Source organism: Manis javanica, chromosome 9 (genome assembly GCF_040802235.1).
Source record: "Manis javanica isolate MJ-LG chromosome 9, MJ_LKY, whole genome shotgun sequence".
Classification (NCBI taxonomy): Eukaryota; Metazoa; Chordata; class Mammalia; order Pholidota; family Manidae; genus Manis; species Manis javanica.
In genome coordinates this window covers 28,191,772-28,263,682 of record NC_133164.1, presented here as the reverse complement: position 1 = coordinate 28,263,682, position 71,911 = coordinate 28,191,772, and the positions used below count along the sequence as shown (strand labels likewise).

The 71,911-nt window shown below is 40.0% G+C and overlaps 3 protein-coding genes across 6 annotated transcripts in view; 2 read left to right on the top strand and 1 right to left on the bottom strand.

Moving 5' to 3' along the window:
• The window catches only part of ACOD1 (aconitate decarboxylase 1), an 11,789-nt gene extending 3,042 nt beyond the window's left edge, over positions 1-8,747 (top strand). Inside the window, exons 2-5 of the mRNA XM_017662845.3 lie at positions 1,055-1,216; positions 1,982-2,071; positions 3,312-3,517; positions 4,397-8,747. Of these exons, the coding sequence (XP_017518334.1) occupies positions 1,055-1,216; positions 1,982-2,071; positions 3,312-3,517; positions 4,397-5,342 (1,404 nt within the window). The 3' untranslated portion in view covers positions 5,343-8,747. The remainder of the gene's footprint in view (positions 1-1,054; positions 1,217-1,981; positions 2,072-3,311; positions 3,518-4,396) is intronic.
• A 14,868-nt stretch (positions 8,748-23,615) lies between these two features.
• On the top strand, positions 23,616-31,331 carry CLN5 (CLN5 intracellular trafficking protein). The gene is made up of 4 exons (XM_037010293.2): positions 23,616-23,927; positions 26,540-26,705; positions 27,351-27,576; positions 29,286-31,331. The coding sequence occupies exons 1-4, from the start codon at positions 23,707-23,709 to the stop codon at positions 29,795-29,797; spliced, it is 1,125 nt and encodes a 374-aa protein (XP_036866188.1). The 5' UTR covers positions 23,616-23,706; the 3' UTR covers positions 29,798-31,331.
• Positions 31,332-33,651: 2,320 nt separating this feature from the next.
• FBXL3 (F-box and leucine rich repeat protein 3) lies at positions 33,652-52,841 on the bottom strand. 4 transcript variants are annotated; one of them, XM_037010287.2, is made up of 5 exons: positions 52,498-52,841; positions 48,050-48,398; positions 45,337-45,459; positions 41,954-42,125; positions 33,652-36,141 (listed from the first exon to the last, which is right to left on the bottom strand). In XM_037010287.2, exons 2-5 carry the CDS (start codon positions 48,395-48,397, stop codon positions 35,498-35,500), a joined length of 1,287 nt encoding a protein of 428 aa, XP_036866182.1. In that variant the 5' UTR covers position 48,398; positions 52,498-52,841; the 3' UTR covers positions 33,652-35,497. The 4 variants fall into 4 exon arrangements, with proteins under 4 accessions (XP_036866182.1, XP_017518336.2, XP_073068591.1 ...); XM_017662847.3 differs by having other exon boundaries at positions 52,680-52,839; XM_073212490.1 differs by lacking the exon at positions 52,498-52,841 and adding an exon at positions 51,912-52,368.
• Positions 52,842-71,911: the final 19,070 nt, after the last annotated feature.

Sequence of the window (71,911 nt, the reverse complement as noted above, 5' to 3'; positions counted from 1 at the left end):
CCTCTGTTGATCCCCAAATTCTCACCTGATGGCCCCCCTGCGACTGTGCCTGTCTTAGGTTGTTCCTCCCTTGAGGAATCTTACCCGTCTCTGGCTAACCAGTCATCTTCCGGGGCCATACAGGGAAATGTAAAGTTGGTAAGTGAGAGAGAAGCCATATTGTTTGCAAAGGTTAGCTTTTTACTTCTTTGCAGATTTATGCCCTGTGGCTTCTATGCCCAGCACAAAGTCCATTTTTTTAAACTCAAAATCCCTATTTGGACTAGCTGCACTTCAAATGCTCAGCAGACACACGTGGAGAGCAGCTGCCACACTGGATGTGACAGAACTAGAGCATTTAAGACTCATCCAAAGATCTTAAAAATACAGAATCCTGTGCTATGCCTCAAAAGCTTCTAGATTGGGGGGGCTCTATTTCTGAAGATCTGGAGGGGGGACCAGAAATGTTCATTTTTGACAAGAACCCCAGGCATTTCTGAGGTTTGTTTTCCGTAGACCACACTTTAGCAAATGGTGGCTTAATAGTTAACTTCACAGATTTTGGAGTTAGACCCATAGAAATGTGTGTCCAATCTCCATTTAAGAGTGTGTAACTGAGTACTCACCTTCCTAGGTGTCAGCTCCTCACCTGCAAAGTGAGCTGAGACTCGTATGGATACTGTATGATAGCAGGATACCTGGCTCATAGCTAATAACAGCAGCTCTAGCTGAATGCACACACACCCAGGCACTCCCACATTGTGGGTGAGATGTCCCTCCCACACCCCTGCTCTGCGCTTCCTGCCACTACAGCCCCCAGACTCTGTGGTCATCATCTGCAGGCTAGTCTGTGTCCTCAACTCGACTGAGGGCAGAGCCTGGCTCTTGTGCATTTCTACATCCCTCTGCCTTCCACATAATAGGTGCTCAGTGTTCATCATTTGGGGGGATTGAATTTAGTGTGATCCACTGCGTTTCCTCTAGTGGAGCAAACGTACCTCGGGTTCTTGTATAGCAATGAAGTATGCAAATACAAAGAGAATGTGGCACTAGTCTAACACTCTCCCTTTTAAAGTCTGTCACAGAGAGCTTTGCCAAAGTGATCCATGGCCTGCAGGTGGGACACCTGGCTGATCGCGTCATTCAGAGGAGCAAGAGGATGATTCTGGACACACTGGGTGTTGGGATCCTGGGAACCAGTACGGACGTGTTTCACAAAGCCAGCAAATATAGTAAAGTAAGAAACCCAATGTCTACCTTAGATATTAAGCCAAGTGTGCATATATGCTTGCTCATGAGCTGTCCCCATGGGTCTACCCGGAGATGTATGTTTGTGTTCTACTACTATACTCTTCACTTTAGAGACAGTTCTTGGCATATCTAGCATTGTTGTATATAGCTTTATGCTTTTCTATGATCTCTTTGTTTGAGTTTTAACATTCATCCGTACCCTTTACTAAGTCACTGCCTTAAGATCAGTTTTACGACTAGTAATATCTCATAGTTTACTATTATGGTGGAAAGTATTTTTTACCTTAGAGTCTTAGAAGCAATAGCCTCTATCTCAGATCATTTGTTCATGCCAAGACTTCCTTAAGAGTCTCTGGAGAAAAGACTGTCCAGCACTCTGAAAAGAGTGGAAGTGTATTGTGGACTGTGTAGCGTCCTCTCCACAAAGGGTGTGCTTGGTGTAGACAGTTGATCCACTTCCCCAGTGTTCACCCTCAAGGAGTAAATAAGAGTAAATTCAGACTCCATTCCCGCGAGTACCTCTGGATCACAGTCTGGGATCGAGCAGCAGCATCTCCTCTTCATTCCGTGGAGAAAGTTGTGTAGTCTTCTGCAAGGGAGGAATCCAGTGATTAAGGCTTTGATCTAGCACAAAGGTTGAAATAAGGACTATTAAAGTAATGCCTCTAAAGGTGAAAAACAGCCCTTGAAGTGGTGACTTGGCACATTGTATTTATAATCTGCATCACTGATTGATATTCTTTTGTGGCAGATTTACAGTTCCCATCTATCCAGCACTGTTTGGGGCCGGCCAGACTTGAGGATCCCGCCGACATACGCTGCTTTCGTTAATGGTGTGGCTGTAAGGAAGTTTACGTGTCTTCAACTGTTAGAAAATCATAATTTCAGAGCCAGGAAATATCTCAAAAATTGCCCCATTTCCATATTTTACCGATGAGATCATTGAAGTTGAGGGAGGTGAAGTGGCCTGCCCTCTCTTCTATGTACTAATTTCAGTTTTCATATTTTATAGTGAATAGATGCTTTTCAAACTAAGTGTGAAATAGAGGAAATAATATGGAAGCCTTTAGATGAAAATGCCCCTATGATATCTCAGCTCTAAACTTTGAGTGTATATAGCAAAAAATATAAAACCCAATATCTAGACTCAATTCCATTAGTTGTGCCAGTACCTGTTTCTATCCAGTAACCAACTTTTCATTCATTCACTCAACAGATATTTATTGAGATACAATGGCTTTATGGAGTATATATTTTCTGAAGCAAAAATCAACCCTCCTAATCTGACAATTTTTATGCTTTTTCTATGTTCAGGGACAGTCTACAATATATAATTTGGATGCTGGCACTTCTGAGATATTTTTATGGTTATGGTAATAGTAGCTCAAATATTGAAAGTCAAACCCAATAGTGTACCAAGGAGTAAATGTCCAGTGAACAGTGGGAAATGCACCAGCCACACCCTACAGACACAAAAACCTATTTTTAAATGAATTTCTGGTTATTACTAACCATTTCATATTAAAGGAAAAGGAAGTGGCTGGGATAAAGAGGAACAAAATCTTACAGCAGAAAATAGTGATTTTAGAATATAGTTTAATAGTCAACCTGGGTTTAAGAGTTCTTGCAACTTCTCCATAAGTTTGAAATTATTTCCTAATGTAAAGGTACAAAAATACATGGACTTATATGGAATAAATGGCATTAAACTTTTAATGTAACTTATATTAAGGATGGAGAGGGAAGAAGAGAGGAGCAGCCATCTAATTCCACACTTTTGTTTTTAAGAGGGATATAGATCTTCCCAGGGCTGTGGCAGAGAGCTCTGGCCACATAAGACCCAAGTTCCTTGGGGTTCACTAGCCACTCCCCAAAGTCCTACCTGCTCTGGGCAGAAGACAGCATTTCCAGTGCCCAGACATGTGATTAAGAATTAAAGCCAGTTCATAGATTTTATTTTCAGAGAATCAGACCTAAAAATCTCATATCAAAAAAGGTTTTATTACTAAACCCTTACTGGTCCAAAAGCCACTGCATTCAGGGAAATACATTGTGGTTTGAGGTTGTTGTTTGTGTCATAGATTCACTCAATGGATTTTGATGACACGTGGCACCCTGCCACCCATCCTTCTGGAGCTGTCCTTCCTGTCCTCGTGGCTTTATCAGAAGCCCTGCCTCGAAGTTCGAAGTGTTCTGGCCTCGACCTGCTGCTGGCTTTCAATGTTGGGATTGAAGTGCAAGGTCGATTGATGCATTTCTCCAAGGAGGCTAATAACATACCGAAGCGGTATGGAGCGATTTTGCCCCATTGAAGGGCAGCCGCATTTCCTTTACCTGTCACTCCTTATCTTTGTAGAGCTTTCTGATGTAGAGGTTAGCCCATTGAAGATGTTGAAGTTAGTGCTGGTGGATAATTCAGTTCACCAGATGCCACCATATATCCATACACAAAGGTGTGATTAAAGAATTGCTAATGAAAAATTTCCTTTGGGCTTAGATAGCCAGTCAAGCAACCAGGACCATGAAATAAATGGGGACCTCTCACCCCAGGGTGATGCATGTCATTCTAGCATCCGTGGGTACTCTGAATATTCCTGAGCCCATTTTCAAAGTGGAATTTACTTTCATGTTTGCTAGGATTCTACAGACTGAGAACATTTAAATATCCTAAACCTGACTGTCCAACTCACAGGTCAAAACTGGCCAACTGTTGGCTGTATCATATACTTCAATCTACTATTTATTTTGTCACTTGGTCCAGCCTGCCAGTAGAGGAATACTGAGTGAACTTTCAGTTTCTACAAGGCCCTCAATTTTTATAGTTACTTACAAAGAATTTTGGTAATCAATACCTTTTACCTTTCTAGAAATAATTATAACAGTACCATTATAAAGAATTTACTGTGTTAGGCACTGTTGTGAGCATGTGAAATTATGTGAAACTTCCAAAGCCCCATGACATAATACTATTATTATCACCACTCAACCTAAGAGAACACAGGTACAGAGAGGTTGAATAACTTTCCCAAGATCACACAGTTCATAAGTGGTAGAGCTGAGATTTGAACCCGGACAGTATGGCTCCCTTACCTATGCTCCTGATCTACACTATGCTGTCTGGTGGTTGAGGTTTGTAAATCTCCAACTCTGATTTTTTGCTTTTCAGATTCCATCCCCCTTCGGTGGTAGGAACGTTGGGTAGCGCTGCTGCGACATCCAAGCTTTTAGGACTCAGCATGACCAAGTGCCAAGAGGCCCTGGCTATTGCTGTTTCTCTTGCTGGGGCACCCATGGCAAATGCTGCCACTCAGACTAAGCCTCTGCACATTGGCAATGCCGCCAGGCATGGGATGGAAGCTGCTTTTCTGGCAATGCTGGGTCTTCAAGGAAACAAGCAAGTCTTGGACATGGAGGCAGGGTTTGGGGCCTTCTATGCCAACTATTCCCCAAAAGTCCTTCCAAACCTCGATTCCCACACTTGGCTGCTGGACCAGCAGGATGTGGCCTTCAAGCGTTTCCCTGCACATTTGGCCACCCACTGGGTGGCAGATGCAGCTGCATCTGTGAGAAAGCACCTTGTAAGAGGCAGAGCCCTGCCTCCCTTTGACAGCATTGAGAGAATTGTGCTCAGAATCCCAGATGTCCCGTATGTGAACAGGCCCTCGCCTGACTCAGAACACGAAGCCCGTCACTCATTCCAGTATGTGGCCTGTGCCATGCTGCTTGACGGTGGCATCACTGTCCCATCATTCCACAAACTCCAGATCAACAGGCCACAGGTGAGAAAGCTGCTCCATAAGGTGGAGCTGGAGCACCCTCAGGACAACCTGCCAAGCTTCAACACAATGTACTGTGAGATGAGTGTCACCCTCAGCGATGGAGCCACCTTCACAGAGAGTTCTGATACCTTCTATGGTCACTGGAGGAAGCCACTGAGCCAGAAGGACCTACAGGAGAAGTTCCGATCAAATGCCTCCGGGACACTGTCCTGCGACACAGTTGAAAGACTAATAGAAATAGTAGCAAACCTGGAAGACCTAGAAGACTGTTCTGCATTAACCACACTTCTGAAAGGACCCTCACCACCAGAGACCATCTCAAAATTTATCTAGCACTTAACAATTCCATCATACAATCTTTTCTGAGGCTTACCAATATGTAAATGACCTTATATTTTGGGCAAATTTTATTATTTTCTTTTTAAAGCAAGGATCTGCCCAGGAATAAATGAAGAAAGGTGGAGAGATCCAGAAACAGAACCAGATTATTATGGAAAGAGTCCTGTCTTGTAATTTTGCAATATGATTCCAATTACCTAAAGCAAAATCATAAATACACAAGAAACATAGAGGAATTGATTTTATAAGCATTCATAAGGCTGAAATTCAGTTCATCTGTGAGTTTCTTGTGAAAATAATCTTTTCAAAGGAGTTTTTATGAATGTCATGAACCCCAAGGTATGGGAAGAATTTGAACCTATCTGTGTATTTGCTGACAGGGAAAGGGTTCTGTCTGCTGTGCCACCAGCAGATTTCTTAGACCATGGGTTATTAAAAGCCCTCCACAGTGAAGGGGATGCTACTGGATTTAAATAAAAATGGTTTAGTGGGCTCCAATGCTGCCCCTGCCACTTAACTAGATGTGACCCTGACATGTTACTGAGTGTCCCTCTGACTCAGTTTCTCTATCTGTAAAGCAAAAATAGAAAGCAGAGTGAAAAATAAGTTTGGCTCTGGAAGCCATGCTGTTAACCACCATATCATTTTTCCTTATGAAAAAAAATATTTTTGAGAAAAAGATTATGGATGAAGAGTCTGAGATGTAATAAAGAGTATCAGCAAAAAAAAAAAAAGTATCTATGTGGGTAATTAAATATTGGCTGTATAAAATAATAAAAATGTCCTATGGGGTTAAAAATTGCAACACTAGCAATAGATATAAGCAGGGAGTTATTATAGTCAGTGTGTTCTAAATTCTTATGTCACTCAAGAAAAGGGCTATTAACCCTAGACTTTGATTTGTCAATATGCATGTTGGCCAGGGTGGCCATTCCAGGGTAGCAGCAGGATGCATTACTTCCAGGTCAACAGAGGGAGAAATAAGGAATCAGGAAAAAAATTCCAAAGGACGTCAAGAAAGGAGGGGGAACGGGTATGTAGGAAAAGCACAATATAAAAGGACAGACACATTTTTAAATGTTTAACATCTTTATAACATCTAATTTACATACTATTAACTCATCCACTTAAGTGTACAATTCAATGAGTTGTAGTAAATTTATAGAGTTGTGCAAACATCACCACAGTCTAAGTTTTGAGTACTTCTGTGACTCCAAAAATTCCCTCATGCCTCCTTGCAATCAATCCCCAATCCCCATTCCCACCTCCAGCCCTCAGCAACCAATGATCTGCTTTCTATCTCTGTAGTTGTGTCTTTTCCAGACATTTCATATAAATGGGATTATATAATATACAGTCTGGTGCGTCTGGTGTCTTTCACTTAGCATGTTGGTTTTAAGATTTTTCCACATATGTATCAGTACTTTAGTCCCTTTCATTGCTGAGTAGCATTCATTGTGTGGCTATACCATATTCAGTAGTAAATAGACAGTTGCATTATTTACAGTTTGGGGCTATTATGAATAATGCATATTTGAACATTCACATACTCATCCTGGTGTAGACATAGCTGTCCATTTCTCTTGGGTAGATACCTAGGAGAGATATCTAAGAGAATGCTGAGTCATTTGGTAAGTTTAGGTTTAACTTTATAAAGAACTGTTTTCCAAATAGCTCTAATATGTTACATTTCCACAGCAATGTATGAGGCTTCTGGCTTTTCCTTATCCTCAACAACCCTTGGAATTGTCAGTCTTCTTATTTTAGCCACTGTGTAATGGTATCTCATTGTGGTTTTAATTTCTTTTTCTCTAATGACTGATCTTTGCCCATTTTTCCAATTATTTTAATTAAGTAAATATTCTTAATATATTCTGGGTATAAGTTCTTTATCCGATATATATTTTGCAAATATTTTCTGCCAGTCTGTGGCTTATCTTTTCATGTTTTTAATGGTCTTTTAAAGAGCAGAAGTTTAAAATTTTGATCAAGTCTATTTAACCATATAATCAAAAACTTATTGTTCCTTTTGGTATCATCAAAAGGCATTTTTTAAAAACTCTAGTTATATGTTTTAGTCAAGACACATAAGGATGCAGAAAAGTTGAAAGTAAAAAGATGGGGGAAATACGGATGGAATACTATAAGAGAAATCTAGAATAAATAAGTGTTAATATTAGACAAAACAACATTCAAGCAAAAGCATTACTAGAAATAAAAAGGGTGGTTATATATGATATATAATCATGTATACAAATTCAACTCACTAGGTAATTAAAATAATTCTAAACTTACATGTATCTAAATAATATTGAACTGAAAAGAGAAATAGATAAATCCAACACCATACAAAGAGACTGTTAACATTTCTGAGTAATTGATATTTGAAGAAAACCAAAGATAAATAAACTATATAAAATTTAAACACAATGAACATGTTTATTCTAATGAACATTTACAGAATCATGTACCCAACAGCTAGAGAATTCATTTTTTAAAATTTCAGAACATTTACAAAAATGGGACTTACACTGAGCCAGCAAGCAGGTCTTCACAGCTCTTCAAAGGACTGGATCATACTGATCATTTTCTCTAATAATAATGCAATTAAGTTAAAAATCAATATAAAAACAATAATAAGAAAAGCCTGAAATGTTTGGAAATAAACACTCCTCGAAATAACTTTTGGGTCACATGGGAATTAAAATGAAAATTATAAAACATTTAGAGCTAACCAATAACAAAAATAGCACATAAAGTTGGTAGGATATAGTTAAAGCAGTACTTAGAAGTGGTAGAATTCTCTACTGCTGACTCTGTATTACTGAGAACACAACCATGTAACTCCCACGAAAGTGTTTGAACATAGCTGATAAAAGAGGAGCTATAAGAGGTGGTTTCTACTGTGCCCTTGAGATGAAATTTAATTATTATCCTGTCTTTATACATTTCAGAAGTTTTTAGGAGCAAGATAAGAAGACTGTTAATAATATCCTCAGATAACCTCTGCTAAAAACAAGACAACAGAGTCAAAGTGAAATCCTTTATGCTAAGCCCCACATCACTAAAATAAGACTTAATTTTAGTTGCAGCTCTCCCAGAAATGGAATCTCAAACGAGTCAGCCAGGAATTGCCTGATCAGTACTAGTTAGGTAATCTACCTACTAGACCCTTGTCATTCCCTAAAGCAATTCCCAGTGGATTTTGCCTAGTGTAACTTCCTTATTTCTGTTCCCTTCTGCCTCTAAAAGTCTTTCATTTTGCACAGCTCCTTGGAATTCCTGTTTGCTAGATTGGATGCTGTGTAATTCAAATTTATTTTTGCTCAAATAAACTCTTTAAAAAACTTAATATGATTCAATTTATCTTTTAACCACTCTAATGGATGCTTCAAACCAACAGCATGGGTTGGGGAGATAGTCTCTCCTGAGGGGGACAAGAGCACCCAAGGTGCCCTTGATAATAGTTATCAGGCACCCTGAGTTACCTGAAGGCAGAAGAAAATATGCGTAATATGGGTCTGTAGAGAGAGCTTTAAAGTCCTCTTCACTGGGAGCTCTGTACTCCATCCACCCCTATGCGACCCAATACAAAAAACAAAGAAGGAGAGGGAGAGGTCAACCCCCACATTCTTTTCTAGAAGATTCCTTTCTATGATGGTCAAATGCTAGGGCATTTTTGAGCCACAGTGCCAGTGGAAGGACGTGTTAAAGGCTGAGCCCACTTATCTAGTCCCTCCATGAAATGAGAGAACAGGGAGAGCTTTTCAGCTACCTTACCCTGAGAGGGTCCAAGGTGAGGGTGTATAGCTCTGATCTGATGTCCAGGAATTGTGGCAAATGCCTGTTTCTTCCCTTCCAGTCCCTTGGGGACGGGAACAAAGGATGCTGCTCAGCCCACTTTGAGCATTATAAACCCTGTGTATAGCAAATCCATGATCCATGAATCCTCACACAGATCAGGCGAGCTGGCAGGGAGGAAACCCACCCTGAGCCTGGGGCAAAGGTTCCGGCTCAGAGCCAGAGGTTCATCCCAACTCCCCGTCTGCATTCTGCATGCTCACCACAGGCCCTGAGTCAAACTGCCTCAGCCATCAGACACAACTTTGCCAGCTCTGAGGACTCGAGTCCCAGCTATTGAATAAGTTTTAGGGGTCCCCAAGACTGTGCATACATTCAGGGATTCACCAGAGCTCACAGGACTCAGCACATAGCTGTACTTATGGTTCAGGTTTGTTAACGTGAAAGGGTGCTTGATAGGATCAACAAGAGACACACACAGGCAGGCTGGAGAAATCATGCCTGGCTTTGCATGTGCTCTCCCTGTAGAGAGGAGACACACGAGGAGCCCAGGAATGTGCTCCTTTCTCCAACAGACAAATTCAGGAAAGGGTATACAGTGCTGCCCTGGGAAAACACTTAGCTCCCAGGGGTCTTTCTAGGGGCTGGTCATGTAGTCACCCTCCACCAACAACCTTAGTTCCAAACTCCAAAAAGGAAAGCAGGTATTCAATAGAATTCATGCTGTCTGCACAGTCTAGGTAGAGCAAACCATTTTTATCAGTCAGGGAGTGGGTCAAAGGCGAAGCTTCCAGACACCAGCAGGAAGCAAACCTTACAAACAGACCCGAATAAAGAGAGCAGCCTCGGGCCTGCTCTGTTCTCTCTTTCCTGCACGTCTCCCTTCCTGAAATGTCTTCCTTTCCCATTTGTGGGGCTTTGAATGGTAGAAAAATGATACAGAAAAATTGGACTTTGCCTCCACTTTAGCAATTGCTGCTATGTAACACTTGAGATGTATTAGCTATGTGTTTTATCACAGTATTAACTACAACTGATATGACCAGTAGGCTTAAAGTTGTCACAGACCAAAGGACTGTGATGATTTTAATCCAGGCACTTAAAATGAGAAAATGTGATTTTAAAGGGAATATACAATATAACAACTTTATCTGGAAGCCTTCATCTAAAAAAGATATCACAGTAATTGTTGAATCACTATGTTGTACCTCTGAAACCAATAAAAGGTGTACATCAACTACATTTCAATAAAAAATGAAAATGAATATTGAATAAATGAATAATCAGTCCCCTGTGGTATCTGGGACCACCTTCAGGTCTGTGAGAGCTTAGGCAGAGGAACTTCTTGGGGATGCTGAGTACGTGGTGGGCATTTATTTCACTCAACAAATGTATGTTGAGGGCTTAATATGTGCTAGAGGACGTTCTGAGTACGGGTAATACAGCAGTGAACAAAAAAACAGCGAAACCCCTCCCAATTGTGAGCTTGTAATATTGTGAGTGGAGGAACAAGCACAGTAAGTAAACAGGATGAGGAAAATGCTCCGCACCTCTTCTGGGCCAGCTCTGTGCCTTTGTTCCTCCCCTGGTGGGATGTATATCCCTGGACGCTGAATTGGGGTCCAGGAGAATCCAGGGCATGGGATCCTTCCTTCCATAAGTAGGATTAATAGCTTCTAGTTCTTCCTGGGCCATGATACAACCAGTGACAACAAAAGACTTGTGAAACTGTAGAAAATGTAGTCTCCCCGTCAGTTCCAACAGGATGGCCCTGCACAGAGCCAGGCTGTCAGGAACTGAAGGCAGGCAGCAGTCACGGGACCTACTGCTCTCCCTGCCAGCAGAGGCGTGTCTGTGTGTGCGTGCGTGGTCTCTTCCTATGAAATCTACCTGCACCACTGCAGTGTTTTTTATTACTCATTAGGAAAATAGTTCCATTCCTCCTCTTCTCCTACCCTACATTCAATAAAAGAAAGCATAGGCATAGTCCAGAGAAAGTGACAAATCAAAAGGCATCCAAAACAGATGAGGGGTTCAGAGGCAATTAACTACTCTGGTTCCTGCTAAACCCTTGGGCGCCCAAGACTTGACAGATGTGGAACACATCTAAAGAATTTATGACATGTAGTAACTTTTGAAAGGTGCCATAGTTTTATCTGAATGGTAAAGAACAGGATAAATACCTTCACAGAAATAAGACAGTTAGTGTAGTCACCTAGTTCAGTTGTAAATGCAGAAATCAACCTTCAAAAGTCATGTCACTTATTTCTCCCTGTTTTTTGTTGTAGTTATTATTAAAAGAACAAGTCAACCCATTCCAGTTACAGTTGGTGCCCATGGAGGAGCCAAGTTGGAGGTTCAGAAAACCTTTGGAACAGCTCAAGGCCCATCTGTCTGAAACAGGCCATGACAGTGCTGCTTCTGACTTTAAAAAAATGAAAAACAAAAATAACAGTGTGCTTGTCTAGAAGCCACATGCATCTGAATAATTCAATGATGGCTCTGTAATCTTTGAGTCAAGATCACACTGGAAGTCCCTATCGTTATGGTAAATTGTGTAATTCATTTGGTAGGAGGCAAAATGTTTTTACTTGAGCAATTTCTTCTAAATATTATAACTAAAGGACCAGTTTTCAAACACGTTATAAAACATCCCCCACTACTTTTCATATCCCATCAGAAGGTTCATGCACAGGGCCGTGCCTTGAAAGTACACTTTGTCAGTAGCATCCTGGCAGGATTCGCTCACATCCCTGTAGCCATGTTTGCATCCAGACTTCTGGATGGCTATGGTTTGGTTGACATCAGCCTTACCAGAAGACAGGATCTAACTGAGTGGGAGAAAATGTTTCTTAGGCACCTACCAGCATGACTGTGAAGAGAATTGAAATTACCCGTTTGCACTGGCCCCTCAAACATTGCCATACTCAAAGCAAAAGCTTACAGGCACCACACACATAAGAGATCTGTTCCAATATAAGGCATCGTTGCAATATAGTTTGTAAGAGAAAGGAAGGCAGCAGGTACTAGAATCAATAGGAGATTTTTAAAGCAAGTGTAATTTGATCCATACACCTAAATGATGTCATACAAGAGAACTGCTATATTGATTTTTTTTTCTTACAGTGTAAGCCAATGTATTTTGGAAGAATACATCTTCCCTGTGACCCAGAGCCATCTGGTCGTATCATCTCAAACCCTTACCGTGCCCAACCCCCATCCTAACGCCAATCATCAAATACCTCAAATGGAAAATAATTTGTTAAGCTCTCAGAAAAGGAGGCATGTGTACATTCATCAGAAAGAAGGAAATCAGGAAAGCGCCATAGAACCTGCTTAGCTGGCAGTAAGCTTTTCATCGTTTTCTCCTCCTCCATCCACATTTGTCCTGACCGACTGTGACTGCACAGGCAGGAAACTTTTAGCTGCCAGCACAGAGGAAGTGCAGCACCAGCCGGTGGGCTTCCTAGCACAGCAGAGGGCTTGAAGAGCCCTTCACAGAACTGCTGACAATGCAGTTCTGGGCAACCCCAAAACCACCCGCAGAGACAGGGGACCCAGGATTATTTGAGGCAGCTGACAAGAAAAACCTTTGAACAATTTTTAAGCAAAGAAGGCATATGGGAGCAATAAGACATGTGAATGGAATGGAAAAATATAATTTCTTTAAAGATTATGACTTAGATTAATTCATTAGTTTTGTTTTAAAAAGTCAGGATAGCAATCTATGTCTGTCAAAGTTGCTCAGAGACCCTTTTGTAAAAAGCTGGTGTCAGATACTAAAACAGAGACCAATTATGGGGGAGGTTACATGGCTTCAATGTAGCTCTTGTAGCACGTGAATTTTACAGACAGGAAGGGTTTATATTAACCTAATAATACTAAATATAAAAAACATTTTGCATCAATAGTATGAAATTCTGAAGACACAAGCCGGGATGCCCATCATGACACTAATTTTTGCTAAATATTTCAAGATTGGTAGAAAGATCTATATTATTTTAAAAAAGCATTTTACATAACTTGATTTCTCCTAAAAAACAAAAACCTATCATTATGCACTAGGATAAAATATTTTTTTAAATTGCAGTAATTTTTTTGATTGAGTTACACGTCATACTGTTATAGATATGAGAACACTGATTTTCACATCAGACCTCAAGGGCAATAATCTTTACAAAGTTGTCTCAGGGCCATCCTATTTGCAATGTAAAAAAAAGAATAACTTCACAAAACTCCAGGAGCTCAAATAAAATCAATCTCTCTCACCCCTTTTCTCTCTGGGGTTTCATAAATAGATACTTAAATTAGTGTTGTGTGCAGAATGTGTAGCACATCTGTCTCCAAATGTGGCACCCCAATATCCATGCCTTCTGGTATTCATGCTCTTTTGCAATCTCTCCTTGAATCTAGTCTTACTTTAAATCAATAGAAAGTGTCAGAAGTAACATGGAGTGGTATCTATAGCTAGATCGTACAGAAAAGCTTGGATCTTTTGGAATGCCTGTTCTGGGGGATGCCAGATCTCACGTGAGAGGCCCAGCCACCCCAAGATCTATGAGTTATGAGGAAGCCCAAGATTGCCACATGGCATGGCCACATGACCACACAGCCAGCCATCCAGTTGTTCCAGCCAGTCCCAGCCCAGGCACCAGACACAGCAGTGAGACACTCTTACATGACTTCCAGCCCAGCCCAGCCTCCAGAGGCCTTCAGCCACAGCCACTCCCTGCCTGTAACTGTGTGAAAGACCTCAAGCAAAGTTCTGCTAAGCCTAGCTAACCAACAGAACCAGGAAAGATAATAAGTCATTGTTTAAGTCACTAAATTTTGGTGGGGTCTCTTACATAGCAATAGGTATCTGGAATACTTTTTATGTGAAATAGCAGTAAGCCACCTATTTAGGTAGATACTATAAGTATCCACAAGTAACACACTCCTGATCGAAAACAATGACTTCTGATTCTCACTGTGGGATATCTCCAAATGGCCTCCAAAAATTTCAAGAATATTGGGAACATTTAAAATAATCTTGAAATACAACTGATTTTAATTCTTTATTTTGAAAAATATATATAACGTGCAGTTCCTTCCAAAGGGGATTAAATAAAAAGAAGTCAATAGTATCTAAGGCAATTATACTTAAAAATCAGTAGTTTATTTTAAAAGGTGGAGTCACCTGTCTTTACATGAGTCCCACACTGAAAAATCTCTAAAAACAGGCAATCCCTCCCACTATGGTTTCCAGAGCCTTGAGGCCTCAAAATGTGGGTTGCATGCCCCATGCCACCAGTCCCCTGGGATCTGAATCAGAACCCGCAGTGTAACAAGATCTCTGGGAGATTTGCATACCCGTTAAAGTAGAGACACTCTGGTATCCAAAACATTCTAAAATCCAGGTCATACAGACACAGGCACTGATGGTTAAAGCCCACTAGATGACTCCAGGTATAGCCACGTCTGGGAACCCCTGGTCACTCTAGATAGAGTCATGATTCCCAAACTAGGCCCCACAGTGGAGTCACCAGGGGAGCATCAGAGCACAAATGTCTGTTTTCCACCCTGAGAGTCCGACATACCTGGTCTCGGGTGTGACACCATGTCTTGCCAATGGGTTTCAGCCCTGGGCAAGTTCGATATGGATTCAGTGTGACCACAGAAAATGACAGCAAATGTTCTTTGGTGTGAGAGGGTATATTACCCAGCTTGTTCTCCCAGCAGTAGGTCGAGCACTAGCGTCTCTGCCTCGGTCCAGAGCACTGGGCTGAGCTCTCTATATAGCGCAATAATGGTTTATTGCCTAAAGATGTGGAAGCGGTAGCCTAGCAACAGGCCAGTTACATCATCAGGTGGTTTAAGTTCAGTGAGGATCCTGGCCATAGGAACCCCAACTTCCCCACACACGGGCTTTGGAACATTTTAAAAGCTCCCCATGACTTTCATGTGCAGCAAAATTTGAGAACAGCAGACCTAGAGCCTGGCACAGAAGGGTTCAAAACCTGCTAAACCTGCACCACTCTTTCGGGAAGAGGGCTGGGAAGTCATTGCACATTAATTAAAATGAACAGTTGGCCGCACAGCTTCCGGCTAACTCACCAGGCATACTGACAGCATCAGGCACACTGACATGCAGGTCCGCCAAATCCCGTGTGTCCCCATGGGCTCTCCTGGCACTTTCCTCTAGCACATTTCCCTTCTCTTCTGTTGGGCAACGTTTCAAGTGATTAACGATGTGCATCTGCTCTGCATTCTGAGCAAATAGCTTCACCTCAAAAATAGAAACAAAAACAAATGATGTCATTACCTCTGTGAAAACAATCAAGCAAATCAACTTCAGAGCCTAACCCAGAAAGGAAAGTCAGGAAACCACTAAGAATTCTGTGTGCCTTCAGGGCCAACATCAACTACAAATATTAGAACTGGACTGTAAGGAAGAAATCACAGGGGACTTCTAGAGGAAAGAAAAATAGAGCTATAAATTCTCTTCCAGAAAGAAAACAGAACAGGAAGAGGTTGGTTTTATTTTTATATATAAGCATACACATATGTATGCTTCTTTATACAGATGGAAAAGAGGATCCATTTTATGGAAAGAACCATATAGGGCTCTAAAACTTGGTATAGCTGATTAAATCTTCCCCTGAAACCTTTCTAAAGCAGTAATTCTGAACCCTGGCTGCTTATTAGAACCACCTGGAGAGTCTGGAGCCCAAACAGATGAATTACGGGGGACCCTCTGAGAGTGAAGCATTAGCCTGGGCACTGGTATTAGCCCAGGGTGATTCTATTATTTGTTAGGTTGGCAACCACTGATCTAGAGACAATGGGAGATAAAATTCACAGCCTCAGGGCTCTGAGTTAAAACCCCAGAGGCTTTCATGCCCAGAAGCCAGCTGGAGGTGAACAAGGCTGGTGTGAGTCAAATGTCCCTTGACTTTCTAAGAAGTCATTAGGGCTAGAAAGCCTAGGATCATGACTTAGCCACCTCTTACTAAACTTTGTGTTTGATAATATATTAATATTCTAAATATCTCTTCTCCATTTTTCGGTTTTACAAAATTGAATATCTCCTTTCTGTGAAATATATGCATATGAGAATCCAAACACACATATATCCCATTATTAGTGAAAAGACTTGGAATATTCTGAAAGGCACAAAAGATAGATGTAAAGAAAAGGGACTGTTTTTTAAACTAATAATTCTGAATTGGCCTGCCATCACTTTGTGGAATTATGCACCTGCCCACTGTGGAGGTGAAGGTGGGACACACTTTCAACCCTTGCATATTGCTTGGAACCTCTGACAAAGTGCTAAGGCATTTGCTGCATTGTAATCAATAGTAAGCAAGTCCTTTTACCTCCAACAGACTTCACCCCAAGGACAGAGACCTAGGCTCATTAATAGCAATAATCCAAATAACATTGCTCAGCTACTATGAAGTCAATAGCTACTTGTTGAACAAATGAATAAATAACAGCCACATTAACTTTAATACCCCTGTCTTGCCTGATGATTTCAGCCCTGGGCAAATTCACTATGGATTCAGTGAGACCGAGGAATGACAACAGACCATTCTTGAAAGGATTTACACCTGGCTTTATTCTCCCAGCAGTAGGTGGAGCACCAGAAACAGGTCTGCATCAGCAGTCTACAGGTCAGTAGTCCACCTCCATTTATGCCTCTGTCCAGAGCACTGGGAAGAGCTCTTTATATAGTGACTTAGTCAACAACAACTTACTGCCTACAGGTGTGGAAGCAGTAGCCTAGCAGCAGGCCAGTTACATCATCAAGTAGTTTAGGGTCAGGTGAGGATCCTGGCCATAGGAACTTACATTTTCCCCACAACCCCTCTGGTTAAACAGGCTCTGGGTTTAAATGGTTTCCTTCCTTATGTTTCAGAGACAAGAGACCTGGCTTCTAGGACTAGCTTTGTCACTAACTACTAATGACCTTGAACAAGTCATTTTTCCACCCAGGAAAACTCAGTGTGTTCCTCAGGAATAGAAATATCTTTTGACTTACAATTTTCAGTCCTGCAGTCAAAGAAATTAATGAACAGCATATCTTAAATACTTACAAGAATGGTATATTCACTGTGGAAATCAGATAGCAGTTGTTCAAAAATTAAACAGAATTACTGTATGATCCAACAATTTCCACTTCTACATATGTAATGAAAAGAATTAAAAACATGGACTCAACAAATGCTTGTACACCAGTGTTCACAGCAGCATTATGCACTATAGCCAAAAGGTGAAAACAACCCACATTTCCATCGACAGATAAATGGATCCAAAAAAAAATGTGATCTATGCTCACAATGGAATATTATTCAGCCTTGAAAAGGAATGAAATTCTGATATGAGCTACAACGTGGATGAACTTTGAAGACATTATGTTAAGTGAAATAAGCCAGCCATGAAAGGACAAATATTATATGATCTCCTTTATATGAGGTACCAAGAGCAGTAAAATTCATAGAGACAGAAGTAGAGTAGATGTTGCCAGAAATTGAGGGAAGAGGGAATTCTTGTTTAATGGTAAATTATGCATCCAAGTCCAGTGTGTATCTTTTTTACCCACACCAACGAGCAATGTTCAATTCTGACACTATCCGGAGATAGCATCAGATCCCACAGGTTAAGGTCTCAGTCCCACAAAACTGTCCTCCTCCCCCTTTACACACCCAGATTGTCACCTCCTGTGCTGCCTACCAAGTGGTTACAGATCTCAGGTTCCAACAGTCCCCATCTTGGGTCTATTAATTTGCCAGAGCAGCTCACAGAACTCAGAGAAACATTTTACTCATTAGATCAGCTAGTTTATTATAAAAGGATGCAACTCAGGAATGCCCGATGGAAGAGATGTATAGGGGAAGGTATGGGGAAAGGGCACAGAGTTTCCATGCCCTCCCTCCAGAGGCCACTCTCCCCAAATCTCCACACGTTCACCAACCCGAAGCTCTCCAAACCTCATCCTTTTGGGTTTTTAAGGAAGCTTCATTTATAGGCATGGTTGATTAAATCATTGACCATTGATCATTGGGGAACCTCCAACCACTCTCCCCTACCGAGTTGTCAGAGCAGGGTGGGAATGAAAGCTCCAGCCTTCCAATCACATGGTTGGTTTTTCTGGAACCCAACCCCCCATCCTTAGGTGCAGTCCAAAAGTCACCTCATTAAAGAAACAAAAGACACCTTTATGGGCTCTCATCATTTAGGGAACCCCATGGGTTTCAGGAGTTCTATGCCAGAAATGGGATGAACACCAAATACATGTTTATGATAAATCACAGTATCACAAATGGGTACAGAATTTCAGACTGGGATGATGAAAAGGTTCTGGAAATGGATATTGGTAGGATTGTACAACACTGTGAATACACTAAATGCCACTGAATTTTACACTTAAAAATGGCTAGGATTGTAAATTCTGTTATCTTTTACTACAAAAACAAAAACAAAAACAAAAACAAAATCCCAAACCAGGCATTGGCCAAGGGGCAGCCTCCTGGGGGTGCGTCATAAACTGCCGCTGGGCTGGCGAAGGCTGGCTTAGCTCTAGCACTGCTCTCACCTCCGATGGCAGACATTCGCAGCCTCTCCGCTTTTTGTTCAGTAGTGCGGACCTATCTGGAGTGGGCGAAGCGACAAGGGTTGGATACAGTTTAAAATTAGAAAGAAGTAAACCCCAGGAAAGGAACAATTCTTGGGAAGTGTCTGCCCCCGCAACTCCGCAGGCTGCAGCGGGAAGAGAGTGCGTCCCGCTCTGCTCCCAGGTCCAGGGCTGCCCTAACCTAGCCTCGCTGCCTCCGATGCACCAGCACTGCGGAAGTTTCGTGCACTTGGCTGTCCCTGACGGCGCCACAAAGGCCAGCAGCTGAGGCACCGCAGCTGAGCTGTGCGGCAGGGAGCCAGCAGAGCGGTGCACCCGCGCGCGCCCTTGTGGCCAATGGGGCTGTTTGCAGAGGTGTTGCCCTGGGGTCTCCAGGTGGGTTGGACAGAGGAAGCGCCTGCTGAAACTGTGCATCTGAGACCTGCAGAGGCTGCAGCTATCCTGTCCTTTGTGTGGTGAAGACAGTGTGTGCCAGGGAGCCAAAAACCAGAAATGATTAACCAGCAACGTTCGTCTGAAAATTAGGTGAAAGAACAAGGAAAAAAATATGAATTCTATCCTTAGCTGTACGAAAGTAATTTCCATGCAACTTATTTCAAAAGAGAATATCAATATTCATATACAATAATTTTAAATTTAAAAATTATCTCAATTGCGTGTAACAGATTTTTAAACTACTCAGCTCCAAAGCCAGAAGTCAAAGTGATGTTTTGGGCAGAAAACCCTGAATGAAAGATCTCATTGCACCTTTTCATTTGCAGCACAGCTGAAGAATAAATAACTTTGTAGGGCCCTTAAAACAGAGAGGCTGAGCTCCAGATGTACTGTTGGCTGTAACTAAGGGCAGTGAAAGGTCCTGGCTAGGATGCAACTGCTTCTCATGATCCTTGCACAAATCTAGCAAGTTTTTGGAGAGCCCAAATCTCCATATACATAATCTAGTTTTCTTCTATAATCACAGGAAAGAAATAGCAAAGATGTGGTTACATTGTCTAGGTAGCATGCTCCCTGAGTTTCTTCTGTACAGCTTTATATACTGACCACATAACTGACAAAAAATTATGGCTCTTTTTATTAAAGAGTGAAATCTGCCATCTCCATCAATTATATCTCTACTTCTATAAGATGTTTAAACTGTTAGCCTCATTTTCCTCCAACAAAAGTTCATTAAGCTCTTCTTATGTGCCAGCTGCGTGTTCTTTCCAGAAGAAACCTTTCTTAGCCCAGAGGTGGGATGCTGGTGATTAGCCATGGATGGAAGTCTGCAACCCCACCAGGCTGATTCTATCCCTTGACCTAGTAGGATAGGTACTTGGCCTAGTATTGTTAGCGCTGCCCAAATTTAGAAAGAGGAAGTATACGTGGTATACACATCAGGCAGGAGAAGAATGAGCTGCTTGTAAAAACACTTATGTATCCACCCACATCATTAAGAGGAGGAGGAGAACGAGGAGCACAACAGTGAACTTGAGAAGCAGGATAACCCGGTATTAGAAGGAAGTTCTGGGTTGGACTGCTGGGGATCAACTACCTTGTGTGACATTGGGAAGGCTACTCATTATCTCTGTGCCTACATATCCTCACTCTGAAAGTAGGAATTAGCATCTTTTTCATTGGGTTGGCAGAAGGATTAAATACAGTAAATGTCAGCTGTGTCAAAACCTTGATCCTTTGTATTTCTGCTCACTGAAGGGTGGACACCACTTCATTTGGCTTGATCTAATGAAGAAGAGTTCCATTCTGAAGCTGGTTTTCTTGGGAATATTAATAAACTGTTAGCAGTAGATACAAAAAATACATTCAATAAATAAGTATGTGGTTGTAAAGAATTGGCTAAGAGATTTAAATTTACAAGTAAAATAGTATAAATTAAAAATTTGCTTATTTAGGGTTCAGGTGAAGTATTCAACATAGTTTCATAGTTGTTTATTTTAAAGCATCACATATTAAGCAGATATCCACTTCTAATTCCTTAATGAGAATATTGCAATTTTTAACTTTATTAAATTCACACTTCAATTATACTTTTAATCTCTGACCTAAACAAATTATGTTGTACGTAAATGAAACTGCCAATGAAAAACTGAAATAGGGCCTATTTTAATTGATGTATTTGTTTAGGCAGTTAAGCACCTATAAAATAGGGAAGTATACCCAAGTGTCAGAAGATACGGGGTGGGGAGGATTTTAATATTTTGGTTACCATCAAGATATTGTTAACTCTTGCATTAAAATTAGTGCAGAAAATTAGTGTGTCCAGGGCAGAGACTCTTAACCTTTTTTTGTGTTCCAAGGACCACTTTGGCAGCCAGGTGAAACCCCTCCTCAGAATAATGCTTTTTAATGCCTAAAATAACAGTTTTTTACGTAGAGTTGTAAGTGAGAAACTGAAAATTAGTTTGGACTGTAAAATCTGCCCTGCCATTCAAAAGCCTGAAAGCCAAGTGCAAAATTAAGAGAAAACAGTATCTATCTCTCCCAGAACACAGTTGAGTTCTAAGTGTCATAATAACCCTGTTTTCTTTTTCTTTCTTTTTTTTTTTTTTGAGAGGGCATCTCTCGTATTTATTGATCAAATGGTTAAGAACAATAAAATTCTGCATAGGGGACTCAATGCACAATCATTAATCAACCCCAAGCCTAATTCTCGTCAGTCTCCAATCTTCTGAAGCATAACGAACAAGTTCTTACATGGTGAACAAGTTCTTACATGATGAACAGTGCAAGGGTAGTCACATCACACAAACTTTCAGTTTTGATCACACATCATGAACTATAAACAATCAAGTCAGATATGATTATTCGTTTGATTTTTATACTTGATTTATATGTGAATTCCACATTTCTCCCTTATTATAATAACCCTGCTTTCTGACTGAGGCAGAAAATGTGTTCTCTAAAATTAAAGACTTACAGACTTTGCAGTTTGAAACTATCCGTAAGAATGAAATATAACAGCTTTGAAGGGTCCCCACCCATAAGATGGCGAACTCACCCCTTGCCCCCCCTAATCCCAGCACCTAGCCAATAGCCACCAGCCCCATAGAAGTGACACCTCAATCAGCTCATGCCCCTTCCTATATAACCCAGCACCTTTCCCTAATAAGGCGGAATTCTCCGGTGAATTGCTGCTGTGTCGCTCCTTTCCTTTCAACCTTTGCCTGGAGAACGTCAGTGGCTTGACACAGAGAAGCAGCGTTAGTTTACATCCTTTACAACCCAGTGCAGTTTCCCATAAGGGTTTTCCAGACTCAAAATTCTACCTCTATTTTAACATCATCATCATTTCCAAGGAAATAGGACCCTGGGTCCACTTGGTAGTCTAGGCTGCTGTTGACTGCATGTTAAGACACAGCCTTGCTGTGCTTTGAGCCTACCAAAGTACTGCTCATTCAATTCCACCTGAACTCCACCCCACCGAGAATCCCCTAGTTCTATCGTTTCCTTTTTTGGGGAGATGCCACACAGTTTCTCTGGTGTGCAATCGCCTATTGTGCCCAAAGTCGTGAATCCCAGAAGACCACCAAGGAGCCAACACCAATGCAAAAGCAAAGAGCCTTTATTCAAGCTAGCTCGAGCTCAATCTCTCATCTACACCAACCCAGTGGCAAGATGCCAGAGAAAGAGAGCGAGTTTCAATACCACAAAGGTTTTATGGGGTTCTAGGGCAGTTGGTGGGGTGATGGTCATGGCTCTGGCTGATTGGCTGGATCTAGGGGTAGTTGGTGGGGTGATGGGTCGTGGCTCTGGTCAATTGGCAGGGTCTAAGGGTGGTGGGTGAGCTCCTTGCTGACTGGAGAGGAGAGAGACAAAGCTCCGATTGGGTGAAATAGGATCTGGGTCCCGATTGGCTGAGGTAGGCTCCGGGTCCTAATTGGCTGAAATAGAATCTGGGAGCTTGCCCTTTCACTCCCACATTGCATTGGCTGATAAACCTGATTTTATCAGACCCGGTGCTCCTAGTGTGGTCTTAGCAAACTGGACAATGGCCCAAGGGAAACCATTTGGATTAAAATTCAGTTTGTTCCTTGGCCCTCAAAGTTTAAAAAGCATGGGCTAGAGAGGAGTACCAGTGAGATAAGTCATCAGGTAGCAATAGTCTACAGGCATCTTTAGCCAAGGGTTTGGGGCCATAGCCAAAGAGGAAGAGGGGGCAGAAGAGACCAGAGCAGATGGGAGCTATTGCGAGGCTGAGCTGGGACTCCTGAGGAGCCGCGCTCACGGTGAGGGCTCCGGACGGACGAGCGCGCACGGAGTGGGGAGACTGCGGACACCGAGAAGGGAGAGGGAGATCCCCACCACTGCTCGACGTTAGCCTGCAGCTGGTTTTGTAGCTCTGGGAAGAGGATGGTAAATTCCACTGCGGCAGTCTCGTGTATGGCCTCCTTACATGTAAAAGTTACAATTTTATTTTTGGAGAGCTGTTTCTTGTAATTAGTTTGAAGCTGTGCTCAAGCGCTGGCTTCTGCATCACTCACAAGTTCGCTGTCCTAGTCTGAACCTGTGGGATGGGGTAAGAGCTCCGTGCAAGAGAATCCAGGGGGAGCGCAAAGCTGGAAGCTTTTTATTGGTTTGGTTTGGTTTGAGAGGTGGTTGTTTTGGAGGGAGGGCAGCAGAAGCTGCTATATTTGAACTGAGGAGGCCAGACACGCTCAGCATTAGAGTCAGAGAAAGACGAGGCCCGCAGGCCGGGTGGACGCTCTGCGGAGCCGGACCGAGGCGCCTCCCTAGTCGAATAGCCGCCACGGTGCAGGTTGCTGGGGCGGAGAGGAAACGGCTCCCTGGCGCTCGGGGCCGGAGGGGGGCGGTGGGGGGTGGGGGGGGCGGTGTGTGCCCTGCGTGGCGCGGACCAGCCCCGGCTGGAGCGCGCGAGCAGAGGGCGGACCCCGCCGGCCGCAGGAGTCCCGTGCACGCGGGAGGCGCAGGGGCGCGGCTCTGCGCATGCTCGGCTCGCGGCCCTCCGCCGTCGCCGGGCTCGGGAGGCCCTGTCCGCACCGGGAGCTGCAGATGGCGCAGGCAGGAGACGCCCGGCTGAGGGCCGGGGGGCAGTGCTGCGCGAGCACGGCCCTGGGGCGCGCGTCTTGGCGTTGGGCCCTAGCGCTGCTCTGGCTGGTGGCGGCCGCGGGCGGCCCCTCCCGGAGCCGATGGCCGGTGCCCTATAAGTGAGTGTGCGCGGGCGCTCTCCCGGCGGGCGGGCGGGCGGGTGCAGGGCTGGGAGTCCGCGCCGGCGCGCGCCTTAGTGCCCCAGCCACGCGGCGGTGCGGAGGCGGCGCCCGGGACATTCCGCGCTCAGTGGGGAACCCAGCTGGGACCTCTGGGTTGGAGCTACTACCTGCTTGCTTCCCTGGTGCCTTCCTCTCGGGCTTGTTGTCCCGAACCATGGAAAAAAAGGGGAGTAATGTCATTTTATTGCGTGACTTCTAGATACAAGTAACCGCCTCTCTGAGTAATTTGGGGAGACCTTTACTATAGCATTAATTTACGCACTGTTATTAGTTACCTGAGTCTGTAAACTTTGGCACAATGTACAGCATGACCAACTCGCCTTGGTTCGCTGGCACTTAACCTTTTTAAGCACTAAAAGGCCCGCATCCCGGGAATGCCCTGCTCGTCGGTCCCGGGCAAACCGGAAAGATCGGTGATCGCTGTCTTCAGTCTGGCGGTAGGAGACTCGTCGTAGTCGAAGACGGAGACGGAGACTGCAAACTTATGAAGCCGATTGGAGCCTTTGACCTAAAAGAATATTTACACAGTCTAAGACTGTCAGCTGTCTAAACAGAAAGAAAACCTGGTGTCAATATCAGGCCGCATGACAAAAATAGTGAGTTGGAAGGCAGGACAACCAGTGGTCGTGAGTTCCGGGTTCCGAATGCTGCGGATCGAAGGACGTTCCACCATCACTAGCCGTGTGATCTTGGGAAAGTTACTCAGTATCTCTATGCCCACACGTCCTGAGTTAGAAAGCAGGAATAGTCGGGGTACTCACATCGGGTTTGTTGGGAGAATTAAATATAGTAAATACCAGCTGTTGTCAAGCGTGGATATTAGTGCGTTCTGCTTACTGAATGGTTTGCACCGCTTGTTTTGCTCGATATACATGAAAAGAGAAATTTAGGGTTGAAGCCGGTTTTCCTGAAAAAAGGGGTTAAAATGTTCATAAGAAGTAATAAATACTCAATGAAAAGATTGTAAATCCAAAACTACTTGATTTGAGATTAGGATAAAGTAATAACTGACGATTTTGTGTTTCTTTAAAAGTTTCAAGTGTTGAGTACCTGCCTCCATCTAATTCCCTCAACTGAATATAATAAAATTTAACTTTAAGTTCACACTTATATTATGCTTTTGAAATTACCTTTGACCTAAAATAGATTTTACTGTGGGCAAGTGAAACCTGTATATAGTTACCTTATTTGTTTAAACCAGGTAAGCACCAAAAAAAAGAGGTAAGTACACTTAATACCTTGTAAACTTAGGGGAGGGTTGCTAGTATTTTTGGCTAAGGTCAAGACTGTTAACTTCTTAAAATATAATTTTCGTTACTGTGTTAAAATTGTGGAACAATAGTTCCCTCTAAAACCTTAAGGATCTAGGATTCTTAGAGGATGGGTAGAGGCAGTTTCTCTCTTTTGTCTCTATCCTAGTGTCAAGTAAGAAGGGGACCAGTAAGTGTTGTCGCACTGAATTCAGCCACCGCACCCCCTCTAGTCCTATGGCCCTGGACTTCTCAAGCAGCTTTCTTTTCTTGTTACCTTATTATAACCTCCTAACTGACCTCTCACTATTTGTTTGGCCGTAATCCCCACCTTCTCCTAATTCATAAAATAAAGTTTTGTTTTATAGCAAATTCAGTCCTATCAGATGTGCTACTTAAAATCCCTGGCGTTCCCCACACCCCTCCCCAGGACTCCCTGGGGTGCGGTTCTCACTGCCTCCCACCTGCTCTCATGCTCCTCCGTGGAAGCCAGAATTCCAGTCTTACTTACCTGCCAGGACTCTTCCCCAGTGTCGTGTCTGTTTTATAGTACTTACTGATTTTTCTCCTTTCCTGTGCTAACCTTTGGAAGTATTCGAAAAACCTTGGCCAGGTCTTCACTCTTTTCTTTGCCCTCCTCACTCCTACCCATCCCACACCAGGTAAAAATGACTTCTCCCTCTTTTGTGCCTATAGGACTCTGTGTATTTCTTCAGTTTAGCACTTACCACACTGCGCTTCATTACTGGTTTAGTCTTCCTACCCGACGCTCCTTGAGGTAGGGAACATTGTTAATTTTTGTCTCCCTCCTTAGAACAGTGTCCTACCCACAATAGATCCTCAGTGAATATTGGTTGAAGGAGTGGTTGGTTAATTCTTAAGAAACTATATTCTATTTAATCATAATTGTCTTCAAATAATCTTAAGGTATGGATTGATTGGGAAATTAAATATAATTTGAAAAATATTCCTTTATTAAGTAAATATTTATCTACTAGCTAAGATCTGGAGTTATAATAAACATTTTAAAATATGGTCCCTGTCTTCAAAATTCTCACAGCAGACGTAGGAAACAGGAAAGCATGCATTTATCAAAGTGCTTTTAATATCTCATTTGCTATTGAGGCATCATTGGAATTTGTTCCCAGGACAACAGATAAAATGAATACTTACACATACCAGTGGGCTTCATATGTTTTCCAAAAATGTTATTGACAGTGAAATTAAAACCTGGATTCTTAATGTGTGAGAAGGACCAAATTCCTGTTAGAATCTAAACTGATGGTTTCTTTTTGTTAGACGCTTTTCCTTCCGTCCGGAACCAGATCCTTACTGTCAAGCTAAATATACTTTCTGTCCAACTGGCTCACCTATCCCAGTTATGAAGGGTGATGATGTCATTGAAGTCTTTCGGCTACAAGCCCCAGTGTGGGAATTTAAATATGGAAACCTTCTGGGACATTTGGTAAGGCTGCATCTTGCTCTCATAATTTTAGTTAATTGAATGACTTAATTATCAAGTGGATTTGAGGGAATAATCACTATTCAACGTGCTGATTAAAATGAGTAGTCAAAAAAATATTACTGGGTTTTGTGATCTTGACAATAACAAATGGAGTTGCTTACATCCCTTTTAATATTCCTTATCCAAACCCAACTCCTGTACCCGGCTCCTGGAAAGTAAGAAAGGGAGAGGCTCAGAGGAAGCAGCAAGGCAGGTGGGAAACACTTCATTTCCCATCCCTGTCATACACACTTTTCCCAGGTTAGCTCACCATTTCAGCCTCTCACCTTGTGAGGTACATGGTGTTCCTTCCTGAGCCTACGGCACGAGGGTTCTCCTACTCATTCTGAGCTCTAAGGAAATTATGAGCATGTCCACATAGCATTCATCCTTACTGAAATGAGCTTCAGTGGCCAAAACCAGAGTGGATGAGGGCCAGAAGTTTGAGGAGCCAGAGTGGATGTGAGAATACCAACAGGAGAGAGGACCAGCTGAGCACTTACTCTACTTCATGTGCAGTGGTGGTGTATCACATTTTCTCCCATCTGGTGCTGAGACCAGTGGCTACTGCACAGATGCTTTTATAAATGTATGATCTTTACACAGAAAATTATGCATGATGCCATTGGGTTCAAGAGTACTATAACTGGCAAGAACTACACAATGGAATGGTATGAGCTTTTCCAGCTTGGAAACTGCACATTTCCCCATCTGCGACCTGACATTAATGCTCCTTTTTGGTGTAATCAAGGAGCTGCCTGCTTTTTTGAAGGAATTGATGATGCTCACTGGAAGGAAAATGGGACATTAGTTCTAGTAGCAACCATATCAGGTAAGTTTAAAAAACATTGCAGTATTCAATGATTGCATCAGCATCCAAGGGAAAGAAATTATTTTCATTGAGGCATTTCAGTAATGTGCTACTTTTTAGAGGTTAACTTATAAAATGTACTTCTGGAACCACTAACTTTTGACCCACACTATTACTCATGTAAAACTTCACCTACAGGGGATAAATAGCCTAGCTCCTCTATTCCCACGAAAAATGAATGAAACGATAAACTGCTTTCTGCAGTTTAATTGGACCTTCTAAATAAAGTAGTACTGGGAAATCCATAAAATGCCTGAGAAAATAATATTAAAGGACTAATTAGTATCTTAAGAAAGACTTGCAGTGATGATAAATTAAAATGCTTTTGCATCAAGAAATAACACAAGCTACCACTCACGTGGACATACTCTGGGCCTGGCAGTATTCTGAGTACTTTACACGTCACATCATTTATTATCACAACAACCACAAGATAGTTACTGTTATTTTCCCCATTTTACATGGAGAAACTGAGGCACAAAGAAGTGAATAATCACACAACTAATAAATGGAACTCTTAACCCTGGCTGTGAAGCCCTGTTGACCATTTTCTTAACTACTTCACTACATTGCCTCTCACAACACATATAATCTTATGCATTTGAGGCCCCTTAAGCAATTTAAATGTTTTATTGCTGAGATTTTCTATTATTTTGGATATATTGGAAAGTTGTTTTGAAACAGTTGGAATTTTGCTGCATGTGTGTGGAAGAACATTAAGACCAGTATCTCTGTTCTAAGAGTATAGGCTTCATATTATTTCACAATTTTAATTTCATAAAAGTAATAAGGACAGCCACTCTGTTCATTTCATATGACATGAATTATTTAATGAACTCAATTTGGAGCAACCTAAGAAATGTTCACACACTGTGACAAACTAAATATTGGGGCCAAGCTCTATTAGGCATTATAAAGGCCCAGTGAGGTTTGTAACCATGCAGAATATGATGTCTTGTTAATGTTTGGAGAGAGTCCTTGGTTTGGTACAAGCTAATAGGAGAGAGAGAGATATTCTGGAGTGTATAGTCTACGAACTTGACTAAAAACATTTCCAGCTTAACTGATTCATTGGAAGAATTTGTGTGGTGGGTTGGAAGGCTATAAGCAGAATCTCAGCAACTACGGAGAGAAAAGGGAAATACTGAATATTAAAGGTGGTTGGTGTTTAGTGCTTTTGCTAGTAACTAACAGTAGGCCAGCCTTCTAGTTCTGTTCATACTGTATGCGTACCATACTTTGCAACAGAAAAGCTCATTTCACCCACCTTAATTCTTGAACTGTCTTTGCCCCATTCACTTCATTTAGTTTTTCCCTTGCTTGCTGTCTTTTGCCTCTGACGATTTGTTGAGTTGGGTAGAGAAAGAGGGCTTCTGCATGTGTATAATTTTGCTTTTGACTATGGTTTAAATTACAGAATTAGTATGTAAGACATCTCTTTATACACATCTAATGTTTACAGTTCAGAAATACCTTGTGCCCTGAGGCACAATAAAAATTGCCTGAGCTTGGATTCCTATTATAAGATGCAGATTTAGAAATTTAAAAAAAATTTATTATCCATGTATATTCATGGCCTTAATCAGGTTAGAACATTTTACTTACAACTACCATGCATGATGAGGTTTGATGTTCACAAAGGTTTTTGCTTTTTGTTCTGTTTTAACTAGGGAACACATTTAACAAAATGACCAAGTGGGTAAAGTGGGACAATGAAACAGGGATTTATTACGAGACATGGACTGTCCAAGCCAGTTCAGAAAAAGGGGCGGAGACATGGTTTGAATCCTACGACTGTTCCAAATTTGTATTAAGGACATATAAGAAGTTGGCTGAACTTGGAGCAGAGTTCAAGAAGATAGAAACCAACTATACAAGAATATTTCTTTACAGTGGAGAACCTACTTATTTGGGAAATGAAACATCTGTTTTTGGGCCAACAGGAAACAAGACTCTTGCTTTAGCCATAAAAAAATTTTATTACCCCTTCAAACCACATTTGTCAACTAAAGAATTTCTGTTGAGTCTCTTGCAAATTTTTGATTCAGTGATTATACACAGACAGTTCTATTTGTTTTATAATCTTGAATATTGGCTTTTACCTATGAAATTCCCTTTTGTTAAAATAACATATGAAGAAATCCCTTTACCTAGTAGAAACAAAACACTTTCTGGTCTATAAAACCTTAGTTCTACTGTTTTTTTATCCTACACCAGCATATTGATTTTTAGGGAGTGGTTTTACATTTGTGGATTTCTTAGGCCTTTCTTCTTTGGAGCAGAACAGTAAAATGCACATGGGTGTAATTGCTGCATAGCACCATCTCAGGACTTTTCTTTTTAAAGGAGCTAAAACTCTTGTTATATTGGCCTCACTGTATGTGAGCACGTTAGGTGATCTTGATTTTAATCTGCAAGCCTTTGTTAATATAAATTATGGTTCACAATCAGATTTGTAAGATCTTTTGGCACAATATCTTTAAATGGTGGATATGATGTGCTGAGATTTAAAAAATACCCTCAGTGACATTTTCATGATGGGAGCTACTTTTTTCTGTTATAGTAGTTGTGCTTTCTCATTGAAGTACTTTTTGGTAGTTTATCACCTGACTTTACAGCTTTGGAACAAGGTCTAGTAGCTTGATTTTGTTGCATTTACTTAACTTTTAAGACTAATTTGGACACATAGCTGGAGTGATTGTGGTAAATCCATGTGCTAAAGACAGTATTAGAAAGCGCTACTTTCTGGCATTTTAGAACGAGCCAGTAAACTCATATTTTGTGATTTAAGCAGCTTAACATCTCTGAATGTTAGTTTCCTCATCTCTGAGATAATTCATCTGTCAGGATTGTTGTAAGATGGAAGAAGCCATCTGTTTGGCATTGTAAGGTACAGTAAGGTCACAGTAAATGGTAGCTGTAATGATTAATCAAAGAACAAAACTACCATCCTTGATCTTGTTTAATATAGTTCATGTGCCAGTCTTTTCTGGGTTTTGTAATAATCACCTAGACTTTGAGCTGATAGCATAGCACTTCTAGTTCTTCAAACATACAGGGCATGGAAGTATCTGGCTACAGACATGTCTGGGTGAATGGGTGCCCTCTGACTCCCTCACTGCTTCGTGTAGTCCTCCCTCTGCCCACTAAAGGTGCCAGCTCAGTTGAAAGGAGGTGGATTTCCCAGAAAAAGGCTTATGTCAAGGATCTCCAAGTAGCCGTGTTCCCATTAGGGCCATCAAACAAGCTTTCAAGGGCCTTGAAAAATACCAGTCAGTAAGATTATAAAGCAGAGACAATCTGTGTTTAATATGTAAAGGTTCCAATTATATAATTCAGTTTTTAATGTTTGAGTGCTTCCTGAGATGTTATATCAGTGAGTTCTCATAAAAAGCCTGATGATCATAGATCTTACCTAATTCAAATGAGTAAACTGGGGCTTAGAAAGGTTAAGTGACCTTTCCACGCTACCCAGCTAGTGTTAACGGAGCCACATTTTGAACCAGGTTCTGTTGGCTGAATGAGATGCACTGTCACACAAGTTTTTCAGCAAAGTGTGGTCCTCAGACAGATCCTGCAGCATGTTAGTAACACAGTTGCTGTGTTAGTAACACCTGTGAGGAGATAAGTATAGATACTGAGAGGAAGCATTTAGAAACTTTTAAAGCAACTTGTTAACTTTGTTTCTGTTGAAGCTAATAAAACTGGGGCTTGTATTTTGTGCGCATTTCTTTTGTTGCAGGAATTCACTTTTTTTCTTTTTCAAAACTGTAGGCACTACAGCAGTCTAAAAATACAGCCCTTTGCCAGGTAAGCTTGAACAGTGCTGCAATATTCTGCCTACTGCACAGTGGTAAAGCCTTATATAGGGAGAACTTTCACTGCCATTTAGCTTATCTACTCAGGTTAATAGTGCCTACACATCCCTAATAAATTTTGCCTCTTTAACGTGCTAGTTCTCTTCATAACATGTCACAAGAAAACTTGTATCTTTTCATTATCACCATCTAGTGGGTAAAACTGGGCAGTGCCAACTTTTATGTGATTCTCAGGAAAACTGCTCTGAGAAAACAGTATTTTGGATTCCCAGAACTGCAAGGGGGGTTAACAGCAAAATCTCTTGTGCCAAATTTGTGTTAACTATAAATCACAGAACTTGGTTCCACAGCAAAGACAAATGAGGACTATGTGGAACTTGACTTTTAAAGCAAAATTCTACTAGTTTTGTTAAAAAATGCATTCAAGATTTTTCACTATTCCTAAAGATATTAATAAATGAAGAAATTCTGTGAGAGTAACATACAGACTCAAGTGACTACAGTACAGAGAGCATAGCATTCATGAAAGTACTTCTTCAGAATTTATCAAACCTCTCAACTGTACTTATAAGATAAAGCAGGGCTTTGGAGAACATGCTTTCCAGATGGCAGCTGGGAAACAAAAACATGGCAAGACAGGAATTTGCCACAAATTTTCTTCCATTTGAATGACTGTATAACTTAAAAGTTGTATGTACTTTAAATTGTAAATGTAGTTCAATTTCCTCAATTTCTAAGACAAACCATTTTGTTGAAGTTTGAAATATATTAGGGCTTTAGAATAAATGTATCCTCACTCACTAATTCTGGTTTAGTATTTAGGTTAAGTATACCCACAAAGTGTCATCAAATATATTTTTGTAGATACAGGAAAATAGTCAAAAGGTGAAAATAACTACTCAACTTCCAATATTTGGAACCCTCAATATTGGCCCTTTCTTAGAAATAAAAAAAAAAAAGGCAAAAGACTTAGGAAATTCCATCCAGTTTTATATATATAACCTGCTCTGGTGGCACTTAATGAATTCTCTGGGACTCTAGTTCTTTTAAGGTTAACTTGACTTTTTAAAAGAAATCTTTGGTATGTTATACAAAGAAGAATGTCCCAAAACCACACACATGCTTTTTTTTCCCTCTTAACAGCCAAAAGCAAATCGGCTGGCCAAAGTTTGTTTCTAGCATCTTCCTCATATCTACCTTTTATTGTCAAGTCACTTCCTGCTCCTCACACTCCTACATTTTCTCCCCCGTTATAACAAGATAGGCTGACAATCTTATATTCCTTTACCAGACTGATTATGCTAAGGTTATGCTCTTATTTCACTTTCTGGAGTAAAAGGCTTGTGTCTTTTTTTATATATCATATGATGTATGTCATTTTTTGAAGGAAACTTGGGTGTCAGCAAGCACTTAAGTTTTTTCCCATTGGCTTGGTAACATTAAAACGATTAAAACATTAAAACGATTAAAACGATTGGTAACAAAAACATTAAAACGAGACCCACAGATAAAGTAGGACTGGAATCTGTACCAAGATTGCTCCCAGCTATGTATGGCGTAGAGCTTACTTATAGCTTTCTAAAGGACCTAGTTCAGACCTGAGCTTTCTTCACAGCAACCTCTCCCTTCTATCTTAAGGTGTTCCATAAATATAAAAAAAAACACTATTATTTGAATGCAGTAAATTGATTTAATCTTCATCCATACCGTTTTTTTTTTTTTCCCAATAGTAAAATAGCCCAGATCACCAAGGTAAATTGAAGTTATTTTCTGGAAGTTGGTAAGATAGGAGATGAAAATAATTTCAAGAGTTTAGAAACTATTCTGATTATATGGATTTATATAAAGACATTTCTTTCTGAAAAAGGCTAGCTGGGTTCAAGGAACTTGACTAGGAATTCTATTATGAAATAATGTTTTATAAATTCTTATTCAAAATGTAAACGTATTCCTTATTTTAATTTAACCATTTGTTTTACAAAATTGGAAAAATTTCATTGTCAATTTTTAATTTCCTATCGCTTTAGATATCAGACCTAATTTCAAGAATAGATTTCATTTGCCTAATCTGGTATCTCTAGAAAAACCTTTCTACATAAACATTATTTAATATTAAATGTTATATATATGTGGATTTGGAACTAAAACCATGAATTTATAAAGTGGACTTGTTTTAAAATCAAAGTACATATATTAGGGTAGTTTTTAAAAACTAATACAACATTAGTAACTATCTTTATTCTCAAATTGGTAAAAGCATTTAACATGTACTTTACAGTATAAACAAATTAAGTGCTATGCATTTTGCTTGTAAATGATTTAAAGTGTTTCAGGCAATATATAATTTGTACAAAAAGTAAATTCCAAATAAAGCTTTGGTTAGAAGAACTGATCATGTACTCATATCTATTTTCCAAAATTGTTAAAGAAAAAAAAAAAACTTCATCCATTAACACAGGTATTTCTTATACAAAGCTTTTTTACTAAGAGGGGAAAATATTATATTAATTGCTTTTAATTCCCAAGTCTGGATCAACCTTTTTTCCTCTCATTTGTATGTGGCCAAAATACCATCATTTTTGACAATGATAAATTACGTAAAATATCACCAAATACTTTATTCTCAGGAAGGTAATCTATTTTAAAAATAGATTAAATCTGTAGGATTGTGAGCTTCCATAACTACCAAGATGCTTTCTAAAAAAGTTTCAAGCATTAATTGGGGGTAAATCACGTCTAATTTCCCTTAGGTTAATATCTACTAGGCACTAGGGCTCAGAATCAAAGTTTTATGTACCTAAAAAAACTAAATGTTGCCCCAAACTTAGTGTTTTTACAGAGTCTACAATGTATGGATTATCTTTATTCATATGAAAGTAATAAAAATGCTACCTAGCTTAAATAATATAAAATACCAGTTTAACCAAATTAACAATCACAAAACTGAAGACATTTTTCTATTAAATTTTCCAGTTCATTGAGCACTACTCAAAAATATGATTATGAACTTACATATATCCTCTTTTAATGTTTATGTTGAACTGTACATTGGTGCTCATGATTTCTGAAAATTCTACTTACATAACTATGTAATTCTAAAATGGAATAAAGAGCCATCACGAAAATTCACTGGAGACTATAAATTATTTCCATTAAAGAATATTAGTCTATTAAACATTTTAAAATTCTACCCTTAATTATTTCAGTTTTGCTTTTTAAATAGATAAGCCTTTCATTTCAATTTGTATATTTCAAAACTAGTTTAAACAAAGATAAACAAAACCAAGGAGTACTGTTAAAGCATTCCTTACTTTATGTATGATGCCTCAAGTACCACATACATAGTAACATATCACACAAAAGAATTTAAATGGTTTAGCAGATTATAGAGCAAACCTAAAAGTTTATACAAAGCTAAACACTGTATTCCTCCTGTTTATTTTAATTTGATCTTGGCTCCATTTATTATCCTTCTATAATACCCACCGTGTGACATCAGTTTTCTAACTGTTCCAATTATTTATACGTACCTCTTTAAACAGCTTTGTAACATTTGAGAATATTCAACCAATCTTTTTCATTAGATATGATATATCCTACGTATTTCTCACAAAGTGCTCACTTTCCTGAGCTATATTAAACACCTTATAACAGGTGTATGTATAACTGAAAACCCTAAAATGTCAACTTTACATTTTTAATAAATGCATAGAGAACATAACATTTTGGAAAACCTATTAATACTTCTTGGATATTATAATATATAGGTTTTGTTTCCTTTAACTGTAAAATATTTAATCTTTATACCTGGTTATTAATTTCAGACCTGAACCACATTTAGAAAATCTTTTTCTGAAATTTGATTGTTATTAGGCTAAAGAAACAGATTTCTGACCCATGGATCTTCCAATAAACAATCCTTTTATAATGCTCAATGCAGGTATCAAATTTCCATGCCACAAAAGAGTAATATTACATCAGACCTACAGGAAATAAACTTTTATTATAATACAGTATGCTTAAAAGTTAAGGTGCTATTCATCATGCCCTACATCATTCTGTCTTTACCAAGTGGGCATCATGTCTGGGAACCACACCCTACCAAGATGCTTGGACACCTCCCAGTGAATCTGCTCCAAACTATACTTCTGGTCAGGAATTAATACTTCCTCCATAATGGATAACTGAGACAGGCGGCCACCGCACATCTTCACAAACTCAACAAAGGCACTGCAAGAGACTTCGCATTCCCCTAGTCCAATAGCTGACAGATTTTTGCAACGTTCTGCAATGCGAATTAACTCTTCATCAAGTGGCCGTAATCCATTAGCACACACTACTAGTTCAACTAGTCTAGGGCATGTCATTCCCACACGGCCAAGCACATCTTTGCTTACTGATCTCCCAAAGTAAAGATGGGTGGCAGGTATTTCATACCGAAAGAATGGATCAAATTCCTCTTCGTATAAAAAAAAATACATTACTAAGTTCACTTTGGGTGAATGTCTGATGAAAGCATCCCAGCTGCTCTTCTGAATGGTATGGAAGTGTGTTTGTCCAGGATTCTCACTGACTACATCAATGCGCAAATGTTCTAATCGAACATGTTTTTCAGAAGATAAAGCAAGCAGCAATTCATCACTTAATAAGTGGTAATTCAGGGCCAGTTCACGTAAGCCATGACACTGATCAGCCACACAGAGAATACCTTGAAAGAAAAAAGACCTAATTATTTACAAACTTCTATACAAATTTACCATCTGTTCAAAACTTAATCAATTCAAGTACATATCCCACAATAAAATTTACCATTATTTCCTTTCCATTACCACAAAGATATACAATTTAAAATTCAGTTGTATGGCTGAACTAGCAGAAAGTTACAAACATTTAAAAGTCAATTACTATTTTGTCTACAAGAAAATGAGACCGATTCTAAATCTGATACCTTAAAAAAAATGCTCAATTATCAACTCAGAAAAATTATCAAATATTACTAAATAACTTTATCATTTGAAAATATACCACGATTAAGGTTTATATTCATGGACAGTATCGTATTTTTAAAAAAAGCTGGTTAGTAACACTAAACTTACAGGTTAAGCAAGAAAAATTATGTGATCATTGCTACAGAAAGCCAAAGGATATTTAAAAAAATTTAAAACCTAATCCTAATAAAAAAGGTAAAACCAAATAAAATGTGATTCATGTAACTAAAACTTATGAAAAATAAAAATATTTCCACCAAATGAGCAACAAAGAGTTTTTAAGTGCTCAAGTGCTTGTCAAATGTCCAAGAAAAATATACCAAGATACCACTAGATTAAATGAGTCAAAAGGTAACTACCTAATTCACATATTAATGGAAATAACACAAAACTTTTAAAGTTCTAACATACCCAGAAAGCAGTTCTGTAAAAGGTTCTCTATAATAAGGGCACTATGCTTCAAAACTGCCCCAAGCCCCCTAACAGCACATGGTTTTACGAAAGGTCAATATCTGACCTCTGAGGCAGCCAAGGTTAAGAACTCTGCCCCAGACAGACCCTATACTATCCGATTAAATGACACACTCCATTCTTCATTTGCATTAGAAACGACGACAGCAACAGGAAAACACATTATCTACTATTTGCTGTACAAGATGTTAGGTTCTTGGGATGTTATTCCACAGATACTCAGAAAAATCTAGAAAAGTTAAGTATTTCTATTTTGAAATTGAGGCAGTTAGCTAAAGGCAGCAAAGCTGGAATTCAAACACAGACTGAGTGACTCTTCATGTGCTTAACTACTTAAGTGACAAGACACAGGCTACTAAAAAGCCAAAGCTTCAGGGCAGTGGGAAGATGACAGAGCCAACAGACTCAGTGAAAAGATAAACTGAATCACCAGTGAGAGTCACCAGAAGAGGGCTAAAAATGGTATCTGTGCTTCACTATTCAGCTACTGCAATTTCTATTTTCCACAAGGCATGTCTGTATTTTGAAATACACCGTGATCACCCAAGGTAACCAGAGCATCTCTGTTCTTTGCAATCTCATAAAGCCTGATACAAAAAGAAAACACATACAAAATGTTAACTGAAGATGCATATTTTAGACCTATACATATTAATGACATGAGACAGCACTGGATAACTACTAAGTAGTTGTGGCAAGCATAATTCTAAAAGCAGTTCCCAAGATTTCCTTTCTGGAACCTCTAAATGTGGTATGACATTACTCCCATGATTATGTTATGTAGCACAGGTGGTTTTAAAATAATATTATGAAGGTGGTTCTAATCTAATTGCATGAGCCTGCTAGTGCTGAGTTTTTCTCTGGCCTGTTGCAAAAGAAGAAGTCAGATTGAGAGCTTCTCTGGCCAAGCAGAGAAGCCAGCTGAGCCATGCCTAAAGCTCCACCCTACAGAACTGTGGCACTACTAAGCAGGTGTTGCTTTAACCTGCTGTACTGGTAGTTGTTAGTTATACATACTTACAAGTGTTTAAGTACTTAACACAAAATAGTGACAAAGATAAAACTGGTAACTATTACAACTCAATAATAAAAGTCAAATAACTGAAACATAGGCAAATGATATGAATAGACATTTCTCCAAAGAAGATATACAAATGATCAATAACTACATGAAAAAGTATTTGAGTAATCAAGAAAATACATATCAAAACCACAAGGAGATACCAGTTCATACCCAATTGAATGGCTATAATCAAAAAGACAAATTAACAAGTGGTGGGGAGGATGCTGAAAAGCTGGAATCCTCATACACTGCTAATGGAAATATAAAACAGTGCAGTTGCTTTGGAAAACAGTCTGGCGGTTCTTCAAATGGCTAAACAGAGTTACTATATGATTCAGCAGTTCCACTTCTTGGTAGATATCCAAGAGAAATTAAAGCATATGTTCACACATTATAGCAGCAGTATTTTAAAAAAGTGGAAACAACCTAAATATCCATTGACTGAACTGATCAACAGATGCAACAGGATATTTGGTAATAAGAAGAAATGAAATACTGATACATGCTTGATACCATAGTTGGTAGTATTATAAATTCATACAACTCATTTGGCGGGGGAGGAAACACACCAAGAAGCATAAAAAAGATCCAAACCCTTAAACCTAGTTCTTTCATTTCTTAATAATTTATCCTCAGGAAGTAATTAATAGAAGTACACTGCTATGTGCCAAAATAGTTAATTTTTTAATCACAGCAAAAATGTGGAAACAAGTGTCCAACCTTAAAAGAGCTTATATCAGCAAATGTTGGCTTATCAACAAGACAGACTACCAAGTAACTAAATGTCCATTAGTTCAGCTGCTAATAAATGAGTGTCTTGCATGCCAAGCACTGGTGCCAGGATGGTAAAGGAGTAAGAAAAACATCCTTATCCTAATAGAAGGCAGCCGATAATAAAACAAGAATGTCCTACGAGTCAAAAGGGAATCAGTGAAGATTTCCCAGAACTAACATAGTGAGACTTGAAGAATTAGAAGAATCAAGCTGGGACAAAGCTGAGTGGAGAAGGAAAGTAAATCGTGTTTTCTGTGTGAACACCCCGACATGGAAGAAAAAACAAATGTTCTAAACTGAAGAGTGTAACTCACAATATGCATGTAAGAGAGTATCTAACAGTAGGCAAGGGCCAGATTGTATGGGACCATGTCAGCCTTGATAAGGAGTTTGGCTCTTAATCAGAAACATAGTGAGAAGTTTTGAAGGAAACTGGAGAAAAAAAAATCAGATATACATTTTAGAAAGATTACTCTGGATGTAGCATGAAATTAGATTAGTGAAGAGCAAGGGTGCAGGTTAGGAAATCAGTTGTGAGGGTACTGCAGAAGATTTTGGGGGCCTGGAGTACAGTAGTAAGAGTGGAGATGAAGAAAGGTACAGTGTCTTAGTCAGTTTGGGCTGCTGAACAGTGTCATAGATGGGTGGCTTAAACAATAAACATTTCCCACAGTTCTGGAAGCTGGAAGCCTAACATGAGGGGACTGGGCATGGTCAGGTCCTGGTGAGAGCCACATCTCTTCCTGCCTTGCAGATGGCGACCTTCTCACTGTGCCTTCACATGGCAGAGATATCATCTCTCTCCTGTCACTTCTTATAAGGTCACTAATTCCATTTATGAGGATTCCACCCCTATGACCTAATCACCCCTCAAAGGCCCCACCTCCTAATATCACTACATTGGGAAATAGAGCTTCAGTATATGAATGAGGGCAGGTGGAACAACAGAAACATTCAGTCCACAGCATAGATATCAAGGCATACTTCAGTGATGGAGTCACCAGCCCTTGGTGACTAAATGGATATAGCTAAAGTAAGGATGGGAGGAATTAAGGGTGTCTGTCAGGTTCCAGAAAACTAGATGGACTCAATGACATAGTAAAAAAGGAAAAGCAGATTTTGGGAAAAATAAGTTCATTAGTCTGAATTATCAGTGAGACATTCTAGAGGCACTGGGCCACTGGCAGCTTAACACATAGCTCTGGAGTTCCAGAGACACCAAAAGTAGAAGGTATTTACATATAGAACATAACTGAAGCCACAGATGACAATGATACAACCCAGAGTTTACACAGAAAAAAAGACCAGTACAGAACACAGTGAAACATCAAATTTTAAGAAACAGAGAAGCCAACAAAGGAAACAGAGTTGGAACAATCAGAGAAGAAGGAAAAATCAAGAGTATGGTATCAAGCAACAGTCACTAGTGTCAAACAGTACCTTCAGGCCCAGGAAGATGATTACAAGGACTACATGAAATGGAAAAAAGTTTGATAAAATGTTCAGAGAACAAAGTAGAAAACAGCCCTCAATTTTATCTTAAAAAAAAGAAACTATAATATGCAAAGTATGGGTAGAAAGAAAATACATGAATATGTTAAATTCTAAATTAAAATCTATAATTACATTCTTAAATTAAAAAGTACTATAAGTTCTCTTACTATAAGTTCTCTTTCTCTTCCCCTCCCAATTAGTCCAAAAGTCATTAGATAAGACCAAGTAAGCTTATGCTAGACTATCAGAATTGATGTGTACATTTAATAAAAATAAACAAACATAGGATGTACCAGGATAAAGAGAATAATGAACTGACAGTCACAGAGAGAAACCAGAAACTTGTAGTAAGTACTACAAGTACGTTCAGAGTGCTATGAAAACCACAGGTAGGGGATCTAAACCAGATGGGCAGAGGAAACAGGAACAAAACTGGAAGACTTGAGCTGAATTTTGAAGGCTGGGCTAAGGTTAGCTGGATGAAGGAGGAGGAAAAAAAGATCATCCACAAGGTATAGTATATTGGGCACACACAGAGGTACAAAGAACTGTAGTTACATAGTGCTTATGTAAACTGTAGTTATGTAGAGCTTATGTAAAAGCTACCCTGTGAGTAACAAGATTAGAGAGGTGAAGATCAGGAGACAAAGGACCTTGTACACTCTGAAGTTGTGAAGTATGAACCTTACTCTCAGAGCAAACCTATACAGTACATAGTAAAATGTGACCAAGGTCACACAGCAAGTTAACTGCCAAAGCCCACTCTTCTCAACTTCTATTTTATTTAGATTGTCATCATCACTGATAGTCTAGAGGTGCCCAAAGAAGCTAGGAAAATAATGGAATAGACCTAGCCATGCCCATAACCAAGGCTCTCCATGTAGGAGACTTGGGAGAATGAGCAAGTAATCTTCACCCAAGAGAGAATCATTTTTGGGAGGAAAAGTCAGGCTTTAGTTATGTCCAGAAGATGGGAAGTGCTCTGTAGAGAGATTGGGATTTAACACTGTCTCTTAAAAGACAGGTTTCCCAAATAACACAGCTGAAGCACTTGGGGAGGGATGTCAGCAGTGGGATGATGAGTCAGCAGTGAGACAGTAATACTAAGTGTGGGTTCATACTTACAACACAAACCATTTGGAATTAAATGACCTCAAAATGAATAATTTAATAATGCTTAGAACATGCTATACAAGATAAGTTGGGAAGAGCTTTTATAATGCTATTCACCCATTTGATGGGCTCCTGGCTCCAAAATTCAACTTAGGAAAAGCATTAACTTGCAAAATGAAAGGCAACAACTTTACCACAACTCTTCTCCCTCTATAAAGTGAGAAGAAAAGTAACTATGAGATTGCTCTGACTCAAAATCTACCCTGTTAGCTCAACTGCAATTAGAGAAAATTCTATTTCATCTAAAGAGGTACCGCAGGCAGACCTCATACTGCCCTGTCCTTGTATTTTTATTTTTAATTTATTCATTTTCTAGCACAGATTGGACATAAGTTGCCAAATAAGGAGATCAGAAAATAGTTGAAAGTGTTTAGGCAAGGAGTGCTACAGAACTCAAGCTATGGTATTATGACATGAAAAATATTTTTATGCCAAGAAAGTAATCATATTCACCCCTTTCAACATTAATGATCACAATTTTTGTTAATTTGATAAACAAATCAATATATTTTACTGAAGTGTTATCTGGTGAAAAAAAAAAAACAACTACAACATACCTGCTGGAGAGACATGAGGACAGCTGCTCATTTTTAGCAGCTTGAGTGTGTCACTGTTGTTGGCCACCAGTACTTTGAGGGAGGGATCATCCACTGGGGTATCATCTATCTTAAGTGAGGACAAGGATTTGGAGTTTACAAACACAACTGTCAGTGCAGAGATAAAGTGAGACTGAAAAGCAAAAATATTAAAACATTGTTTCAATTTTTACAAATAAGAATTGAAAGGTTTTCATATAAATACACATATGGTTCATCTGAACCCCAGCAATATATTCCTTAACTGTAAGGGGTAGCATCCCATCAGCCTGTTGTTAGAAGTATGGTAAAAAAGACAGGTCACTATCTGCCATCTTCGAGAAGAGTCTTTTTACATGTGTGGGTGGGGGAAGATTTCAAGCCTCAGGATGAGGGTCTCTAAATCACAAAAATTACTGGTAAGTAAAAAGAGGAATTATGGAATCCAGGATAATAGTGCTTCTCAGACACTTCACATCACCTTATCTGGAAACCCTACTCTAGTGTTATAGTAATAACTTAGCATAATCATTACAAATTAGAATAACAAGCAATTTGGAAGCTACAGAAGACTTATTGAAATACAGAAGCTTATACAAAATTGGATTCTAAAATAACCAAAATCATAACTGAAATCCCAAATTTAAAATCCTATAAAAGTTTTCTACAATATTTTCAAGCCTACTTTAATGTATTTTTTCAGAAATGTGCCAATTATTATCACTTTTTTGTATTCACATTTATTATATACACATTTATTATATACATACAAGTATTTGTTAGATACGGGATCCGACCTAAAGGAACCACTGTAGAGAAGCAGGAATTAAAGCATGGTCAAAGTATGCTTGGGATCAGACTCTGAATCAGAGCAAAGCAGCCATAAACCAATAGACAAAGAATCCAGGTACACAGAGCCAATGCATGCTCCAACAACTTCCCCTATGTAACCAATTCATCCTCCACTTAGTTTTAGAGCTTCACTACAGCAGTGAAAAGAGCTAAGGGCAAGCTAACAGCCAAGACAGGACAATAAAACACTAATGTTCTTGATCACTTTTTTGTCTACTGTGATTAAATAATAGGTTAAAGTTTGATTAAGTCAACTTTACCTTCTTAAATATTAACATCTTCCTCCTAATATTTTTAGATCATACTCGTTTTATACAATCACACTTTGTCATTAGTATACTCGTAACTGCACCACTGCCTTCTTTTTCCCATTTTCCTCAAATTTATCTCTGGTCAAATATACTGTTTCCACATTCTTTTCAGTTCTCCCAGATTTCTAGAATATAGCAACATCCTGTTTCTATCTTCTACAAAAGCCATAATAGGAAAAAAACCCAGAAGAGCAGCAAAAGCATCCTCAGCCTGGTTAATAAGGAAGCAGTTCTAGATGGACTAACAGTTCCCAAAGGCTTCCCAAAGGCAAAACTACTACATGTAAGCACAGTACTAGTACTAGAGATGCATAATGATAATCCCACGTGATAAGTAAAAAAGGAAATTATGCTCACCATACCTTAATAAGGTATGTTTTATATGTACTGTATATATATTGTTTTTTTAGCTATGTCAGTACACAGAAAATCAAGTCACAACACTTCATTTCCCATGTAAAGCTTGAACAAGGTGCTACCACACATATAACTCAGTGTTCCTTAGAGTGAGGCCCTTGAACCATTTTCATCTGAATAACCTTGACTGCTCTTACTTAGGAAGGGGAAATTTGGAATAGGGATAGTAGTCCAAAATTTGAAGTTCCTCACATTTTTATTATGCACATCAAGTTTGAGAACCACAGTCATCTAACTCATGTGCATAAAATCTTAAAATGTTGAAATAAACACAGATTGTCTTGCCCAATTCCCTATTTTACATACGAGGAAAACATTTTATCTCAAATACATACATTTAATGAACTTTAAAAAAATATCAGTTTAATATGTTTTCTACCTTTATCTTGTATCTACTTACCACTTCAGCATTTTATTAAAAATAATAATAATAGAGAAATGTGATATCCACATATAAATCAAGTATAAAAATCAAATGAGTATTCATATTTGAACTGTTTATAGTTCATAATGCATGAGCAAAACCGAAAGCTTCTGTGATGACTGCCCTTGTAATGTTCACCATGTTACTTATTCACTATGTAAGAATTTGTTCTCCATGTAAGAACTTGTTCGTTATGCTTCAGAAGAATGGAAACTGAAGAAAATTAGGCTTGGGGTGGATTAATGATTGTGCATTGAACACTGACCCCCCTATACAGAATTTTATTGTTGTTAACAACCATTTGATCAATAAATATGAGAGATGCCCTCACAAAAAAAATATATACACACTTCCAATTGTAAAATAAATAAGTAACCGGGATGTAATGTATAGCATAAGGAATATAGTCAAAATATTGTAACAACTTGGTATGGTGATAGCTGGTACCTAGAATTATCATGTATATAAATGTTGAATCACTGTGTTGTACACCTGAAACTAATGTAATACTGTGTGTCAACTATCCTTCAATAAAAAATAATTATCTAAAAAAAAAAAATCAGTTTAAGACTTTGAAATCAATGGTGATATACTTGTTACTGATATTCCTTTGAACCACCTGGTTTATCATATACACTCAATTTAGTCATTCTAGTAAACTGTTAGGTGTTTAAAGAAGTATATTTTAGTTTCTGTCTCAAAAAACCTTCAAATTACTGTTGGATAGTAACCTATTGAACATTAACATACTTAGGGGACTTTATCAGTTCCTTTCTAAAAAGGCACACTGTTCACTTTTTATTTTAAGAGAACAGTTATGAGAGAGAATATCCACAGTTAGATGCAGGATCATGTTAGAACATACATGATATAATTTAACTCTTTAGCAAAAAAACAGTTGTCTTTAAAGTCTGTAAATTAATCCAAGCTGTACTGATCCTAACTTTGCTCAAAAATACATCTTTACACACTTATGAGAAGATTTTATAAGAGTAAGCTACACCTGACACTTTTCTGTGATTGTAATTTCACCAATCTGCTCTGAAATTTCAAAAAGGAGCATCTATATGGCTCTTTTCTCTACCATGCTTGTTTCTCAGTTTTACTCATTTATTCTCTTTTAGAACTTCCTACAAAATCCTCTCCGAATTCATTCCCCCTTTAACCTTACCCCTAAAGCACAAGGTGACAAAAAAAAGCAAAAGCTTTTTAAAAAAATCCTATTGCTTAACATTCTAAATAGTAACTAGTTTTCCATTATACATAACTACTTTTCTTATACTCCTATTGTCAGTAAAAGAAATGGGTAGGATATCACTAGATTTCTCAATAACATCTAACACAACAAACCCAGCAGATACCTTTGGTAAATCCATAAAGCTTGGCCGAGCAGTTGAAATAAGACCAAGTGTTTTTAAAGAGCAATTCACAAGTTGCGATAATATATCACAAGCTGCTTCAGCTGATTCTTTGCTGCTGTCCACCTTAGAAAAGAAAACGTCGTTACACATGCACATATTTACATTTTTTGTGTGCGTATCTCAATTTTACAGAAACAAGAAACAGTTACTAGTTTATTGCATTATAATTTAAATAATTATTATTATTTTAATCATCCACTCTCACATACAAAGTCAGCCTTTTCTGAGTCTCCCTAAAAAATTACAAAGGCTGTCAAGACTTAACTTTCATTATGATTAAGATATATATTTAATGATAAAAGGACTTGGCTTTTACGTTGATTTATGCCAAACCAACTATATAATATATATCCCTATGAATACATGAATTTAAAGTATTATTTGAAAAATGATGCTATGTTTGGTAGTGGATCCAATCACACATGTAAATACAGTGTCTATGGTATACCTTTCAAGATAACAGAAACTGAATGAGTATTTACTCAGAAAGTGCAAATGAACCACAACTTAGGGTTCATCATTAATGTAATTAATGGAAAGATGAATGTGAAGCAAAATGAGGGCCTCTAACTAGTCAAGCATAAAAATCTGAACCAAGTGAGACACAGCTGCTCCCAGGCACTCTTCTGCTGAGAAATTTCCTGGGGGAAGGGTAAAGTGGCAAAAAACTCAAGGATAAAAGGAGGAGCTCTTTTATCAAAACAGAAGTTGTTCCCTAGGCTACAAAGCATCTTACAACAGAATAGTTAAATATCATTACTTTAATTTCCAGACTGATGCACATTACCTGAACCCAAAAATGTTCTGAAGAGCTAGTTGTAAAACTGATGCACTGATTCATAATACTTTCAGAGCTGTCTATAATTTTCTCCTTTGGCTATGTTTTTCTATACCAGTGGTTCTCAAAGTGAGGTTCCAGGCCAAGCAGCATTAACATCACTTGGGAACTTGTTAGAAATGCAAATCCTCATGCCCAACCCAGACCATCTGCAACAGAAACTCTGGGGATAGGACCCAGCAATCTTTGTCTAACATGCATTTCAGGTGTTTCTGATACAAAGTTTGAGAACTGTTCAACACTAATAATTCTGACTACAAACCTCTTTGGTTTACAGTCAGTGATGATTAAACACAAATATCAAAAGAACTCAAAAAAATCCTATGATGTGGCTCTTTCTGCAAATCAGAAATTATTTCCTCAGGAAAATTGACAATCCCTAATAAAAATGTGTGAAGTTATAAGACAAGTCCTTTTGTGAGGGTTATGCAAGTTGGACACAGCTGAATTGTGTCACAAGACTATAGAAAAGTGACCCAGCCAATCCACTGGTCCCATTGGACAGAACTGGTCTTTAAGACCCATGGGATCAACATACTACACTAATTTTTAAATAGGATTTACCATTATAACCTCCCAGACAAATCAAGAATGACAAACTAAAGGGAAGGCTCTCCAGGTTTTTCCACAGGAAGGTGAGGAAGGGAAAACACATGAGAAGTTCATAGAATTTCGTGTTTGATTCTCCCACCACATGCCCCCAGTTAGGGTTTCCAGATAATTCACAAGACATCCAACTAAATAAATACTAAGTATGTCCCAAATAATGCATAGGATGTATTTATACCAAAAATTTGTTGATTATCTGAAATTCAAATATAACTAGGAAGCCTCTATTTTTATTTGCTACACCTAGCAATTTTATTGCCAGTGGCCCGAGTACATTTGTGCATTTTTTCTCAGAAGACAACCATAATACACCCAACCATTCCCCTCAGCAAACTCTCCTCCTCAGATACATATGAGAGAACAAGCAAGTAATCTCCATCTAAGAAGGAAGGATATTCTTGGGAGCAGACAAGACTTTAGTTATGGCAAGGAACTCTGGGTTAAGAACCAGTGCTTTATCTAGGTTTAACCTGAACTGATGAACAATGGCTACATGTAAGTAAATCAGGTATTCATGTGTTAATTTTCAAAAATAATTATCAGTATTAAGGATTTAGTAACTATGCCCACATTCCATTATTCATCCACAAAACAAAACATACAAGCCTCTGTACTCAAGTCACTACTCAAAATCTCAAGAAGCCACCCTACTTCATTTATCTCATCACTGCATGATTTCCAGTACATAACTTCCAGCAATGAAGAGAGACAAAAATGGTTCTCTTTAGCATTCTTCCACATACCTTTTTCTATTTCTCCCCAGAATACATTCATCTAAACCTTTTACATAAAGTTTATCTCCTTTTTCTTTGAAGACCCATATTATAAGGCCATCAATAAGCAAAACTCAGTCCCTATCAGAGAGGGACTGAAATAGCAAAAAAGTTCATCAATAATCTCATTTTAAGTTTTTGTTATATATTTAGTTTTCCTAAAATGTATTTGCAAAAGTTGAATGTAATTGACAGCTCTGGTCAACCATTTATAATTACTTAGTGACTGCCTCTGTTTTCTTAAGAAATTATTAGTAAGTATAATAAAATGGAGGACTTTAGCTCAACTATAATTTGTGACAGCTTCTACAATAAATGATAATTCTAAATCTTTGAGCACCTCCCCTAAAAAGGCAGTATTTTAAAGATATGAGAAAATGCATTGGTTTAGGTCACTTGCTTTATTTTTTTTAAAAAGGATTTAGAGTATTACCTTGAAGCTGACATACTGTAGATGGTTTGAATGTCTTTTAATTATCTGTTTGATCAGCTCTGGATGTGTAGCTTTCAAATAAGACGTAGCTGGCTGATTCAGTTCAAATTCAAAACATCTCCACAAGTCAGGCATGTGAAATACCTGGTTCCAGTTGCGGCAGACTTGTGAAGCATGAGCCCGGTCAAGAAGAGGCAAATACTTAAATACTTGGAGAATAATGTCCTGAAGGAGATTACCCCAATCACAAGTCTGAGAATGCTCACTTGTAGTCCTCAGTTTCTTGGACTTCTCTGCAGTACCTTCTTCTGATGAATTATGGTCACTATCTCTTCCTGCTCGTTTCATCCTAGTCAGAAAAATGCATCATTTTTTTTTCATACTTATGAACAGAAATAAACCTAAAATTCATTCTTCTGTCACTGAAATTTGTATATATGTGTTTATAAATACAAACACAAACATGCAGAAAGAACTGGACCAGTAAGTCAAGGAAAGGAGTATCAAAACAAAATATAATGAAAAATGCCAGTGAAGACCAACTGTCATTTTACAAATTCTATAGTTTTTAAATTTATATTTATACTGTACTACATGGGGGAGAAGCTTATCATGACTGTGAAACTAAACCCAAGAATTTTTATTTCAAAAGTTGTCAACTAAAAGGAATACATAAGAACCTACAGTGACACTTTCTAAATGTTTCTTAAAAGTCATTTAAGGATACCTGCTGAATTTGAGTTCTTGAATTTAAGGTAGACCACAGTCCCAGGAACCTCCAAAGATGGTATGAATTAAGCAAGCAGCCAACTGATCTTTCCACACTGAATAGTCTATGATGTGTGTTACTGCCAGACCCAATTTCTGCTTAAAATAAGCAAATTCATCACTCACATGCATTGTTTGGTTTCTTCTTCCAAAACATCACTTAGTATTACAATGGGCTCCCCAAGTTGTATTTCTGAATAACAGGTATGTGTTTATTCTATGTATTTGTACTACCCTCATTCCATTTTTTTTTTGAAAATAGTCTTTTTGTTGCAAAATAGTAGTATGGTTGAAGAGAATGTGCTCTGGAATCAAGCTCCCTAGATTGAATCCTGGCTCTACCTCTCACTGGTTATGCTGCTTGAACTAACTAGCTGCCTTCCTGTGCTTAGTTTGTAAAGTGGGAATAACAACAGGGAGGGCTCTTGTGAGGAATTAAATAGCAGTTGGGATTTTGAGAGGAGATAAAGGATTGCTGAACTCAGGTATAGGAAAGCAGTCCAGTGTGTACAACAGAGTAAAAACAGGTTACCAACCAGAAGGCAAATGATGATTATTTCTGTCTTAAAACAAAGTGTGCATATTTGGGTTTGTGTGCATGTGTGAGCACGCACCAGAATACATACTTTTTGTAGGAGAAATACACATTGGAAGTAGATTCCCTACATTAATGTAGTTAATGTAGTTATAATAGTGAATGGGATATTTATAATACAGCAGTGAGATTACAGGTGAATTTTTTTTCCCAATATGCCTCTCCATATTTTACACATTTCTTCTAGTGTCAATTTTATTGTAATCAGATAAAAAGGTCTTGATTTGTTATTTGCAAAAACAAGTATCATAGGCTCTCTACACTAAATGGGGTAACTTCAGACCATTCACTAGAGCTCCTCAAGTTTAGGGCCTACAGTACTTTTCATTTGTTTCTATGGAAGGGTGGTAGTTTGGATTAGGATATTTGGTTGAAGTTTTTTTAAAAGGTTGGCTTGTTGTTCCAACTCCCTCCTCCTGGCATATCAGCTTTATAAGAATTTCTGATTCTTGTGTGGACAAAGGCTGTGCATATGCATGACTCTTAAATACGTCTCTGTAGACTCTCTATCCAGTAGCCAATAAACTTGTGAAAGGATTGGGGCCTGCAAAGAAAGAGCACAGAAGAGGCCCCTGGCCTTCATGACATTAAAATCAGCCCAGGTGTTGCACCTACACAATAAACTGCCCATTCCTCACTGCCCGTTTTCAGCTATGTGAATTAAGTGAAGTAAATGATGTACATCCTATTGGGCACGGGAAAGGGAGAAAACACAATGACAGACGTGATGGCCAAGATGGTTGTTTCATGGAAGACTAAAACTTGTATGTGAATCCAAGAATATACTTTTAAATACACATTTATTAAAGAGGTAGTATAATCTACAACACAACCTATAATATTAAAAAAAAAACCTCTCCGAATAATAATGTCCCACTAGAGACTGAAATAACATTGTCATTATGACCCATTTTTCTGCTTTAACTTACCCTGAAGGCTTACTTTAATTTTAGCATATGAAATTTGGGTCAAAGAACAAAGAGTTTGCTACCCAGGGCTTATAATTTCTCTTCTGACTACCTAAAACTACTCAGAATTTTGAGATACAGAGATTCAGAAAAGAATGAGGCCTTCTTTGTAATTTCTACTCCTTATTATAGAATGTAGATTGCTGTTTCTGGGGAAAAGTCTTCTAAAATGATAACCACCCAAGTTAAAGATGGCATGATTCATTTTAGAGTATACAGACATTAAAAAAAAAAGACAGCCTATTCACATAATTATCTTTGCTAATACTTTGCTGATTCTAACGACACTTTCTTTTGTCTATTATAGCCCTGTTTTAAATAAGTATATTTCAATACCTTTCCAAGTTGAGGGGAAAAAAACAATTGGCATATTAAAAAGAAATATGCAACACTGAAAAGTAGTATCTCTTGGTTTAGATAAAAGACCTTTTGATCACCAAAGTATATTTTAAGTGCTTACTAGTTCATGAACAGCTGAACAAGTCTGTAACTTGTCATATGTAATATGACTGCAGTATGTCAGTATTAGACAACAGAAAAAAGTGTAAGGCCAAATGCCAATAAAAATGGTCTCTGCATTATCCTTAATTATGCATGAACATAGAAGAACACAGTGGGCACCTAATACAATTTTTTAAAGTGTTTTTTTTTCAAGATGATCTTAGTTATTCATCCAAAGATGTATATACTGCTTTCAAGAAAGTATTTTATTAAATCTATTTACACATGAAGCTCTGCTGTATAGAAAATTAAACAATTCTATTTTTTAAATAGAAGTTGCAGTTTGCAAAGGATTTACTTCAATGGACTATTTACCTCCTACATTTTAGTCAGAGAAACAGCTCTTGTATTACAGCAGAAGTGCGGAGGAGGAAGCTGGAGAACAAACGTCAGTAAGACTTTGTAGGGCACCAAAACCAGGCTTCTTCAGAGTTCTAGTGGTTCAATTTCAAACTGCAACTTTTCCAAGCCCCAAATAAATGATGTAACTTAGGCCACTACAGCATTTGGTAAGGGACTACTATTAGCATAGGGACCCAAAAAGCAAACTAATGAGGGAAGACTACAGATTAGTTGAGTAGCACAGGCAGCAAATGAACTCTTAACATTTCTCTACACTCCCAAAGGAAGTCAACTAAGGGTGAAGAGAACTCTTAGCCGTGTGTCCCTTCTTGTATTAGGCACACTGGGAATGGAGTAATTTTAAAAGCCCATTTGTATTTTGCTCTAAAAAGCCTGTTCACATTTTGTTTCCATTTATGTTCTCTTTATCAAAATTAGTATTCTTTGGCAAATACAAAAATAAAACAGTGGAAAAAGATGAATACAAAAATAAAACAGTGGAAAATGATGAACTCTTAGCAGACAGTAGGGAGGCGGTGAGAATGTGTCTAGTGGTCATTTGTAGATACCAGGAAGTCAATGGTAGTTTTATAAATATTTCAGGAATAGGAGGGGAAAAAACTGTAACTAAAATATCAGGGCTATTCTCGACTGAACATCATCGGCAACAGTATCATAGGAATCTCACCTCTTAGCTTGGAGATGCAGGCCGATCGTCTAATAGGCTGCCTCCTGACCCCTGAAAGCCCACCATAAACAGGCGCGAGGCTGCTCATCACAAGTTGACCAAGTTTTCCACTTGGCTACACGTCCCGGGGAGTGCCCGCCTCCCTGCCGCCTCCACGGACTGCCTGTCCCTGACGTTTCTCCTGCACCCTGCCCTGCCCTGGGCAGTCTCTGACACCTTAATGGCTCTCATTTCTCAAGCTGCAGGCACAGGCGTATCCGACGCCGGGAAAAGCCCGACGGAGCGCGAGCTCTAAGGTGCCGGCCGCCAAGCCCTGCCGCGGTAATAAAGCCGGCGACGGCCCGGCTGGGCGGCCCACGGACGCCGAACACGCACCACGCCTTGTTGACAGGTTTCGGGGCGGGCACCGCGGGGAACCGCCCCCCGAGCCGGCCCTCGGGTCCGAGCACGCGCCGCGTCCCACCCGACGCTGACGAGGGGCTGCCCCGCCCCCCCCGGCCCGCCCCGCCGCCCCGCCGCCCCCGCAGGTCGCGGGCGCGCCCGCCAGCCGTCCCAGCGGGGTTCCGGCCCTGTCCGTCACCGTTACCTGCTGCCGGGGGCGGCGTCCCCCACGCGCCAGCCCGGGCTCTGGGGACGGCGGCGGCTGGTCCCGCGGCTCTCACATGAGGCCCCCGGGGGCCCCCGCTTCGCGCTCCCGCCGCAGCGGCCCCCCGCGCTCCACCCGCATCCGAGGCGCTGGTCCCCCGGCGGGCGCCAACGCGACTCCACCTTTGCGGCTCTGGCTGCCCAGGAAGGAGCCTTCCTTCTCAGGCCCGCGCCGTCCTTCTCCCGGGACCCCTCGTCGCCGCGAGAGACTCCCTCAGGGAGCTAAAGCCACCGCGTAGACGTCCCCGGCACCTCGGCCCAGACACAGAGTCCAAAATGGCGCCTGGGGCTCGCGGTCGAGGGCTTTCCCCGGCGCGTCTCCGCCCGACGGAGGCGGGCGTGTGCCCGCCGCGGCGCGCCCACGCGGGAGCGCGCTGCCCTGCTCCGCGAGAGGGCCTACGCCTCCCGGTTCCAGGAGGGCGGGTCGCCTTCCGTGCGAAGACGTGACTGCCGCTCTTAGAGGATGTTTTGTTGGGAAGCCAGTGGGAGGCTGCAGCTAGCTGGATGCCGAAGCAGGTCGTCATCTGCTGTTGCAACTGGAAAGTTTCGGGCGGAGAAGCAGAAAGCAGAGAGGGAGAGTCCAGGAGCCACAGCCCGGCAGTGGTTCTGGGCAGAAGGATCGCCCAGCCGCCGACAGCGGACACGCCTCCGCGCCCCGGCACCGCCCCGCTGGCCTCGTCTGCGCCGCGAGATTCAGGGGTTGAAATGCAGGCACCGAAAGTGTACACACACCGTTTGTGCATGGGGGTCGTTAAAATCTTGGAGGAATTATATCAGAATAGTGACTGTAACGCTGGGATTGCAGCTGGTTTTTATATTTAAACGTTTGTATTTTCCAGTTTTTCTACAAACGGTTTTTGTCATCACTTTTTTTAAAGCCCACCTTTACAGAGTATACTCCTCAAATTTCTAAATAGCTTTCTGAAACACGGTGAGGGACGTGTAAAGGAGATGGCTGTTATTTAAAATCAAACTTCTGGTGAAGCCTTTTGTAAATGGAGGATTCTTTGTACACTGCTACCTAGTTAGCTTGTTTTAAGTTTGGATTCTGGATACTGGGGTTTTGTTAGAAGTGTCCTGAGGTGCAAAATCGTAACTTGAATCATGCACCGTCCTTCCCACCTCCCTGAAAAATAAAAAGAAAGTAATTTACCATCCAAAGATACCTTCTCAATCGTCTGACCTCTGCCTGAGACTGGGAGTCAGGGATGCCCTGGAAGTAGTCTACTCGCCCACTTCCCTCAAAAAAACTGAGCTAGGACGCCATGTGTAAAATTACATTAACACTCAGCTTGAGAAAATGCCAGTGTTTTCTGGCTATCTGATGATCAAGTCAAACTGAATAAAGTGTCTCCCCACGTAACAATGTGGTGTACCTGAACTGCAACATTTTTTTTAGGTTCCTCAGTGACTGGATGCTGAAGGACAATAGAAGTTCTGAGATGGAGATGATAATTATTAGAGGAAGAAAAACAAGTAAGTCAAAAACAGGCCCATTTATTTAAAGCGAGGTTAGCAGTATAAATGATCAGCAAAACACAATGAACCAAATTGGCAAACATAACTAGTATACATTATGTCATATTAAGACTGTCCAATTGTAGTGCTTTTTTATTCCTTATTACAGTCTATCCTCTCCCTAAAGAAGACAAGGATCCTGTCACACTTTACCTATTAAAATGCTCTCTCTCCTTCCCTATTGTTATGTAATGATTTTTATTTCACCTTTCGAAAAAAGAAAGTTGTGCTTATTTCGTAAATCAGTCGATACTTATGTACATTTATGAGTCGTATTAGTCAAGATCACTGGCATTATAGGGAGGAAAAGGAGGGTGGCCATAGAGTAGTTTGGCCCAGTGGTGAAGAATATTTTATTATTGACCCTGTTTAGAAATGCCAGTGCAGGTGATGATAAGAAACACACCAACATTTAGTCAGCTTATTATTTATAAATTCTGCACAATGTACTCCCTCCAGTGGGGATGGGCGCCCCCCACCTCTTTCCAGACCTTGCCCCTCCACTGATCAGGATAAATTAGGTTAGGTTGAATAGTTCCTTAAACACCATCTTGAATTCCTTGTCTTGATGGCCTTTATAGTTTTTCGGAATACTGTTCAGGTATTTTGTAGAATGTTCCTCAACTAGGTTTGTCTCTTGTTTTTCTCATTATTAGACTGAGACTGTAAGTGTTTGGGAGGAAGATCACAAATGTATAAAATACCATTCGCATCACATCATATCAAGGGTACCTGCTCTCAGAGGATTTATCCCTGCTGATAACACGAATCAGAGATTGAGGTCAAGTTGCTCCACTGCAAAGTTACTTTTTTTCTCCCTTTCCTAATGTTGTTTTTGGAAGTCCCTAAATGCAGTTCACAGGAAAGGGTTGGGGTGTTCTGCATCATCTTCTTGAGTTGGTAATGTCTGTATAAATTATTTGGATTTCTCTGCATGGGAGGATTGTCTTTAAATCCCTTAATTTCATACAGATTTTGTGTCTTTATTTTCTTTGTGATGCCCTCAGACCTGTCTTACAAGTAGCTCATTCTTTCTTAAGCTCTTTTTCATCTTTGTTAAGCCAATCTATTTTTTTTTAACTTTAAAAGTTAACCTTGGTTCCTGGTTCTTTTTCATATCTGCCTGATTTCTTGATGTTCTTTTCTTGTTTTTAATTCTTTCTCCCCCTACCTCTAATTATTTCGATCATAGGAAATAATGGGGGGGGGGCTCTAATCCTGATTTTTGTCAATGTTTTCTCATGGTGAGTTTGTTACTCATATATTTCATGATTTTGGATTGTGAGTTCATGTTCCATGAAGCTTTAGCTGTAGGACACCTGTGCAGCCTGGTTAAGGGTGTGTCACTTCAGAGAGGTATTTTTGCGTTTGTCCTGGAGGATATTCCTATCCTGAAACAACTTTTCATGACTTCTTGACTTCTGGGTTCTTGAGCCATCAGAGTATAAAATCAAACGCTAACCTGTGTGAGGGCAGGCCATGGTTATGAATTATTAGAGAGTCTTTTTTTTTTTCCTAACTGAGAACCCAAGCTAAGACAGATCAGTTTACAGTTCATCTCCCTATACCTTCGGCCAACCATTCCTTGAGGAAGATAAAGAGCTTCAAAATTCAAAATTATATAGGCATCTGTTACAAGTTCTCTTGCAGACTCAACCCCTGTCCCTATACAAGTCACTATTTCTTCAAGTCATCCTTCCCATCAGTCTCTGTTTTGGTCTTAAGGACTTCACACTCACTCCTCTCAATTCATCCTCTACGTCTTTTAGCTGCCCTTTCATATTTGTCTCTCTTTAAAGTATTATATATTATCTTCTAACAATGATTTTCTGTTTACAATATAATGTTTATTCCAGCTATTGGAAATACCATTCCCAAAATTTCTAATTTGTTTTTCATATTCATCTAGGTTTTAAATAATTTTTTTTTTACAAATTTCACAAACATACATATGATTTCCATATAACTATATAGGAAGTATATATGGAAATGAAAATAAACAGAAAGCTGCAGTAATAATTCTAATAGCGGATGAAATAAAGTTCAGTACAAATAATATCATAAGGGAAAAGATGCATTAATAATAGTAACAGTGCTAATAAAAGAAACAACAGAGCAAGAAGATGGCATCCTCATGAGCATATATGTACCCCACCATGTACAAAACACACAAAGCAACAACTGATAGAACTGTATGAATAGACCGATCAGTACCTATAGTGAAAGATTTTAACATACCTATCAGAGAAATGGATAGATCAAATGTGAGCAAAATCATAGATCTTAACAATACAATTAGTAGTAACCTTAAGCTCTTGGATATATATAATTTTATGCTGCAAAAAATTATTGTGGAAAAACAAAACTCTTTAGAAAATAGACCATTTATCAGGTCACAAAAGAAACTTAAATCCCAAAGGTTCAGCATGATACAATGTTTGTGAGCCATAATGCAATAAAGTTAGAAATTAATAACAAAAGGATCACTAAAGTTTTGCTTGGAAACTAAATAATAGAGCTAAAATATATGAGTTAGAAAGTAAGTCATAATAGAGATTAAGACAAATTTTTCCTGTATGACAGTGAAAGTACCATACATGTAACATATTTGTGAAAAACTTCTCTATCAACACTGAGAGTGCAATTCGTGGTTTTAAATATAATGTAGAAACAAGTACAATTCAGCAAAAGCCAAATACTTAGCTCAATAAGTCAAAAGAAACAGAAAAGCAGCAGAAAAGTCAAAACATCCAGAAAGAAAGTAAAATGATGGTTTACAAGAAAGCCTCCCTTTCCCATAGGCAAATGCTGCTCCTCGTGTTAGGAGGTGAAGTCCAGTTCCCTTGCCCTTGAACCAGGGCTTGCCTCAGTGATTTGTTTCATCCACAGGATGAGGCAGCAGTGATGTTTTAAAACTTTTGAGGCTAGGTCATCAGAAACCTTGCGGCTTGCATTTGGGTCTCTTGAAATGCTTACTCGTCCAACAGTGTGTCCAAAGAATCAGTCACCATGTTGTGAGAAGACAGCCTCATGGAGCAATGCTCAGTGCACCCGTGGAGCCCCAAGAGCCAACAATAAACTACTATTTTAATCTAGTAAGTGTTAAGTGCAGTAGATAACTGGAAGAGATTTAATAGTAAAGACAAGGGCAGGAATCCATAAAATAGGAAAAAAAATAGAGAAGATTATCGAAAACACAAGCTGGTTCAAAGAAAAATGAGTAAGGTAGGTAAAAGTGTGATCAGATTGATTAAGAAAGAAATGTTGCAAATTAACAAAATATAGAATTTTTCAAAGGGGGAACAAATATAGCCACAACAGATATTTAAAACAAAAAAAGTACATTATGTTTATTAACCAATAAAATTGAAAGCCTAAATAAAATTAGTAAAGTCTTAGAAAAATATAGAATGCCAAAATTGGTGGGAAGAAGTAGAGAATTTGAGTAGATCAGTAAGCACTGAAGTAGTTATCCAGAAACAAGTACAGTTCAGCAGAGGAAAGCCCTTTCCTCCCATATCACCCCAGGCCCAGAAAGAATTACCAGACTTCCAAGTAAAAGTGAATCCTTTCTGATACAAGTTATTTGAGAAAAAAGATGAAGAGGAAAAGCTGCCCAGGTCATATAATGAAGCTAGTATAATCATGATCCCCAAACCAATATGGAAAAGAAAAGAGGTGCAAAATTCTGAAATAAATATTAGTTAACCAAATCCAACAATGTACTACTAAGACCAAAAAATAAAATAATTAAAATAGAGAAAACAAAAAATAAGCAAAATTGCGATAATAACACTCTGGTGCCCCCTTGCCCTCTTTTCCCTTTTTTAAAGTGAATGTCACCCTAGCATATTATGTATTGCGTGTCTGTTGTTTAATGTCTCTCTCCCCCAGTTATAATATAAGTATCATGAAACATGAAACAGTCTGTTTTGTTGACAGACCCTAGGCTCCTACAACAGTTCTTGCTCTGCAGAAATGGTGGTCTGCAAAAGCAGACCAGAACAGATGCAGAGAGAGCACTAGACATGAGCGAGCCAGAGCCCAGCCCTGGTCCTACTCTATTCCCAAGGCATGGAGGTAGCTCAGTCATTGCATTTTTCTTGCTTGTTAAAGTTATTTTGAATTTTTTTTCTTTTGCTTGCAACCAAAACTCCTTTCCAGTGCAAACCTCATCTGGAAAGGCTCCTCCTTGCATCTCAAATGGTGTTTTCTTTTAACTGAAGGGTGATCATGGAGTCTGGTCTCCCCGTGTCCTAGTCTGGGAGTGGGGGTGAGCAGCATCTTCTCCATAGCTGCCATTAACCAGTGGTGATTCTGCCTAGCAATGGTGGTGGCTAAGAATGGGCCCATCTTGGATGGAGCCACAGCAAAGTGAGTGGGCAACACAACTGCCTCTGAAGGTTTTCCTGCCTCCCCAGTTGACAGATAACCACAGACATTCCTATGAGAATGGTGCATGACGTTCTTTCCTGAGGGGCGGGTAGGTGTCTAGTGAGTAGCTGAGTTGCGGAGGAACAGGACTTCTAATGCTGCCTTGGTCACTCCTCTGAACCATACAAGGGAAGGTTTTGTAAAGGAGGGTGCTCCTCATGTTCTTTCCCACTCTTTGACCTCTTTTCTCCTTCCCAATTCCTCTCCATTTTGTGAAGCTCTATTCTTTCAGGTCCCCCAGACTGGACTTGCCCCAAGAGACGGGGGACCCTTGTCTCCTCATCCCCTGCTTGGAGCCCAGGTCTCCACTGCTCAGTCAGAGCTGCTCCAGTTGGGTGGGGGAGACGCGATCTGAACGCAGCTTAGCCTTTGATCCCGCTGCTGTTTCCTGGGTATACAAGTGTGGACGAGTTCCTTAACGTCTTTGTGCTTCAGTTTCCACATTTGTAAAATGGGAGCAACAACTGCTACGCAGAGTTGTCATTAGAAAGAAAGGCGCCGATGTACGTAAAGCACAGGTCAGTCGCAAGCACACAGCAAATGTCCCGTGGGTCACTCGTTGCTGCTGTTCCCGCCGCTTTGACTCCCGGAGGTAGGGCCCCCGAGACACGTCGGCTCTGCAACCCTACCTCTCCAGCAAACACGTCCCTTTCTGCCAGACTAGTCTCGCTAACCCATTTCATTTTTGCCATCTCTTTGTATTTTAACCCTTTTTAGGATTACACTGGAAACTCCTTAAGGGAAAGAAGTCCCTTTTTTTTTTTTTTTTTTGAGAAGGCATCTCTCATATTTATTGATCAAATGGTTGTGAACAACAATAAAATTCTGTATAGGGGGGTCAATGCTCAATGCACAATCATTAATCCATCTCAAGCCTAGTTCTCGTCAGTCTCCAATCTTCTGAAGCATAACGAACAAGTTCTTACATGGTGAACGAATTCTTACATAGTGAATAAGTTCTTACATGGTGAAAAGTACAAGGGCAGTCATCACAGAAACTTTCGATTTTGATCACGCATTATGAACTATAAACAATCAGGTCAAATATGAATATTCGTTTGATTTTTATACTTGATTTATATGTGGATCCAAATTTCTCCCTTTATTATTATTATTTTTATTTTTAATAAAATGCTGAAGTGGTAGGTAGATGCAAGATAAAGGTTAGTTGTTGTAAGAGAGCAATTGTAGATGATCAGGTGTGTGCCTGTAAACTATGTGCTAATCCGAGCTAGACAAGGGCAATAAAACATCCATGGATGCAGAAGCTTTCTCTCAGAACAGGGGGGGGGGGTGAGGTTCTAAGCTTCACCACTGTTGTTCCCCAATTTCTCACCTGATGGCCCCCCTGCGACTGTGCCTGTCTTAGGTTGTTCCTCCCTTGAGAAATCTTACCGTCTCTGGCTAACCAGTCATCTTCCGGGGCCATACAAGAAAATGTAAAGTTGGTAAGTGAGAGAGAAGCCATATTGTTTGAAAAGGTTAGCTTTTTACTTCTTTGCAGATTTATGCCCTGTGGCTTCTATGCCCAGCACTTGTCTCGAGGTATCTTTACCACCTGGAGGAATTATGATGCTTGGTAAATTCGATATGAGGCACGAATTCTATTTAAGGGTTGTAATTAGGAAGGAAGAAGAAAAGCTATAGAGGTAGCATATGGAAGAAAACATGGGAGGATTGATTATTTCTTTGACATATCTTCTTGTAGAGTACCTTAAGTATGTATAGGTTTTAAACTACTAACTTGCGCACACATATTAACATAATAGGAATACGGTGACATAAACAAAGCAAATCTATAATTACCAGCCATCTCCAGTGAAGCCAAGAAAACCATTTAGGCACCCTAGGCATTTGTGAAAATTAGTCTATGATATGATGGATATTGTCCAACTGTACTTGAACAGCCTGAGAGAAATCAGACAAATTAAAGCAACCCATTTCTGGGATCTGTTCACATCCCATATGTTCTTTTAACTGTAGATAGTCTATAGTCGTAAGATTTTGGAGTGCTACAACTTGCACCCCTCCCAACTCCTGATTGAGTTCCAACAGTACAGATCCGGTCAGATTCGTTGTCTCACTGTATGCACATGCCAGCCTAGACATCTCCCTCCTCATTCCAATGGCAAGTCCAGGAAACGGTGGGGTGGACGCAGCTACAACCGCAGCATCGCCTGGATCCCTGTGGAGGCTTTTTGATGATCATCCCCCGGCACAAGTCCTCCAGAGAGTGCTGATGCCGGAAGCTCCTCCTCATATCGTATCTTAGTTCATTTTCTGGGTAGCCAAGCTAGGCCTTCATCTTCTGCATAGAAACAAACAGACCCTTTGCCCACACTTTGACATGCCCTCTATACCACTGTGTAGAACTCACTGGAGGTCAGCACACAGGAACTGCTTTTTTTTTTTTTTTTATTAAGAGAAAGGAATATTATCAGAAAAGAGTACCTCCATAGCTGATCATCTGACACCCTTTAAGTGATCAACATTAAGGATAGTTAAAGCATGCATTGATCTTTGATTTACCAATTGTTTTATCCTATCAAGGAGTAATCCCCCTTTTCTTTCTTTCTTTTTTTTTCTTTTTTTTAAATCTTTAATCTACACTTACATGAAGAATAGTATGTTTACTATGCTCTCCCCTATATCAGGTCCCCCCTAAAAACCACATTACAGTCACTGTCCATCAGCATAGCAAAATGTAGAATCACTACTTGTCCTCTCTGTGTTGTGCAGCCCACCCTCCCCTTTCTCCCTCCCCCCATGCATGCTAATCTTAATACCCCCCTTCGTCTTCCTCCCCTTATCCCCCCCTGCCCACCCATCCTCCCCACTTCCTTTCCCTTTGGTACCTGTTAGTCCATTTTTGGGTTCTGTAATTCCACTGCTGTTTTGTTCCTTCAGTTTTTCCTTTGTTCTTATACTCCTCAGATGAGTGAAATCATTTGGTATTTCTCTTTCTCCGCTTGGCTTATTTCACTGAGCATAATACTCTCCAGCTCCATCCATGTTGCTGCAAATGGTAGGATTTTTCCTCTTCTTATGGCTGAGTAGTATTCCATTGTGTATATGTACCACATCTTCTTTATCCATTCATCTACTGATGGACATTTAGGTTGCTTCCAATTCTTGGCTATTGTAAATAGTGCTGCAATAAACATAGGGGTGCATCTGTCTTTCTCAAACTTGATTGCTGCGTTCTTAGGGTAAATTCCTAGGAGTGGAATTCCTGGGTCAAATGGTATGTCTGTTTTGAGCATTTTGATGAACCATACTGCTTTCCACAATGGTTGAACTAATTTACATTCCCACCAGCAGTGTAGGCGGGTTCCCCTTTCTCCACAGCCTCGCCAACATTTGTTGTTGTTCGTCTTTTGGATGGCAGCCATCCTTACTGGTGTGAGGTGATACCTCATTGTAGTTTTAATTTGCATTTCTCTGATAATTAGCGATGTGGAGCATCTTTTCATGTGTCTCTTGGCCATCTGTATTTCTTTTTTAGAGACCTGTCTGTTCAGTTCCTCTGCCCATTTTTTAATTGGGTTATTTGTTTTTTGTTTGTTGAGGCGTGTGAGCTCTTTATATATTCTGGACGTCAAGCCTTTATTGGATCTGTCATTTTCAAATATATTCTCCCATACTGTAGGGTTCCTTTTTGTTCTGTTGATGGTTTCTTTCGCTGTACAGAAGCTTTTCAGCTTAATGTAGTCCCACTTGCTCACTTTTGCTGTTGTTTTCCTTGCCCAGGGAGATATGTTCAAGAAGAGGTCACCCATGTTTATGTCTAAGAGATTTTTGCCTATGTATTTTTCCAAGAGTTTAATGGTTTCATGACTTACATTCAGGTCTTTGATCCATTTTGAGTTTACCTTTGTATATGGGGTTAGACAATGGTCCAGTTTCATTCTCCTACATGTAGCTGTCCAGTTTTGCCAGCACCATCTGTTGAAGAGACTGTCATTTCGCCATTGTATGTCCATGGCTCCTTTATCAAATATTAATTGACCATATATGTTTGGGTTAATGTCTGGACTCTCTAATCTGTTCCACTGGTCTGTGGCTCTGTTTTTGTGCCAGTACCAAATTGTCTTGATTACTATGCCTTTGTAGTAGAGCTTGAAGTTGGGGAGTGAGATCCCCCCTACTTTATTCTTCTTTCTCAGGATTGCTTTGGCTATTCGGGATCTTTGGTGTTTCCATATGAATTTTTGAATTATTTGTTCCAATTCATTGAAGAATGTTGCTGGTAATTTGATAGGGATTGCATCAAATCTGTATATTGCTTTGGGCAGGATGGCCATTTTGACGATATTAATTCTTCCTAGCCATGAGCATGGGATGAGTTTCCATTTGTTAGTGTCCCCTTTAATTTCTCTTAAGAGTGACTTGTAGTTTTCAGAGTATAAGTCTTTCACTTCTTTGGTTAGGTTTATTCCTAGGTATTTTATTCTTTTTGATGCAATGGTGAATGGAATTGTTTTCCTGATTTCTCTTTCTATTGGTTCATTGTTAGTGTATAGGAAAGCTACAGATTTCTGTGTGTTAATTTTGTATCCTGCAACTTTGCTGTATTTCGATATCAGTTCTAGTAGTTTTGCAGTGGAGTCTTTAGGGTTTTTTATGTACAGTATCATATCATCTGCAAATAGTGACAGTTTAACTTCTTCTTTACCAATCTGGATTCCTTGTATTTCTTTGTTTTGTCTGATTGCCATGGCTAGGACCTCAAGTGCTATGTTAAATAACAGTGGGGAGAGTGGGCATCCCTGTCTGGTTCCCGATCTCAGAGGAAATGCTTTCAGCTTCTCGCTGTTCAGTATAATGCTGGCTGTGGGTTTATCATATATGGCCTTTATTATGTTGAGGTACTTGCCCTCTATTCCCATTTTGCTGAGAGTTTTTATCATGAATGGATGTTGAATTTTGTCAAATGCTTTTTCAGCATCTATGGAGATGATCATGTGGTTTTTGTCTTTCTTTTTGTTGATGTGGTGGATGATGTTGATGGATTTTTGAATGTTGTACCATTCTTGCATCCCTGCGATGAATCCCACTTGGTCATGGTGTATGATCCTTTTGATATACTGTTGAATTCTGTTTGCTAATATTTTATTGAGTATTTTTGCATCTACATTCATCAGGGATATTGGTCTGTAATTTTTTTTTTTGGTGGGGTCTTTGCCTGGTTTTGGTATTAGGGTGATGTCGGCTTCATAGAATGAGTTTGGGAGTATTTCCTCCTCTTCTAATTTTTGGAACACTTTAAGAAGAATGGGTATTATGTCTTCTCTGTGTGTCTGATAAAATTCTGAGGTAAATCCGTCCAGCCCGGGGGTTTTGTTCTTGGGTAGTTTTTTGATTACCGTTTCAATTTCTTTGCTCGTAATTGGTTTGTTTAACTTTTGTGTTTCTTCCTTGGTCAGTCTTGGGAGGTTGTATTTTTCTAGGAAGTTGTCCATTTCTTCTAGGTTTTCCAGCTTGTTGGCATATAGGTTTTCATAGTAGTCTTTAATAATTCTTTGTATTTCTGTGGGGTCTGTCATGATTTTTCCATATCATTTCTAATTATGTTGATTTGTGTTGATTCTTTTTTTCTCTTAATAAGTTTGGCTAGAGGCTTATCTATTTTGTTTATTTTCTCAAAGAACCAGCTCTTGGTTTCGTTGATTTGTGCTTTTGTTTTATTCTTCTCAATTTTGTTTATTTCTTCTCTGATCGTTATTATGTCCCTCCTTCTGCTGACTTTAGGCCTCATTTGTTCTTCTTTTTCCAGTTTCGATAGTTGTGGTGTTAGACTATTCATTTGGGATTGTTCTTCCTTCTTCAAGTGTGCCTGGATTGCTATATACTGTCCTCTTAAGACTGCTTTCGCTGCATCCCACAGAAGTTGGGGCTTTGTGTTGTTGTTGTCATTTGTTTCTATATATTCCTTGATCTCTATTTTGATTTCTTCATTGATCCATTGATTATTTAGAAGCATGTTGTTAAGCCTCCATGTGTTTGTGAGCCTTTTTGTTTTCTTTGTAGAATTTATTTCTAGTTTTATACCTTTGTGGTCTGAAAAATTGGTTGGTAGAATTTCAGTATTTTGGAATTTACTGAGGCTCTTTTCGTGAGCTAGTATGTGGTCTATTCTGGAGAATGTTCCATGTGCACTTGAGAAGAATGTATATCCTGTTGCTTTTGGATGTAGTGTTCTATAGATGTCTGTTAGGTCCATCTGTTCTAGTGTGTTGTTCAATGCCTGTGTGTCCTTACTTATTTTCTGCCCCGTGGATCTATCCTTTGGGGTGAGTGGTGTGTTGAAGTCTCCTAAGATGAATGCATTGCAGTCTATTTCCCTCTTTAGTTCTGTTAGTATTTGTTTCACAAATGCTGGTGCTCCTGTATTGGGTGCATATATATTTAGAATGGTTATATCCTCTTGTTGGACTGAGCCCTTTATCATTATGTAGTGTCCTTCTTTATCTCTTGTTACTTTCTTTGTTTTGAAGTCTATTTTGTCTGATATTAGTACTGCAACCCCTGCTTTCTTCTCACTGTTGTTTGCCTGAAATATGTTTTTCCATCCTTTGACTTTTAGTCTGTGCTTGTCCTTCTTTATCTCTTGTTACATTCTTTGTTTTGAAGTCTATTTTATCTGATATTAGTACTGCAACCCCTGCTTTCTTCTCACTGTTGTTTGCCTGAAATATGTTTTTCCATCCTTTGACTTTTAGTCTGTGCTTGTCTTTGGGTTTGAGGTGAGTTTCTTGTAAGCAGCATATAGATGGGTCTTGATTTTTTATCCATTCTATTACTCTGTGTCTTTTGATTGGTGCATTAAGTCCATTTACATTTAGGGTGACTATTGAGATATATGTACTTATTGCCATTGCAGGCTTTAGATTCGTGGTTACCAAAGGTTCAAGGTTAGCCTCTTTAGTATCTTACTGCCTAACTTAGCTCGCTTATTGAGCTGTTATATACACTGTCTGGAGATTCTTTTCTTCTCTCCGTTCTTATTCCTTCTCCTCCATTCTTCATATGTTGTGTGTTTTGTTCTGTGCTCTTTTTAGGAGTGCTCCCATCTAGAGTAGTCCCTATAAGATGCCCTGTAGAGGTGGTTTGTGGGAAGCAAATTCCCTCAGCTTTTGCTTGTCTGGGAATTGTTTAATCCTGCCATCATATTTAAATGATAGTCATGCTGGTTACAGTATCCTTGGTTCAAGGCCCTTCTGTTTCATTGCATTAAGTATATCATGCCATTCTCTTCTGGCCTGTAGGGTTTCTGTCGAGAAGTCTGATGTTAGCCTGATGGGTTTTCCTTGATAGGTGACCTTTTTCTCTCTAGCTGCCTTTAAAACTCTTTCCTTGTCCTTGATCGTTGCCATTTTAATTATTATGTGTCTTGGTGTTGTCCTCCTTGGATCCTTTCTGTTGGGGGTTCTGTGTGTTTCCGTGGTCTGTTCGATTATTTCCTCCCCCAGTTTGGGGAAGTTTTCAGCAATTATTTCTTCAAAGAGACTTTCTATCCCTTTTCCTCTTTCTTCTTCTTCTGGTACCCCTATAATATGAATATTATTACTTTTGGCTTGGTCACATAGTTCTCTTAGTGTTGTTTCCTTCCTGGAGATCCTTTTATCTCTCTCTATGTCAGCTTCTATACGTTCCTGTTCTCTGGTTTCTATTCCTTCAATGGCCTCTTGCATCTTATCCATTCTGCTTATAAATCCTTCCAGGGATTGTTTCACTTCTGTGATCTCCTTCCTGACATCTGTGATCTCCCTCTGGACTTCTTCCCATTGCTCTTGCATTTTTCTCTGCATTTCATCCCATTGCTCTTGCATTTTTCTCTGCATCTCTGTCATGAATTTTATTTTGAATTCTTTTTCAGGAGGACTGGTTAGGCCTGTCTCCTTCTCAGGTGTTGTCTCTGTGATCTTTGTCTGCCTTTTCATGGTGATAGAGATAGTTTGCAGAGCTGGTACGAGTGACAGCTGGAAGAGCTTCCCTTCTTGTTGGTTTGTGGCCTTCCTCTCCTGGGAGAATAGCGACCTCTAGTGGCTTATGCTTGTCAGCTGTGCGCAGACAGGGCTTCTGCTACCTGCCCGGTTGCTATGGAGTTTATCTCCGCTGTGCAGTGGGTGTGACCTGGCTGGGGCTGCTCCTCCAAAATGGTGGAGCCCCGTTGGAGGGGGAGCGGCAGGGAGGCTATTTATCTCCGTTAGGGGCCTCTGTGCTCCCTGTTGCCCAGGGGGTTAGAGTGCCCAGAGATCCCCACATTCCCTGCCTCTGGGCTAAGTGTCCTGTCCTGCCCCTTTAAGACTTCCAAAAAGCACTCTCCAAACCAAAACAACAACAGCAACAATGAAAGAGGAAAAAAAAAAAAAAGGAAAAAAACGCATGATTTTCTTTGTCCTCAGGTGCCGGTCTCAGGCACCCGCTCACCGGTCTTACTGCCCTGTTTCCCTGGTATTGGGGTATTGGGGTCCCTGTCCCTTTAAGGCTTCCAAAAAGCTCTCGCCAAAAAAAAAAAAAATACTGCTCTGGTTTCTTTCCACCCACTGAGAGCCAGGGGGAGGGGCGCTCGGGTCCCGCCGGGCTGGGGCTTGTATCTTACCCCCTTCGCGAGGCGCTGGGTTCTCGCAGGTGTGGATGTGGTCTGGATGTTGTCCTGTGTCCTCTGGTCTCTATTTTAGGAAGAGTTGTCTTTGTTATATTTTCATAATTCTATGTGGTTTTGGGAGGAGAGTTCCGCTGCTCTACTCACGCCGCCATCGTGGCTCCGCCCCCCAAGAAGTCCCTTTTGAGAGTCTACAAGAACCTTACCACCTCTTCCCGAGGTCACGGTTATGACTTACTGGCTGGTCTCCTCCAGGGATGATGTCTTCCAAGCCACTTTCTGACCTGCTTCCTGCATTATCTTACTAAAGCACATGTCTCTTGTTCAAAACAACCTAAAGATGGGTTATAAAATCCCAACTATTAGGAATGAAGTTCTAGGCTAGTACTATTTATTAGAAATACAGGAAAGCCACATATATAATTCAAATTTTTCAAGAAGTCACATTAAAAAGTGAAAAGGAACAGGTGAACTTAATTTTAACAATATATTTTATTTAACCTGATATATCCAAAATATATTCATTTTTCTATGTAAGCAATTTTTTTTAGATATTTTAAATCCTTTGTCCTTTGGTACTAAGTCTTTGCAAAACCTTGGGCTAGTTATTTAACCTCTGGGAGACTCAGTTGCCTCATTGGCAAAAGGAAAATACTTGCTTATAGGTTCGTGGAAGATGAAAATGTGATAATACGTGTGAAGCCCATTATATGTATCTGTTTCCTTTCCTGCTGTAACAAATCAGCACAGACTCAGTGGCTTAAAACAACACATATTTATTACTGTACAATTCTGGAGGTTGGAAGTCCAAACAGGCTAAAATCAAAGTGTTGGCAGAGCTGCATCCATCTGCAGGCTCTGGGGGAAAACGTGTTTCCTCGCCGCTGCAGCTTCTGGAGGCTGCCTGCACTCCTTGGCTCCTGTCCTGTTCTTCCCGTCCCATTCAAAGTCGGCAGTGGCGGGTCTTCCAAGTCTCTGCCTCCGAGCTCTGCTTCTGTCATTACACCTCCTCCTCTGACGTTGACCTCCTTGCCTCCTTTTTCCCATATTAGGACTCCTGTGATTACATTGCGCCCACTCGGTTAATCCAGCAACGCCTCCCCATCTCAAGGTCTGTACCCTTACATCTGCAGAGTGCCTTTTGCCTTGTAAGGCAACACATTCGTGCCTCCTGGGGATTAGGATGGGGCATATTTGGGGGCCTTTATTCTGCCTGCCATACACAAGCCAGGGTTGTGCTGGGCCACTGTAAGTCCTCAACAAATGTTATGTTACCCTTAGAAAACCTTGATTATAGTTCTTAATAACACTGTATTCTTTGTGTGTTTGTGCATCTGGGTTCTGGGAACATGTCTTCCCTAACTCCTGCACAGCACACTTTGCATTTCCTCCCTAACTCACACAGTTCACTTGTCAGGCATTTTCTACGTGTCAGTCAGTTGTGGTTACTAAGCATCCTCATGTGCATGTACCATCAAGTGTGGATAAGAACAGGTGCTCAAATATTTATTAAGTGAATGAACGAAGCAACACAGGTTATTTACACTTGTGAGGACATCAGTCCGTTAGTTCTCCCTACCTCTCTCCCTGGAATGCTCTTCTACTTTAGCTTATCAGAGCGTATCCATTCTTCAAGACTAGTTTTAAATGCCTGCACTTTTTTTTGAGGAAATGGACGTTTAAGGGCAACTGAACATGTTTCAGCCTTGGTTTGTTAGCTAAGAAACTTACTACAAGTTGATGGCCTGTTTTCTGGCAACTGTGTCAGACTGTATAGTTACTTCTTGGACACTCATCTCTAACCTGGGGTTTTCTTTTGTAACTTCTTTTCTCTGCAATTCCCTCTAGAACTCATCTTTTACAGTCTCAATATTTTTTCTAAGCAGTCCTACCTCATTTGTGAAATGAAGCAAATGTAAGAAAGTCATTTATAATGTATTTCCTCTTGTGTCTGTCAGGTCCTCAAGGAAGCAGATGCCAAGATAAAGTAGAAGTGCAAGAAATCTGTTTGGGGTCATGCCTAGGAGAGATGGGGGGCAAGGGAGCAGGAATAGGCAGGGAGAGCCTTGGGACTGCAGTGCAGGCGGGCACCTCTGAGCGGGCAGAAGGAAGATGGGGTGGAAAAGCCTCTCAGCGCAGCGCCGCTGAAAGGAGGGCTCAGCTGGCCCACAGTCCTGGCGGAGAGTGCCCACGAGGAGTGCTTCCTTGGGCACACGGAACAGGCCCTATCACCCCTGCCAGGCTCTGCCATTGGCGGGCACTGCCCGGGAAGCAGGGCCTTGGATCCTATGTGGCGGAGCTCACGCGGGCTGCAGCTGGAGGCCATCAGTGGGGGATGCACACCTTGGCAGCGGGTCTCCTCTGAAGGTCTGAGCTGTGCACCTCCAGGTCTACCCTGCATACTCCGTGAGGCAAACGCTGTCCTGTGACTTTCACAATCTGGCCCATATTATGTGCAGTAACCACTCCAAAAATTATTCCTTTTTTTGTAGAACCATTTGGTAATGTTATAGTAATAGTATTATGCAGGGGAAAGAGCATGGGATTAGAGCTGAATTCGCATCTCAGGTGTTTTCAGCCAAACCTAGGTTAGCTTAGCTGGAGTCCAAAGCAAGTCATTTAACTTCTCCAAGCCTTTGAAGTCATCTGCTAAAATGAGATTAATAGTGTTTTACCCTCCAGAGTGCTGGGGGGCTTAAATGGAGCGCCTCTAATTCAGTGTCTGCCATCTAGGAGGTGTTGCATAAACATTTTCTCCTTTACTCTTCACTTTTGATTAATATTTTATAGTGAGATAATGTTTTCATAAATACTTTCTCATTCAATTTAGATTAGGAATTACTATTTCTAAAATTGTGACTAAAAAAAGGTAAGATCACATGGCTGAAACGGGCAGAGTCGGCATCTGAACTCAAGTCTTTGGGCTTCAATTTCAGCACGCTTTATGTGCTATTGGCAGTTTTCAGGAAAATGAGCAGCTGTGTCCTAGCATATAGCTGCTGTCAGAAACATGTGACGATGGACTGGTGGAATTCAATGATAAAGTAGGGAGAGATTTGAGGCTGAGAAATCTGAAAAAGGCGAGTCAGTAAACGTGAGTGAAAAGTGAGTGAAGAGTACTGCGCATAGTTTCAAATAAGCTTATTGATGGAATAAGGAGTTTTTAGATCTAAACAATCTGGTCAGGAAATTGTTTAAGAAAAACATTTTTTCCTAGGCTTAAAAATATAACAGGAAAGATTCTGTCCAGATTCTTCAACTCCTGGATCGATTCTGCTTGTTTCCTGCTTAGTACATGACACAAAGCATTTGAAAATGGTATTTGTACAGAGTACGCTTGAGCCAAATGCATGCCAAAGCCATCTACCCTCCGCGTTGTCATAACTTATTTTAAAATGTTTAACTTTTCTGGTTTTGAGATGTTTGGGATATGATAAAAATAGCTTTCCCATAAATGATATGTTAAAGTCATTGCAAGTATACATTGTAGGGCTTTGCTGCTTTTATCCCTTTTATTACTCGAAAAAATATTTGACAAGACTCATTCTAGTCAAGCCATCTCTTTAGTTCCCACTTACTGACAACAGAGCTGATCAATTTGCTAGCAAAGTTAATGGACACAAAATGGTATTCTTTACAGTTCTCAAGTATCCAAGATGTCTCTTATCTGTGTGGCATTCTCAAAGTTAGTTTCATTCCTGGGGCCTGTGAGTTTAAGTCAACTATAGTTAAAATGGCCTCATCCCATTCTCCCTTCCACTATTCCTGGGGTATGCTTAGGAACAGCTTGGTCTCTGCACTCACTGTTTTCTCTGGTAACATTTAAAGCCAATCCTGAGCCTGTGCCCTGTCTTCTCCCAAGGGCCAGAGCATGGAGTGAGGTTCCAGACAGGAGAGGGCTGGGAAAGGACGGAGAGGCAGAGCAGGGTCATCACTTTCTGATCCCCGTTGCCCAACATCCTAATGGCAGAATGACATGTTCTGAAGGAAAAGGTTGTTGCCCTGAAAGTTCAGGAATCTCTTTTGAACACAGAGTCCTAACTGGCCCTCTGTCTGAAAGAAAAATGTGAGAAGAGACTAACCATGTGAATGCCTTTGGGATCCTTTTCTGTTTAAGGTATCAGAGTTTCTTTATGAAATATCAATCCAAGGTATTCTGGAGGTTGACACTGAAGTCAGACAGTAGCCTGCAACCCTTTCAGCTTGGCGTGGGACCACCAGACGTGCCCTCCATGATGACAAGTACTCCACCTGCTTCCAAACATATTGGGGAATTAAAAATTGATTACAGCTGATGTACTGGCAAGCAAAACATAAGAAGTTTGATTAACCTCAGGAGGTTTTGCTGAGATTTTAAAAGCATGTTATCATTGCTTTTTTCAGTGATCATTTAGGTGGAGGGAAACTTCTGTACTGTTTCCAAGGTCCATCCTTGCTCAGCAGGCCCATGTGCTTGTACACAACAATAGAGCCACAAGCTGCATTATGAGATCAGTCTTTATGATCTTCAGATATTTTTTGCAGTGAAGTCTCTAACACATGGAAAGTTAGACTACGCACACTGTTCTATCATATTCTAGGACTTTCTACTTACATACCTTTTTCTCATGCCTTTCTCACATCTCTGTTCCTTGAAATGCTACTTGTTCTTCAAGATGCAGCTCAAATGGCCTCTTAGCTACCTCCCAACAACCATAACAACAACAACAACAAAAAACCAATTAACAATCTTTCCTAAATTCTCAAGTATTTGGCTCAGACATGTTAATGAAATTTATTAAAAGATTCTCTAGTT

Bases quoted from the DNA above. Each gene is read 5' to 3' on its own strand.
- FBXL3 (XM_037010287.2), bottom strand. From the start codon at position 48,397: ATGAAACGAGCAGGAAGAGATAGTGACCATAATTCATCAGAAGAAGGT. The intron at 42,126-45,336 runs GTATCTGCTGGG...TTTGCTTTTCAG, and splicing joins GCTTTATGGATTTACCAAAG to TCTCACTTTATCTCTGCACT. The intron at 36,142-41,953 runs GTATGTTGTAGT...TTTTCTTTCAAG, and splicing joins TCCTCATGTCTCTCCAGCAG to GTATTCTCTGTGTGGCTGAT.
- CLN5 (XM_037010293.2), top strand. From the start codon at position 23,707: ATGCTCGGCTCGCGGCCCTCCGCCGTCGCCGGGCTCGGGAGGCCCTGT. The intron at 23,928-26,539 runs GTGAGTGTGCGC...TCTTTTTGTTAG, and splicing joins CGATGGCCGGTGCCCTATAA to ACGCTTTTCCTTCCGTCCGG. The intron at 27,577-29,285 runs GTAAGTTTAAAA...TGTTTTAACTAG, and splicing joins TCTAGTAGCAACCATATCAG to GGAACACATTTAACAAAATG.